General features: G+C 39.3%; 1 protein-coding gene across 4 annotated transcripts; it reads right to left on the bottom strand.

Annotated features, from left to right (window-relative positions):
* Positions 1-16324: 16324 nt before the first annotated feature.
* Positions 16325-71783, bottom strand: LOC140713761 (uncharacterized). Of its 4 annotated transcripts, XM_073024251.1 has the most exons (3): positions 70656-70840; positions 18742-18796; positions 16325-18043 (listed from the first exon to the last, which is right to left on the bottom strand). In XM_073024251.1, the coding sequence occupies exon 3, from the start codon at positions 18031-18033 to the stop codon at positions 17290-17292; it is 744 nt and encodes a 247-aa protein (XP_072880352.1). In that variant the 5' UTR covers positions 18034-18043; positions 18742-18796; positions 70656-70840; the 3' UTR covers positions 16325-17289. The 4 variants fall into 4 exon arrangements, with proteins under 4 accessions (XP_072880352.1, XP_072880350.1, XP_072880349.1 ...); XM_073024249.1 differs by lacking the exons at positions 18742-18796; positions 70656-70840 and adding an exon at positions 71563-71783; XM_073024248.1 differs by lacking the exon at positions 18742-18796 and having other exon boundaries at positions 70656-70838.
* Between the last annotated feature and the right edge of the window lie 306 nt (positions 71784-72089).

Genomic DNA, 72089 nt, shown 5'->3' with positions numbered 1-72089 from the left:
GAGACTGTACACAATGTTGACATGTGTTATCTCACCAATGATTTGGATAGCTGCAACATAACGTCCCTACTCTTAAACCCAATGCCCTGACTAATGAAGGCCAGAATGCTAGACCCTCTTCATCACCCTGTCTACTTGCAGAGCTGCTTTCAGAGTGCATGAGTCCTCTCGGATTCCTCCACTTGTCAGTGCCCTGCCTTTCACTGTGCAGATCCTACCCTCATTTGAATGTCCAAAGTGCATTGCCGCACACTTATCTAAGTTGAAATTTATTTGCCATACCTCAGCCCATTTCCCTAACTGATGAAGATCTCTTTGCAAGTCATTGTAACTGGTTTCACATCAACAAGAACCCCCAATTTAGAATCTTCTGCAAACTTGTTAAACATGTCATGTATATTTCACATTCATATAAATAATGAACAACAGAGGTCCCAACACTGAACCTGGGGATACCCCAGAAATCACAGGCCTCCAGAAAGGCAATCAATTTTCAACCATCATCCTCTGCTTCCTATCATTGAGCCAAATCTGAATCCACTTTGTTAACTCACCCTGAATCCTCTGTGATCTAACCTCAGAACAGCCTTCCATGTGGGACCTTGTCAAAGGTCTTAATAAAGACTATATTGACCACATCCATTGGCCTACCTTCATCTAGCCCTTAGTTACTTCTTCAAAAATCTCCAAAATATGTGCCAGGCATGAACTCCCATGTTGACTGTTACTCACCAGGCCTCAACTATTCAAGTGATAGTAGATTTTGTCCCTCAGAATTGCATCCAGTGACTTCCCTATATCTGAAGTTCCTGTATTTCCTGCTCTGTCCTTCCCACCCTTCAACAATGGAACAAGACCTGGAATTTCACCAACAGACAATGACAAAGGAAATATCTCTACAAGGCTCTCTGCGATTTCTTCCTTGGCCTTCCTTGGCCTCCAAGTCCAGGAGTCTACTTGGGCAGACCCCATTGATTTGCCCACTTTAATGAGATTCAAGGCTGCAAATACATCCTTCCTCTTAATATTCATATGATCTAAGACCTCATTACTTATTACCCTCAATTTTTGGCATCCATGATATTCTCAGCTATGTCCTGCAGCTCCATAAATAAGCAGCACTGATAGTCTTTGAGGACCTGGTCTCTCCTGAGTCACTCTTTTACCATTAATATAACTGATGAACCTCTTGGGATTATCTTTAATGTGACCTGCAAACCCATCTCATATCCCCTTATTGTCCTGCTAAGCTTGCTCTTAAACTTTTAATATTCATTCGTACCCAGTTGTCTAAAAGCAATATACTCTTCCTTCTTTTTCTTGCCAAAAGCCTCAATATCTCTCATCAGCCAGGGTTCCCTCAACTTCGTAGGTTTACCCTTCACTCTAACAAAAATGCTGCCTGCTGAACTGTTGAATTGGCGCTTTTAAAAACCTTCTTCTCCACGCCTGTAAATAGTCACCTAATCGATCCCATTTCATTCCTACCTAACGTCCTAAAATTTGGCTCTGCTCCAATTCAGGATTTTAACCCGTGGAACAATTCTGTCTTTTTCCATAACTATTTTAAAACTTATAGAATTTTGGTCACTGGATCCACAACACTCCCCAAATGCTATTTTGGTTACTTGGTCTGTCTCGTTCCAATTTGGTTCTTTCATATATTGGGTGTTGTCTTGAACAGCACTCACAAATTACACTCATCCAGAATCTTTGCACTCTGAATGGCCCAGTCAATAGTGGTAAAACTGAAATCTCCCACTAACACTAGCCTACTATTGTTACAACCACGTGAATATTTTCTTATATCTGCTCAAGTTCTTGCTAACTGCTGGTGGTGTGGGATGGGAAGTGGGTGTGTGGTGCAGTGGTTCTATAATGAAGTCCTACCAAAGTAACTAATCCCTTCTTATTTCTATCTTCTAACCAAATGGCCTAGTATGCTGCATGTTTCTGGTCTAGGTTAAAAGGTTCCTTATTATTTCTCTTGGATAATAAGTATAGCCCCTGAGTAGAATAGTTCTCTGAATGTCCAGCAGCTTCAGCATTACCGGGGTTACATTTTACTACAAGTAAATTACATAAAGGATTCGTGGCAAAAATTGGTCTGTGATCAGCCAGCACTTCCTTTGGCCAAAGTAAATTCCTGTTGACAGAAGGTGTACACACTTCTCTCTTTTAAATTCTATTCGAGATTCAGCGCGGAGTAGGCCCTTCCACCCCTTCGGGCTCTGCCGTCCACAAATCCCCCAGTTTAATCCTCACCTGATCATGGGACAACTCACAATGATGAATTAACCTACCAACCAGAACATCTCTGGACCGTGGGAAGAAACCGAAGCACCCAGAGGAAACCCACACGGTCACAGGCAGAACGTACAACCTCATTACAGGCAGTGGTAGGAACTGAACCCAGGTTGCCTGTACCGTAAGGTGTTGTGCTAACCACTATGCTACTGTGCCCACCCAAATGGAAGTTATGCAGACTGCCAGATGGGATTGAAGTTTGATGCTCAAAGGCTGTTAAGAAAATGCAAGACAATGATGTTAATCTGAGTGAGATACTGATTCAACACCAGGGCTACCATTTTGAAACTCCACAGTCTAACCAATGCCCTATGCTAAGCACACACAACTGGATGGTAAAGCAGACATATGGCTTGTTTGCTTTTATTGTCAAAGCATTCGGTTTGAGAAACAGGAAGTTATGTTATGCACTTATAAACCTCTGGTTAAACCACATCTGGGTTACTGCATTCAGATATACTGAACATATAACCTGCAGAGTTCCTCCTGTATTTTGTGTGTGTGTGTTGCATTCTCATATGGTCGCCCCATTGTAGGAAGGATGTGGAGGCTATGGAGAGGGTTCAGAAGAGGTTTACCAGGATGCTTCCTGGATGAGGGGGCATGTGCTACAAGGAGAGGATGGACAAACCTGGCACAAACAACTGTAGATGCTGGAGTCCAAGGCGATGAACAATCTACTGGAGGAAGTCAGCAGGTTGAGCAAATTCAGTGGGAGGAAAAGAAACTGCCAGCGATTTGGGTCAAAACCATTCATCAGGACTGAGAGTGGACTGGTGAGATGACCAGCACTGACCAAGTGATTCTATTTAAAGGCAAAGTAACAATTGACAAATAGGAGGCTTTTAAAAGTGTCATATCACCTTCCCGATCTTGCACTGTCTGCCTGTTATCTCCTACTCTTCCTTATTCAACCAATCAGCCTGGAATCCTTTCTTGCCACTTCCTTTCTCAGTTCTATAGTGGACATCTTGTCTCTCTACTCTCAGTCCTGGCACATAGTTTTGACCCAAAACATAGATAATTTCTTCCTTCCCACTGATGCTCCATAACCCATGAAGTTTCTCTAGCAAATTGCTTGTTGGACAACCATGGTTGTTTTCTCTAGGGCAATGAACTGAGAGAAGTTTGTCGAATTATGAGAGGCATAGACAGAGCTGACAGCTGGTATCTTTCTTCCTGCATTGAAATGTCTAATACTAGAGTAAATGCATTTAAAGTGAGGGAGGTAAAGTTCAAAGGAGTTGGGCAGAGCAAGAATGTTTTAAACTAGAGATTAGTAGGTGCTTAGAATGCATTGAGGGGGAGAAATGACAAAGATGTTTAAGATACTCTTAGGTAGGAACATGAATATGCAGAGAATGGAGGGATATGGACCACATGACTGCAAAAAGGATCAGGTGACAGTACCTTAATTAATTTGACCAGAATAATGCTAAGATAACATATAGCACAGAACAAGCTGTTGATCGAAGAAGAAAAGATGGGACAAATGGCTTTCAAGACGAAGCCATATCAGTCAAGAATCACTAAGGATTGATTCTCATTCTCCAATCTCTATTATGTTAATTACTTGTGAAATCTCCAGCCATACAAACAAGCTCAAAGTAAGACAAGGACTATCTTGTATTCGCCAAAATCAGCAGCTTGTTTCCTACAGCACTAATTCCCTCGTTACCTAAGATTTCCATTTTTGTCTGCTCTCTTTTTTACACGATTATCTCCAAATGCACTAATTTCCTAAATTTGTCTGATTTGTAGTCAAGATTCTGAACAGATTATTCAGTTTAGATCTTACTGTGAAATAATTATTCCCAAAACCCCCATTTGTATTCTGTGTGTTGCCAGGCTTGCATTTCTTTCATATCTTCACACGGCTTTGGTAAGCGTTCATTTGTCAAGCTGAGTAATTATCGTCCCCTCAAGCCTTCACCATGCTCTGCCTCATCCATAACATTACTCCTTCAGTGTATGTCCACTGTGCACAGATATTTTCAGCCTGAATATCTGATTCTCGGCTCTCCAGAAGCTCCTTTCTCCTAATTTAAATATTAATAACATTTTAGAATAAAGACACAGAGAACATGGAGCATTAAAGAAGTAAGTAGATAAATCTCAAACATGAGGAAATCTGCAGATGCCGGAAATTCAAGCAACACACACAAATTGCTGGTGGAACGCAGCAGGCCAGGCAGCATCTATAGGGAAAAGCGCTGTCGACGTTTCGGGCCGAGACCCTTCGTCAGGACTAACTGAAAGGAAAGATAGTAAGAGATTTGAAAGTAGGAGGGGGAGGGGAAAATGGGAAATGATAGGAGAAGACCAGAGGGCATGGGGTGAAGCTGAGAGCTGGAAAGGTGATTGGCAAAAGGGATACAGAGCTAGAGAAGGGAAAGGATCATGGGATGGGAGGCCTAGGGAGAAAGAAAGGGGGAGGGGAGCACCAGAGGGAGATGGAGAACAGGCAGAATGACGGGCAGAAAGAGAGAAAAAAAAGGAGGGGGAAGATAAATATATCAGGGATGGGGTAAGAAGGGGAGAAGGGGCATTAACAGAAGTTAGAGAAGTCAATGTTCATGCCATCAGGTTGGAGGCTACCCAGCCAGTATATAAGTTGTTGTTCCTCCAACCACTAGATAAGGTGTTGTTCCTCCAACTAATTAGTAAATAAATCCAAGTAAATCCAAGTCAATTAGTAAATCCAAGTAAATAAATCTGTTTTATTCCATATTTCCTTCCTTTAAATATTTGTAGTCAAATGAAATGATCTAACTCATTGATCCCTGTATAAGAACCTACGAACAGAAGAAATGATAGCAGGCCTATCATTTGATATCATATATCAAGCAGGACCATTTGGCCCTCCTGCCTACGCCACTGTAGAATAAAATCATGACTGATCCTTTAGTTCCCGTAGTATCTAAGGTATTACAATCTTTGTTTTGGATATACTCAGTGTCTGAGACTCACCAGGAGACTAGCTGTCTTGGAAGAGAATTCCAAAGGTTCAGTATCCTCTGGCTGATGAACTGTCTCCTTGTTTCTCTCCTGGATGACAGAACTCTTAATTTGAAACAATGGCCATTGATTCAAGGTACCACAGATAGTAGGCCTTTGCATTTAGTCTCTCAATTCCCTTAAGAATTATAGTATTTCAGTGGCATTCTTCCAGGGTTTAGCCTCACCACATCGGACCAATCCATTATGCACTTGTGAGTGTTTGCCCTTTTAAATGATCTTATTAGTATAGATGGCTTCCTTTTCAGAACTAAATTAATTATGCATTTGAAATATTGACTGCCTCTTCCTTCTGTAGATGACAATTGATCCACTGTGTGTTTCCTCTTTTGTATTTGCCTTTGTTTCCAATATCTCCTGTTTTATTTGGCCTTTCATTAAAAGTCAAGCAAAATTATTGTGAACAGATAGTCACCTCATGCTCATATAATTCTGCAGGCTCATTGGCATTTGAAACTTGTTAAGTGATTGTTTTGTAGCAACTGTTCAACATAATCAATGAAACATAATTTTTCAGAAACAGAAAATCTATGATATCTCTTTTCTATGGGCAGTTGCCTGGATGTAGATTAGCCCCGGTAAGTCAAATCGATTTTTCTATTGCTTGAGCTTGCTGTCCAGTTTCCTAATTACAGTTGAAGATGATCATGTTGATGTGCTGATATAATGTCCTGTGTTCCTGGCACACAATGGTCCTGGAATTACACATGCATGGAATTGTTTCCTTTTCAGACTGAACTAAGGTGGCTGACAATTCCACAAGCAAATTAGTTGTCACTGATTATAGCTACCAGGTAAAATATTGACATAAAAAACTCAAGTATAATATCACAGCAATTATTTTCAGTAAAGCTTACCATATGAACTAGTAACGGTGAACAAGATGGGTGTGATTGACATTCTCAAGATTAAGGTTGTTGCATTTTTATGGAAAATATCTGCCTTTCAACTTTACAGAATTCTCAAGGGTTACTCTTTGAGGTATCAAGAATAAATGTCTTAATAATTAAATTTCACAACTTATAATTCTTATTGGAACAAATATTGGTAGAAATAATTGTCTGTCACTCCTATTCTATACAATTGCTTCGAAAGTGAAAAAAGAACATCGAAATAGTAATGAGTAACTTAGCTTTGACTTTTAAAATTGTTACCTTATATTACTTTCTTCAAAGTAACCAAAGGTGTATTAATTTATCCTCACCTATTAAAAGGCTTCAAAGTAATGTACTAATAATTGTCCCCACTTTAAGTATTTTCTCCTAATCTATTAAAATTCACCCTGTATCCAGTTCCACAACTCATCACAGGGAATGGCACTCTTCCAGCCTTTTATGTTGCTTGCCAGTGGCGTGAGTGAAGAGCACACACGATACGCAAGCGGCATATCCCCCAGAGCGGTAGCAGGTACTCACCAGACATAGCAAGGCATGCACCACACTTCTGGCTCACCCTCCATTCTCATCTGATGTTCCCTGGTGTCTCTCAGTACTGACTGTACCAGCATTGACCTGTCTCCTCCATACTGAGTGACTGTGGGGATGCTGAATTTCCTGAGACCTTACTGGATTTTTTTTTTGAGTTCTAGGCGGCCCTTGAATTAGCCACTGAGCACAGGTTCCTGAGGCAGTCTTGGGACTTACGCTCCATACTAATGAAGCTTATATTGACGCACGACAAGAAATGGCCATTCTGTGTACCGTACACCCACCAGAAACTAGATCCTGTCCTGCTGCATCTGTTGACTCTCACCTCCCAATACAGAGCAAGAAGATTTGCAACCTCAACAATGCTAGCTGTCAAAGACAATCTTTAATGAACAGATGGATAAAAGTACATGACTTGGTTTTACGTTTTAGTTCTATCATATTACTAATACTGTAACAGTCTCTGCGATAAAACAGAAAATACTGGAAATACTTGACCAGTAAGGCATCATCTTTGGAGACAGCGTTAACTTTGTAAGTCTTCCACCAGACGTGCCCACATTTCTGCATTTCCTGTTCAATTTCAGATTTAAGTATCTTCAGTATTTTGCTTGTGGTGCTACATCATAATGTGATAACTTCAGTATTAAGATGGAATACAATTTGACTTTTGTGAAGTAAGTGGGTAAAGAGTGGGGGAGATGGCTGCCCATATATCAGCGGAGGCCTGACCATTACTATCAGATGAAAATTGTTGCCCAGCAGACAGCTCATTGACTTGGGAACAGGAAACCATCCAATTTGACGACTTGCTCAGAGGATGAAGCAGCACCACTATACCACACAAAGGGTAGATTTAATATCCCCCGATTACACCATTCATTGTTGGGATGCGAGGTAAAACTAATGAGTGTCATGGTCCAGATCGGGTTCCCTTCAAACTTCCTTTGTTTGTGTTACGATTGTGACCGTTGAGTCCTTGTTTCCCTTTAATTCCCTGTTTTCCCGTGTCCCTCGGGCTTGGTGATTAAAGGCAATCTACTCTCAACTGAACCGGCAGTTTATAAGTCTCCGGCTTTCAGCCGTCCGGGGCAAGAGTGTTATGGAGTGCTAATGAAGTCACTGAGGCTACTGCGAGCCAAAGTCATCTTGCCGGAGCCAACTTTGTTTCTTGTTGGAGCAAGCCAAGTCTCCTCCCGAAGCAAATGCAAGCAAGCCGCCTTCCCTCGCCAGAGTGGGTCCGTCAAAGTTAACCCACCGGGGTGAGTCAAGAGCTCACCGCTGCATGGAGCAAACGTGTCCAGATAAAGAACTGTGTATCGTTGTGTGGTCTTCATCTCCATGTCCTGTGTCAAAAATGGGGTCCCAGCCCTGTGCCCTAGAAGGGTCCTGACCCTGTGTCAAAAAGAGTCCCGACTCCGTCCTGTGTCCAAGGAGGAGCCCTGGCTCTGTGTTTCTTGTCCTCTCCTCCACAGGGCAGGCCTGGCTATTTGCCGCTACCGAGTTGGGAACCGTCTCTTGGTGTCCTCTCCTCCGCAGGGTAGGTCTGGCCGTCTGCCGCTACCCTGAGTTGGGAACTGTCTTTTCGTGTCCAAGTCCAAGTCCAGGTTTTGTGGTTCAAGACCAAGCTCCGAGGTTCAAGTATCAAGTCCATGTCTGGGTCCTGAGTTTCATGTTCCAGGCTCAGAAGTCCGTGTTCTGAGTCCTGGCTCCGAGTTCCTAGTACCTAGTCCAAGTCCGAGTCCCTGATTTCCAAGTCCTAGCCCAGACCCTGAGTGCCAGCTTAAGTTCAGGGCTTGAGTCCTAGTCCATTACGCTTATTCACGCTTCCGCTTTGCTCTCTCTTAGATTTCTTTCTGTTCTATCCTTGCATCAGGGCTTTCCTTGTAATTATTAGTAGTTAACTCTACAAAACGTGTTTGCGTCCTGCTTTTGGGTCCACCCTTGCTCCGCACTTGTGACAATGAGAGCTACCAGGCAGACAAAAATATCATTAAAATCCAAATCAAATAATCTGATTTTTTTCCCCTCTCGTTTACAAGAGATTTACATGTTTAAGATTTGCTTTATTTGTCACAGGTTGACTGAAGCATACAGTGAGGTGCCTCGCTTGCACCAAATCAAATCAGCAAGGATTGTGCAGGGCTAGGCTTCCCGCTGCAGCAGAGCGTGCCCTCACTCCCTAAGCCTAACTCGTATGTCTTTGGAATGTGGGTGGAAACCGGAGCACCCAGAGGAAAATGGTACAACCTCCTTACAGACAGTGGTGGGAATTGTACCCCCATGTTACTGCCGGTGCTGTAATAGCATTATTCTGTACAATGCAACTGTGCTGTCCATATGTCTCATGGAAGGTCTAACCATGTGGATTCAAGTTTGGCCAAGTCTAGCAGCAACAAGGATGAAACATTCATAAGAGTAAAAATCAGTGAGCATTTTTAATCCAGTTCTGCCTCGATTTCCTAGTTGAAGCATTTCCTGAAGGAGCTGAAAGAACAGGACACTTCTAACCTGTCGTTCTGTAGAGTTATTACAAATGAACCCAATAAACCATCTAATTGGCAATTATCAAGTTATTTTAGCCTGTATAATACAGGGATAATAGTCAGACCATAATTTTCCCTTCCACTTTCACACCTCTCCAACATCCAGGGACCCAAAAGTCTTCCTGGTGAAGCAGTGATTCAGCTGCATTTCTTCCAATTAATGTTCCTGTATTCAGTAGCCACTAATCCAAACACTTTGTCCAATACCTCAGTTGAGTCCACGAAGAGAAAGCTGATCTTCCTATCTTTCGTCACTTCCCTTTTTCAGCCCATTCTGACATCTGTCTTCTGCCTCTATTCTGATGATAACCACCATGGGTTAATTGACTGGCACCCTTTATGAAGATATGTTGCAGCCACCAGAATATAACACTGAATTCAGTAACACCAGCCTCACATCTCTCTCTCTCTCTCTCCCTCTCCCTCTCCCTCTCCCTCTCCCTCTCCCTCTCCCTCTCCCTCTCCCTCTCCCTCTCCCTCTCTCTCTCTCTCTCTCTCTCTCTCTCTCTCTCTCTCTCTCTCTCTCTCTCTCTCTCTCTCTCTCTCTCCCTCCCTCTCCCTCTCCCTCTCCCTCTCTCTCTCTCCACAATGTGGCTTTATCTTTCGGTTTTAATTTGTCTTAGTTTTTTTTTGTTTTCAAGTGTCAGTTCTTAAAATATTTCTTACTCGACAACCTTGGTCTACAGCGTGCTACAATATCTTTCACCCTCTCTACAACCTCCTCCCCTCCCTTCACTGCAGCTTCAAAGCCGCCTGTCTTCTGATGAATGGTCCCTGGCCTGCAAGATCAACTCCATTGATGCTGTCTGAGCTGTTGAGCATTTTCAGCAACCTCTGTTTTTCTTATAACATACAGTACTGTATCTTCAGAGACCCAGTACCCAACCCAGCTCAAAGTGAACCCAACTGGACGTGTTGGGCTTGGATCAGCATTGATTAATAATAAGTTCTATCACAAACAAGGGAACATCTGTGGATGCTGGGAATCAAAGCAACACACACAAAATGCTGGAGGAACTCAGCAGGCCAGGCAGCATTGTTGGAAAAGAGTACAGTCGAAATTTCGGGCCGAGACCCTGAGTTCTAGTTGGTTTGGGCTGGCGGCCGCCACCTATTTGTAAATGCATACATCAGTGAAGACTCCAGGTGTTTCAGGACTTTAAAGCAAAGTTTGCAATTTAAATTAAGTGTTTTCATTTGTATGTTTTCAAGTGTATTCAGCCCATGATGATGTGCTAACATATAAACTTACTCCGTGATCAATCTAACCCTTCACCCCTTACACAGCTCATACCCCTATATTTGTCCTTCATCCATGTGCCTAATAGTCTTTTAAATATCCCTAATGCCTTACCCTCTACCACCATCCCTGAACTGCACTCCAGTCACCCACCACTCTCTGTGTAAAATCCTACCTCTGCAATCTCCCCTAAACTTTCCTCCACTCATCTTAAGTGGATGTCATCTAGAATTGGTCATTGCTGCCTTGGAGGTTAAAGTATTAATACCTCTTATAATCATATATATATCTATTAAATCACCACATAATCTCTATCGCTCCAAAGAGAAAAGCTCTAGCTTACTCAGCCTCTCTCTTAAGATCTGTTTTATGCTACTGAGTTAGTGTGGGGAGAGGTTGATAGTGAGGATACTCATTCACCGTTTCTCTGGGGGAGATTGCTGCTGAAGTGGTCGGGGGTGTATTGCAGATTGGGGAGGATTCCGGAATGGAGACCCGGTGATCTGAAAGGAGAACAACACAATGCTTACCCATTTAAGGATTTTTCCATTGGCACTAAGCTTCAAAAATGAGATGCACATCAGAACCCTGCATGTGGGAGTGAGTGCATACCCACTGTAGCTCCAGGGTTCCTGTGCATCAACAGAACTATTAAGTTATTGGGTTTAGGCAAATCTAGATTTGGAGTAATTGGGCTTTAAAATTCTATTCAAACTGGTCTGAAATAAACAGAACAGGGTTCTGTTCCAGATTTTTGTTCCAGCTCAACAGCTATTCAAACATCATTTGTTTCCTCCTACGTACATCTTGCTTCATCCACAAATTCAGTGTGACCTGCTGATTATTTCCACGCCTTTCTGTGTTGATTAAAGATCCACAAAATACAGATATCTGTGCTGCATTGTAGGCTCCTGCTGAAAGGATAAATTTAGAACGGGCTGATTATCCTTTTAAGTTTGTATTCCTTCATGAGGTGTGGGAGTATACAGAAATGTATAGTAATTGTATTTTGTACAGTAATGCACACACACACACACACACACACACACACACACACACACACACACACACACACACACACACACACACACACACACACACACACACACACACACACACACACACACACACACACACACACACACACACACACACACACACAGTCCCCAGCTATGGGTAAATAGCCCCAGTGCCTTGTGCACAGCCTAGGGAGAGACAAAGGCTACGGGAGTAAAGACACACAGAAAATTCAGAGTAGAGCCCCTAAGACAGTGGGATGTCATTGAACATCCTTCCTGCAGCCAAGCTGGTGCCAAACATATTGCTTCATAAGCTTGCCATTGGACTACAATGGTGAGGCCGAGAAGGAGACCTTGATGACTGGGGACTGGAAATCTCAGGATCTCCATACTTTCCTCCCAGGCTTGTGATGATGATCGTCATCACCCATTGTCCTTTTGTCCTTCGAGACAGGTGTATGCCAACCAACTATATACTGCATAAATTTATAAAATTTGTTGCAAAATATTATAAATCAGTATGAGAGTAAAACTAAAATTAAAAAGGGACATAGACCATAAGATATAGGAACAAAAGGAGGCTATTCGATCCATCAAGTCTGCTCCACCATTCCATCATAGCTGATTTATTTTCCCTTTCAAATACCATTCTCCTGTCTTCTCCCCAGAACCTTCAACACTGTTACTAATCAAGAACCTGTCAAACACCACTTTAAATGTATATCCAATGACTCGACCTCCACAGCTGTCTGTGGCAATAAGTTCCATGGATTCACACACTCTAGCTAAAGAAACACTTCCTCCATATAACCATATAATTACAGCACGGAAACAAGCCATCTCAGCCCTTCTAGTCCATGCCGAACGCTTACTCTCACCTGGTCCCACTGGCCTGCACTCAGCCCATAACCCTCCATTCCTTTCCTGTCCATATACCTATCCAATTTTACTTTAAATGACAATACCGAACCTGCCTCTACCACTTCTACTGGAAGCTCATTCCACACAGCTACCACTCTCTGAGTAAAGAAATTCCCCCTCGTGTTACCCTTAAACTTTTGCCCCCTAATCCTCATCGCTGTTCTAAATGGATGTCCCTCTATTGTGAGGCTGTGCCCTCTGGTCCTAGACTCACCCACTTTAGGAAACATCCTCTCCACATCTATTCTATCACAGAGAGTAAGGGAAAATGGAAAATGAATAGAAAACAGATGGACAATTACATATATATTTAATAGTGTTTAAGCCAGCATGCTTTCAAATTTGAATGCTATTTCTTCTGGAATTAGCTGTAGAGGAGATTGGGCAATCTGAAGAACATGCAATCGATTATATGTTGGAAGTTACTATACATTGTGTTGGCATGTGGCCAAGTGGTTAAGGTGTCCGTCCAGTGATCTAAAGGTCGCTTGTTCGAACCTTGGCTGAGGCTGCATGTGTCCTTGAGCAGGGCATTTAACCACACATTACTCTGTGATGACACCAGTGCCAAGCTGTATGGGTCCTAATGCCCTTCCCTTAGACAACATTGGTGGCGTGGAGAGGGGAGACTTGCAGCTTGGGCAACTGCCGGTCTTCCATAAAAAAAACCTTGCCCAGGCTTTCGTCCTCGAAACTTTCCAAGGTGCAAATCCATGGTCTATCGAGACTAATGGCGGGCTACTACTACTATACAGGAAGGTGCACAACACTGGAGTGCTACACAATCAATAATTGACCAACTCCAATTCAACGTCCTTTCCTTGCAAAATGTGTAGTAATGTAAAAAGGAAATAACTGAACATACTTACACTTACATGCATTGCTTAAAGGGAGAAAGATGTGAAAAGTGTAGGAGAGTGAAATGTGAAGAGCAATGAAGACTTTCAATTTTGAACACGTACTTGGGAGCTTGCCAGAAGAGGTTGTGTGGAAAAAGACAAACAAGGCCAGGGCCAGCTGGGGAAAGCTGAGAAAGTTACTCTGTACCATAGATATAATAATACAAGGTTATTATTCTCATTATTGAAATCTTGATTTCTTTTCAGTAGCTGACTGGGTTATTATCTTTACCAGAAATATCTTTCCACTTAACACTTCCTGAGCAAAGATCAAAAGATAAAAGGGAATTCTGCACACATAACTGTTGTTTGAAAGCTACATTCATTCTTTGCCCAGAGCTCAGAGTGAAATAATTGAAACAATGGATGGATAGAATCCAAGTATGAAACATGTAATTGCTTTCCTCATGTTTGATGCATGTTATGGAGATGATAAACAAGCAAGTTTTGATAAAATAACAACATGAATATGATCCACATATGATCCACAAATGAGATGTACTGGAGTTTATGAAGTTAGTAATATGAGAAGGAGTTTGATTGGAAACCACTGAGCAGAGAATGAGCTTATTACAGATCAGGAGCAATGAGAGATTATATTATGTTTGGTATTGGTAATTAGTTCTCTTTGGTGCTTGTGATTCCGAGTAAGTACCAATTAAACAACAAAGAGGGACTCACACCCAGAAGTTGATGTTAAATTCTGGAGATTAAACAAAACAGAAGTTTGATGCCCATGTGCAGATCCCAGCCTCAAAGCCATCTACAGCAGTTTTCATGTAAAAGTGGCAACAAATGAAAACAGGCCCAAACTAAGAAGGCCTATTACTCAAAGGGGAAGTGTCATAACAGGAGGTACTAGATCGCTTATCTACTGTTTGAATTGCACACAAGTTACTGTTCATGCTCAGAACTGCAAAGCACCCTTACCTTACATGCTCCATTGTCTTTTACTCACTTTGACTGCTTGATCATTATTCCCAAGCTCTTAGTAATTGCATCCAATGGTGAAGGTCTACAAAATCCATCAAATATGGGAACCGAGTGAGATTTGTAGCAATCCTCATCTGCGTTGCTTCATAACCACGGTGAGACAACGAGAATGTTATCTTCCACTTCCCAGAAGTGCAAACATTTTCCAGAAGTGCTCTTCATTTATTTTATACAGTAAAACTAGGGGCAAAATGTTAAATAGGGTATGTGGTTAAACGGCCGTTCAGAGTGACATTTCTTTCAAGAATCAGGAAATGCGTCTTACTGACCAACAGGGTGCGAATCTTGAGGGTTGTAGCAATGTTTCTGGACTGAACACTGTGGTTCATGAGACTGCAGTTGGTTAGAATATCTCAAAATGAAAAAAACTCCTTGTTCCTGTATCTTACTCAAAGCTTTAAGAAAGACATTTTAAAAGAGTTTCTTAGTTCATATATTTAAAAAAAGGTTTATCTGAGAACATATTGTCTTAGCTACAGGGTGGTGAATCTATAAAATCTGTTGCCACAGCCATGGAGGCTAGGTCATTGGGTATATTTAAAGAGGACGCATATAGGTTCTTGATTAGTCAAGGCTTCAAAGGTTACAGAGAAGAGGCAGGAGAATGGAGTTGAGAGGGATAATAAATCAGCCATGATGGAATGGTGGAGCAGATTCGATGGGCTTTATTCTGCTCCTTTGCCATATGATCTTATGGGCAAAGTCCCCAGCAGAAGATCAATGCTCTTGTACATGCTGGGCACTTGGAAGAGGCAACATGTTTTGCAATGGAAGACCAAGAAACAAAGTAGAGGCCGCTAATAAAGGACATGTTTTCTGTGACATGAGAGCCAGCTTTCCTCTGTCTCATACCCATGTCCTCCTGCCTCCACCATTTTACTCATTATGGAACACAACACCAGTCCTCTGTCATCTTGTTCTGCTCTCCTGCATGCACTAGGCTTTCTCAATTGACTTTGGTCACACAGGACAACTTCTGGATCATTCTTGGGAGGTGGGGTGGGGTAGATATGCAGTGATACGCATACAGAAAAACGAGTACAAGAATTGAAAGGAAGATATTGACAACATCTTTAGCCTTCCAGAAAGAATTTTCAACTTCCTCTAGGCCAGAAGGGAGGAACTATGGGGCTGGAGAATATTTGGCTGCTCTTCCTGATGTGGAAAGCAATTGAGGACCCATATGTTTCAGTGTAGAAACGCTACCTTCAATGTCTTAACAATATTTTGGGACAGAAATGAGAAGAAATACAATGTAGAGAATCTGTCTAATTCTCTACCCATATTGTTGTTGAAAACAAGTTGATGAGTATAATCAGAAGACAGTATAAGGTATCTGTAGAGGAAAGTGCCCTCAGGTAAAAGATCGGTCATTAAGAGGCAGATCAGGGTCAACGGACAATGGTTTAGTCCTTCACTTAAGCTCTTTTCTTTTCCCATCCAGTGTGTCCCTTCCAAGCTGTAAGAAGCCAAGAAAAGGCACGGTAGCATAGTGGTCAGCACAATGCTTTACAGCACCAGTGACCTGGGTTCAATTCTTGCCACTGTCTGTAAGGAAAGTGATATGAGTTTCCCTGTGACTGCATGGGTTTCCTCTGGGTGCTCTGGTTTCCTCCCATGGTCCCAAAGATGTACCGGTTGGTAGGTTAGTTGGTCATTACAAATTGTCCCATGATTAGGCTAGGGTTTGCTGGGCAGCACAACTCAAAGGGCCGGAAGGGCCTACTCCATGCTGTATCTCAATATATGAATAAATAAAAAGCTATCTGAACTTGAAAATTAATTTAATTTTACTTATTTCAAATGGATGGGTTCAAAGGTACATCTCTCAACCTATACTGGGACAGGGCAGGAGAACAATTAACTCTTTTAACTACAAGTTTTAGAGCTTCAAAGTACTAAATTATGGGCCTTTTTTTTTCATTTTGTTGAGTGGCAATGAAAATGATAAAAGTGAAAGAAAAATCATGTGTAATTGTGCTATATTTCTCAGCAAGCTTACAAATAATTATTTCATAAACTTGAAGCAAAGATGCATAGAAATCTTACTATTAGTTCTCAGTGTCTCTGAAATACTGACACTGTTCCATCAAAACAGCCAAATGCATCACTGTGGAAGTGATGTGAGTTTGAATAAAAATAAATTCAAACCGTTAAGTTTTTTTTCATAATTTTTATTACTGTTGCACCATTAATACAATCACGTATAATTTCAATGCATCCATTTTACATTTCTCATCATCAACAATATGTGCTGAGGTGATGGAGGCATCAGTGACACTGAATGGAGAAGAAGCCGGAATTGCAATGAACGCAGACTTGTTTGCCACTTACTGTTAAACAGAACTACAGGTGCACCCAACAACGGACATGCATTAACTGATCAAGAGAAATCTAGATAGGCTACGTACAATGGGAAGTGTATGTTAGTCTGAAATACTTCTGCATCGGGCGGATCATGGAGAGGAGAGTACGGTGACTTTTATCTGATGGATGCTGTACCTCATTGCGTAAAATCAGGCTGGAAAGCAAACAAGATGTTATCTAAATATCAGAATGCAATAGCACAACCCCATTAACGCTCACTCGGCATAGTCACAACCTTTGTCCTTTGTGTTGGTTTTGATCCATAACATATTTGCGAGGTACATCTTTGACAGCTGTTCAAATGATTTATTTTCAATCCACTTAACTTTCTGACATCTATGTTTAAGTCCAGGATTCTTTTTCGCAGTGTGGTTTGAAATTTCCTGATGGTATGTCTCATCATAGAGGGGTGGGGGGAGATAGCAGGGTTGGGGGGGGGATGGTGATGATATATCCTCTTGGGTATTTTCTGGAAAAAACAGTTGGGTCAAGTTTGTTAGTACATTTGAAATTAATGCAGGTTGTGAGTGGTTTTCGAATGGGGCCCATCCATTATTCTTGCACAGCTACAGTTTGATCAGTAACGGCTGAAGAATCCTCTGAAGCTGTGGTGTCTGCTGGGGTAGCACTGTCTGAGGCTGCAGGCCCAGCTGGGGTAGAGCTGGGAGCTTCTGCTGCTGGTGCCTCACTGGAAGGGGCATCACTGTTGCTTGTGGCAGAGTCCAAATTCTGGGGCTCGGCAGTTTTGCTTTGCTCTTGGGTGGCAGGGGCAGGTGAGGCCTCAGTCTGTTTGGCTTCTGCTTCATCCTTGTTGGTGCACTTGTCTTCCGTTTGGCTTTCCGGAGCAGGTGCTTGGGTTTCAGAGGGCTTAGTGGGAGCCGCTTCACTACTGGACTCAGGCGCCGCCGATGGCTCAGTCGCTGCAGAGCTAGCAGCAGGGGCAGCCTGGGACGGCTCTGAAGGCTTTTCTGCAGCAGGCTCCGTAGACTGAGGCTCTGCTTTTGCGTCAGTGGCTGCTTGCGAATTGTCGGCTTCAGGCTTCTGACTTTCCTCCTTGTCCCCGGCTTCTTTATCTCCTTCCTTGGCCTCCGTTGTGGCCTTATCAGCCTGGTTAGCCTGGCCATCCTGATTCTGTGAGGCATTTCCTTCTGTTGCCCCTTCTGTGGATTTGGCTTCTTCCTGGCTTTCCTTTTTGGCCTCTCCATCCTCTGCTGTTGTGCCTTCAGCCACTTTATCTGCCTCTTTGTCACTGGATAGCTTGTAGTTCTTCTTCTTCCTGATCAGAGTGTTTCCCATTTTAAAGGCTCTGAAAAAAATAATAATGACAGAGTGAGGCCAGCTTCTATAGACAATTATAATTTTTATAATCAATATTAATTACATTTTAAAGTGATTTTGACTATACAGTGTAAGTTCAGCTGGCAGCATCTCTTACCCATATTAAGGACAGAAAAAAATACAAAATACTGGAATTAAAAACTGTATTCCTTCTCCAAATATTCCCTTATTTCTCCACCTTATTCATTCACCTCAACTGTGTTGGCACTGTACGTATTACAGAAAGCTACCCAAATTTAAATGTTTCATTATCGAAAAGCTTTACCTAAAAACTTAGAAAGTTGTTAGACAGAAGGTATAGGAGCCTCGGGACTCACACCACCAGGTTCAGGAACAGTTATTACCCCTCAGTCATCAGACTCTTAAATCACAAACAAGAGAAAATCTACAGATGCTGGAAACCGGAGCAACACACACAAAATGCTGGAGAAACTCATCAGGCCAGGCAGAATCTATGGAGAAAAGTACAGTTCATGTTTCTGGCTGAAACCCTTCCGCAGGACTCTTGCATCAGACAAGATAACTTCACTCACCCCACTATTGAACTGTACTCACTTTCAAGGACTCTTCATCTTATGTTCTCAATATATACATTTTATTTACTTAACTATCTATCTATCTATCTTTTGTTTTTGCACAGTTTATTATCTTTTGCACTTTGATTACCTGTTCGTGTTAATTGGTGGGGTCTTTCATTGATTCTATTGTTTCTTGGATTTACCTGCAAGAAGGTGAATCACAAGGTTGTATAAGGTGACATTTATGTATTTTGATAATAAACTTATTTTGAACTTTGAAAAAAAAGTCACCCTCTTTTCTATCATGCTCCTGGTTTATCTCTGATTTAAGTCCATTGGAACAAGGTTATCCTAAATCCTCCTTGTGTGGATGTATCAGTGGTGGTCTCTTTACTAACTACACAGGTGTCACCAAGGGCTGTGAGTTTTCTTAATCCCTTCTCTTGGATCCAGCTACTGGAAACTTGGTCGCTTGTGGGGGCAGACGTACCCACACCACCCCCCCCCACCCCATTCCTGGTCCAAGAAAATTCGTGAGTAATTTTCCCCCCAGATTCTGAGTCATCTCCGACAATTGGGGTACACAGAACTCTAAGAAGTTCCATCAATGATGGGATTATTCAGGCAAACCCCTCAAGTTAGCTAAAATTTGGACAGTGTTTCAAAGCCGCCCAATTCAAAGGCCTTGGATATGTTGCTTAAAATGTCACAGCACTCAATCCCTCCTGATTCATAGACAAACACAAGCTGACAGCTTTCATCCCTAAAACTGTGCTTTCCTTGGTAACCCCTTTTACTCCTGCTGTACTCTGAATTACTATATTCAGCAAAACACTCTAATTTTGTTTTGTTTTTTTTAAATTCAGGCTGAAAATACTTTATTTAGCCCCCTGTAATTGAGATTCCTAACATCTAACAGAGATTGATTAAAAATAGAGACTATTTGGGTGAATAAATTGTCTTTTTCATATTTGAATTGCTTCATTGCAACTTTATCTAGAGAGCAGCAGTGTCTCCCAAAAGGGTGGCCTTGGGTGATACAATAATCAGCTAAATTTGGATTGTCTCAATTTTCCAGGAAACACTAATATTTTTATCCTGCGGCACATAAGTAACATTTTTTTCTTTAGTCTCTCGCAGTTCCTGTTTCATTAATTGGTTGAAGATATGCTAGAAAATATAGCTTTAATCAGATTAGGTTTAAGTATTGGAAATAACACTGAAGGCCAGTTAAAACATGTGAGAAAACAGCTACGTGCAGTTTTTTTTTCTACAAAATTCACTTCCTGCTCTTATAGTTCAAATATTTGTGTCAGACATAGGAACTCATTTCATACCACTGTCTTGAAATTTGACATGTGCATCAAAATGCAAACAGTCAAAACTCTGAATCTATCTTGGCCTCTGAATCTATAGGCTTGTAGTTTCAGTCCTGCTCCTGAGTTTTCTGCACCAAATTCTTGCCTAACACTTCACTACTGTATTGAATGAGTACCACATGTTTAAAGATGTTGATCCAACACCTTACCTGCTGTCTCATGAGGCCAGAAGAATTCATGTTATTTTACTGAATTAAAATGGTGGATGTAACCTTTTTAACTTCAATGCAAAATGAATCTGCAAAGGGGGCTGCAACTAGAAGCAATATTCTTCGGCAACAACCACCAGACATGAATGCTTCTTTCTTTAAATAAATTTAATATTTACAGCACTCAACTTCCATCCAAAAATACACTTTAGTAGACCCTTACCATGCACATTGGGCCCAAGGGCCTCCTTCCATGATGTAATAATCTATAACTTTATCTAAATGCAATTTCAATAACCTTTAATGCAAGTTATTTTGTAGACACTGAAAATCCAGTGCAACACACATAAAATGATGGAGGAACTAAGCAGGTCAAGCAACACCTATGGAGAAGAACAATCAGTCAATGTTTCATGCTGAGAGCCTTAAATAATTGCTATCATCAATCCCATGAACGTGATCCATAACAAATAAATAACTGTAGTTAAATAAGCTTCTCTGTTACTGTCTACTCATATAATCAGCTCATATTAACTTCTCCAAGAAGTGCAGAAGAGAAGCTTATAAAACACAGTAAAGAGGTAAGTGACTTGCCATGCTTGAACCCATTTCTCTTTTTAAAGCTTTGGATGTCAGGTGGACAAGTATCCCAGAATGGAGAGGCAGATCTGGCATTAACATAGTAAATCTGACTCCCACAAATGTAACTGAAAGACCAATTCAACAATTACTGTTGCCTTCATGCATTTCCCAGTAGCAGGTGCTCCCAAAACCACAAGCAGCTTTTGCTATGCTCCCCGAGAGCCAAGGTTAGTAGATGAGTCCAGCAGGCCCTTGACTGCAACCTGGCTCAACCAGCAGACTCAGTCCACCAGCTGCAGGTTTGCCTCAACAGATCATCACTAACCCACCAACCCACCAAGTAAATCCCAATGATCACTCCACAGCCCACAAATACTCATCTCTTTCCATGTCCTGATTCCTGGCCTTTTTCACTTAAGAATAATTCAACATTTGTTACTGAAATTTTTGCTGAAAGCCATCTTCTTTCACCAACCCCTTACCCCATTGATTTACCTATATCAACAGTTGATCATTCTCTGCCTTGGATATACTCAACTTCATATCTTAAAAACCTACTTGAGTAGAGAATGACAAGATCTACTGTCCCTGGATAAAGAAATTGTTTTTCAGCTCCATCCTGAATAACCAACCTCTTATCTTGAATCTTGACCCTGAATCCAAGATATCTCAGCCATGGGAACATCAAACATACAATATTGAGCATATCAACTTGAAACACTGTTGCAGGAAGGCAGCATCCATCATCATCACCCAGGAAATGCTCTCTTTTCACTGCTCCCATCAGGAAGAAGGTACAGGAGCCTCAAGACTCACACCACCAGGTTCAGAAACAGTTACTACCCCTCAACCATCAGGTTCTTCAACCAAAGGGGACAGCATCATCCAACTCATCTGCCCCATCACTGAAATATTCCCACAACCAATGGACACACTTTCAAGGACTCTTCATCTCATGTTCTTAATATTTCTTTCTTATTTATTTATTATTATTTCTTCTTTTTGCATTTGCACAGTTTGCTATCTTCTGCACTCTGGCCAAATTTGGACGGTCTTTCATTGATTCTGTTATAGTTATTATTCTATAGATTTATTGATAATGCCCACAAGAAAATGAATCTTAAGGTTATATATGGTGACATATGTGTACTTTGATAATAAATTTACTTAGAATTTTGTACTTTGGAACCACCTTTCATTATTCTAAATTCAAGACAGCATAAAGCCAGGTGCTTAATCTCATTTTGCACAACATAGCCCACACTCCAGGAATCAATCTAGTGAATCTTAACTGCACAATCTCTATTGGAAGTATATCCTTCTTCAAGTAGAGAAATCAGACTTTGGCACAATTCTCCACAGAGATCTCTTCAGAACTCTAGATAATTGGAGCAAGTTATCTCTACTCCCATCCCGTACCCTTGAAATTTCCACAAAGTAAAATCTCATTCCAGATTCTTGATAACAATGTCTCTCCTCTCCCAATCCATTCTCTCCCCACTGAATCACAGTCTCTGTCTTTCCTCCACAAATGCAGTTTTACTGTCCTCACCCACTAACTCCTAATCACATCTGCCTCGTCTCCTTCCCAAGTAGGGAAGACTTCATTTCCTATTTCCTACTTCCTCCTGGAACCAATAAGAGGGACTACTTGGCTCTCAACCAGGAAATGGAAGGAATCCTTCAATGATTGCCTGCAAAAATAATCAAAGTTCCTGGCCTTGCCAGGTGGTTTAGTTAAGTTAATTTGCCTTCCCATCTTCTCGTGTACATCAGGTCTTTCCTTCAGTGTCTCACCTACATTGTGTCTTTGCTGAAATAATGCTTGAGTGGAACTTGTCTCTTTACACTGATTCACCTACCCAATTATTTGTTTTGTGTTTGTGAGGCCAGTGATTAGCTGCATATCACTGGAATATTAGAGTTGGAAAATTAAACTATTCACACAACCAACTAGACTCATAGAAGAGTGCTTAGGGCCCGAAACCTTGGCATTTTTACCCATCTTTAATGAAACCACCATCTTAGCTGCATCATAACTTAATACAATTTTGAGAATAAATCAGTGGTTATGTGAAAAGGAACCTTTTAGTTCAATGATCCACAAGAGTGAATACAGCTGTATAGGGGAACAAAATTCACTCTCTTACCTTTAAAAAGACAATACCATACAGCCAAGTAGAGAAGTGAAAAAAATCGTAAGTCCTGCTTAAAAATACACTATGAGGATTTGTAAATAATATATTCGGAAAGCAGCTGATTCTTCTCCAAGGATGGATAAAAGGGTTGGAACAAACAGCTGTGCATTTAATTCAGCACTAAAGAGCACATAATTTGAAAAGTCCTGTCTGAACCACTCGTGAAGACAAAAGTCAACACCATGCCTCGAATTTAAAAGTAAAAAAATCAAGATTCTATATGACTGGAGTGGGACAGAATTTCATTCTGAGTTCAAACTGTCAGGTGGGCTTTGGAATAATGATTTCTTGAGTCCTCCACTTTCAAAACTTGCTTTGATAAACTTCAAAGTTTTGTTTTGGAAATGGAGCAAACCACCCATCTACTGCCCATTTGTGTTTGGAACTAATTTCAAACTTCTGTGTGATGGTTTCAGTGTTTGACTAATAAAAAAAGTCATCAAGAGGACATGTTTTGTACATCCCAATATTTTATTATTCCATGCCAATGTAAGCATTGCAAGAGGAGTGAGAATTTATTGTCCAGCTAACGACCCTCAAGAAGACAGTAGAGAGCCACCTTCCTGAACTGCTCCAAAGCACCACTGCAGTGCACAGTGACATTATAACTTCAGGACTTTGACAGGATGGACCAGATCACTTTGGAATTATTCATCTCCATATAATCACCACTCACAAGTCAGTATCTACCTAGTCCATATCTCACAGGTCCTAGGGCTTCAGGGGCACGGGCCAACTAAATGCAAGCAATCCCATCACACGCGATAAAGCCCCACCCCGAGACACCCCAAACAAATGCCACACCCATGAATTTGATGAAAGCTAGTGCTGAGAGGATTTACAAATACTTCTGAATATCTTTGATATGCACGCACTGTAAAATCTGAAAGATTACAGGTCGCTCCTATGCACTGAAATGCAGTGAAAGGTACTAGCAACTGTTGCCCTGCTCAATTAAGCTTCCATGAAGATTAAGGAGAAAAATAGGTTTCACACATCAAGCAACACACACAGTGCTGGAGGAAATCCGCATCTACAGAAAAGAGTACAGTTGACGTTTTGGACTGAGACTATTCAGCATAGACGCTGCCTGGCCTGCTGAGTACCTCCAGCATCTTGTGTGTGTTGCTTGGATTTCTAGCGATCTGCAGCTTTTCTCTGTTCTCTTGGATTTCACCACATCAAGGCTGTTTTCCTCATTTAACACGTTCATTTAACAAGGTCACTTCAGACTATTAAAAACAAAATAACTACTAAAATATTTTTAAAATAAAAAAATTATAGCATCTAAAGAAACTTATAAATGGTTAAAATTTCAACTAAATATTAAACTTGCTTCTTTTAAAAAAAGAGGAAACTGTTTTACCCCTTTGATTGCTTATCTTCATCTCAATATATTTTTCACGCCAATATACCGTATGATCTTATTAAGCACTAAACAGCAACAGACTCATTAGAAAGCTAAAACATACCTTAGGAGCTGAAACGCTGAATCTTACCACAAATGCATTGATGTTTGGTAAACACAAAAATTTAAACAGTCTGTAGATGGGGATTCTACCACACCCACAGCGATGACCAAGGAACTGCACTGTTTCTAAACTCTCAACTCCACCAATAGCAGTACAGTGCAATCGCTGCTGTTACACACTGGTTTTGTTCATGTGACCAACAGCAAAAAGGAATTATATCAGCAGCCACATCCTGCCATAGCTGTAAGTTTTTTTTCTTACCCAAAACACAGTGTTTACATACATGCCGCCTGCCCACATTACGGAAGGTGGCTTCAGTATCTAATTGGTTAAGTGCATGGACCATTCAGAGCTGCAGAAAGATTTGCACCCACTGTGCAGCCCAGAAGTTTCAATCTGCCGCCACTTTACATTGAAATGAAGTGAAAGCATTGGCACTTTTCTTCTAGACTGATTAGGCTTACTTGAAGGTTAAAGTGGGGAAAAAAGGGCGATTTCACCATAACAAGGCTGTTCTCCTCTTTTAACAGAACTGACTTTGCATTTGCTTTTCAACTGACAGTGTGAACTGATGAGTCCCTCCTAATGACAGAGTTCCACATGAAACCATCCCTGAGTTGAGAACACCCCCAATCCAGGACATCTGGAGGCATAGGCAGAAGTGCACTTGCGTCAGAATAAATACCAAAGATCCAAACATGGAAGGAGTTCTGAAAAGCAGTATCAGACTGTTAAAAATTCTTCAGAAAAATGCAGTAAATGAACCTATTAATCTATTCATGTCTTCCATGGAACCAGTTTTCCAAATTTGTTATCATCTTCAAAGCACCACCTTCTGCTGATTGGAGTATTGTAAGATAAAGGTCTCAGAATTTACTCAAAACTCATGGTTTATTGGTCAGCAACAATTCCTACCTTCTTATAGGATTGATTCTTGGCTACCTGCAGTGGATATGTCAATGGAAGGACACCACCATTGCTATTCCTACAAAATCCTCCAAATCAAACCAATGTCAGTGACCTTTCCCAGGCCACCATCTCGAACACAGAATCCCTGCTTACTCTCAGCTGGCTATGTTGCTCTGGTTGTATCATCCACTGTAAGTTGCCAGATATATGAAAGTCACTGCGCTTTTCAAACCTCAGCTGTGTGAGGAGATTACTGGGAAATTCTAGCCCGTCACCACTCAAAGTGGAGAAGGAGGTTTCAGAGTGACACTGTAATCTTTCAAACCATACATCAAGAGCTCACAGTAAAAGTGCACTGCCTCACACATTATCCACCTATGTACTCCTTCAGCCACCTCTTGCTACAACTGTGGAAGAGTCCGTGATACCTGCAGTGACTTCATCAGCCATCTCTAAAACTATTAGTTTGAAATCCAAGCAAGTCATCCTTGATGACAAATGGCTACCTAAGATGATTCCTTATGTGGTGATAATGATAACCAGTACTATATTGGATGTATACTGCTAGAAATTCAAAGAAAACTTTCTTCTCAGCGACTTTTAGCATCAGCAACATCTCAAACAAAGAAAATCAAGCGAGCTGTTCATAATTTGTTCCGCCATGAGGAAGGTATGGAAGAAATTCAAATCATTGGCCCCATTTCCATTGTGCCACAGGTAACCTGTTCATTCGAACTAGCTGGGATTTTAATATACTGTGTGCAATTAGTTTCTTCTCCAATAATACTGTGCCTTAATTACTCCAAAAAGAGTATGATCGATTAATTTGAGTCCAAATCATCTGTGGGCCTCCTTTCCATAACCTTTCAGCCCAGAGGCAAGAGTGTAGTAAATGTATCTGTGCTGTAACATTGCAATTAAATAATTGGATGAGTCTTCTTCAGAACAGGGCTGTCAAATTTTCCAGCAATGACCTTTTGCCACAGACCTAGCATATCACCATTAATAACAACGTTTTGTTACAGCAATTTATTGTATTCCAAGTGCTGAGAATATTTTCTGAAAGCTAGTTTGCTTTGCCAATATCTCACGCTGAACTCTAGACCGCATAACTGCAAGCATTCTGCAAATGTAGTTACTTGCCAGCAGCAAAGCATAACTGAACACTTCCTGTCAGTTCTGTAAAACCCATCTACAACAGGAAGCAAAGCAAAGGCTTCAAATCAATCAAATGCCAAGAACCAGAAGCAAGTTTTATCAACTTGAAATTAAAGCTGAGCTAAAATGATTGCCCTGTAAATTCAAATGAGACAGTAACAACCAGCCCACCTTTTCTGAGAAAGTTTACATTTCGTATTGATGTTTTTGCACAATTCCTACTGCAAAAAAGAAGCTTTCAGTCAGAATCATGTTCAAAATAACTTGTGCAACATTTTAGAAATAGTTTTGCAATTAACTCCCGTGCACATTCATATTATGGAAGTCTACGCTGTCCAATGAAATTGCAACTCATTGGGCAACAGTTGAATCACAAGCTTCTGTGCTTAATCTGCAACGTACAATTTAAAACGGCATTGCACTACATCAGTGAATGAGGACACTGGTGTTGGATAAATTGATGAAGAAACAATTTGTCCCCTATTGCTTCAGAGTAAGAATATACTGGTGGTTTCATTTCCATTGACTTCAACAGGAATGAATTTTAGAAATGGAATTCAACACATGGTGTCTATTAGTACAAGTGACTGAAGATGAATTACTCCATTCCTAATACAGGGCATTAATTCAGTCCTTTCTAGTGGTCCAATTCTAAATACTTCAGGGGATAATTTGAAGGAGGCCCACAAGGATTTTCAGTGTCCCAGTCAGATTTTTATCCATTATTAACAGTTCAGTCTTTGGTCCTACTACTAACTCATTCCTTAGGTAATGATGCTATCCTTCTCACCTACGTGAGACTTGCAGAGACACTCCACCTTTCTCATCCTGCTCGAAGAGATGAAGGACAATTAATTGTACTGGACATAGTACATTGCTTACCATACCCACACTGTCTTGCGTGGATCATCATTATTTTTAAAGTTTAAGACTTTAATGTGTCATCAATTGAACTGAAACAATTCTGCCAATAAGGCGGTATATTAAGGCAGCCCATTGCCTCCACAAATGCAGCTCAATAGGATGAGTTTTCCCAGCAGTTCATAGTCTGTGAGTGTGCTGTGCTAAGCAGCCAGGGAGAAATGTTTGGGTTGGGGTCTGGGTATAATCAAAGTCAGCGGAGCTCTAAAATGAAGTCTCCACAATGAAAGCCAAAAAGATCATCAGACTGACCTTTATATACTTCAAAAACACCCCATCCAGTAGGACTGAGAACTTAGATTAATCATTGGTTCAAAGGAGCAGCTCAGGGTTTTGCTACTGTAGAACCTCAAATAATTTGCCACAGTCACAACTCTATAATCTAACTAAATATATATCCAGTTCTTGCATGTATACATGTGGAAACAAAAATCAAACCAATTCCTTATCAATTATATGTACTTGTTTTTAAGTATAATCAATTATCTGGTGAAGACTATACAATTACCTGAACTTATGAGAAACCACAAGATAACTGCAGTCCACTGCTCCACAGATCCCTTGACTGATATGCCCTAACCACTCAGTCCATTCCTCTTCCTGGAGAATGTCTGAGGACAAGCTTTGCCACTGACAATCTTGGCATTCCACTTGACCCTAAACCCCATCACCAAAGACAGCTTTCATCTCTACAAACACAAGAGATTCTGCAGCTGCTGGAAATATTAAGCTACACATGCAAAATGCTAGAGGATCTCAACAAGCAAAAACCGGAGGGCATATGTACAAAATTAAGGGAAGGAAGTTTAGGGGAGACATTAGGGGTAAGTTTTTTACACAAAGGGTTGCGAGTGCCTGGAATGACCTGCCAGGGATGGTGGTGGAGGTTAAGATACTAGGGGTATTTAAGAACCTCTTGGACAGGCACATGGATGAAAGAAAAATGGAGGATTATGGGGTAGTGTGGGTTTTGTACTTTTTTTTAAGGATTATATGGGTTGGCACAACATGGAGGGCCGAAGGGCCTGTACTGTGCTGTAGTGTTCTATGGTTCTATGGTTTTAAGCTCAGCAGCACTTATGAAGAGGAATAAACAGTCAACAGTTCGAGATGAAGGATCTTGGCCCAAAACATTGACTGTTTATTCACCTCCGTAGATAGATAGATAGATAGATAGATGGATAGATAGATACTTTATTCATCCCCATGGGGAAATTCAACTTTTTTCCAATGTCCCATACACTTGTTGTAGCAAAACTAATTACATACAATACTTAACTCAGTAAAAAATATGATATGCATCTAAATCACTATCTCAAAAAGCATTAATAATAGCTTTTAAAAAGTTCTTAAGTCCTGGCGGTAGAATTGTAAAGCCTAATGGCATTGGGGAGTATTGACCTCTTCATCCTGTCTGAGGAGCATTGCATCGATAGTAACCTGTCGCTGAAACTGCTCCTCTGTCTCTGGATGGTGCTATGTAGAGGATGTTCAGAGTTTTCCATAATTGACCGTAGCCTACTCAGCACCCTTCGCTCAGCTACCGATGTTAAACTCTCCAGTACTTTGCCCACGACAGAGCCCGCCTTCCTTACCAGCTTATTAAGACGTGAGGCGTCCTTCTTCTTAATGCTTCCTCCCCAACACGCCACCAGAAAGAAGAGGGCGCTCTCCACAACTGACCTATAGAACATCTTCAGCATCTCACTACAGACATTGAATGACGCCAACCTTCTTAGGAATGCTGCCTGACTTCTCCAGCTCTGTGTGTGACATTCATGGTTATGTCATCAACCAAGCCTGCCTCTGCTGTTGAAATAGTCACCCATAACAGTCCTCTCTAAAGACAGTCTTTCTAACACTGAGTTTGAACACATTGTACTTCACCACTTTCACATGGGGTATCCATTAGACAAATGAAATACATATTTAATTGAATTTACTTAAATAATTAAAAAGATTTTTTTAAAGTTAATTCTTTATTTGTATTTTTTCCCCACTTTCAGTGACCTTTATAATGTTTTAATTTTATTTTTAATGCATTTGAATGTCAGTGACAGGCAAGCAAATCAGTGGCATTACCAAGCTGGCTATCAAATCTCCTTTTTTCCATTAACTGCATAGAGAACATTTGTTCTGGTCTCACCATATAATGATTTGATTTTCAGGAAACCATGGAAGGAAGTGCTCGTGAGGGAATCAATTTACAGTAAGTGCAGACTTAAAAAATAGGTGTGCAGAGATCAGGGTTGGCTGGCTATGGGCTAAGGTACTATTATGTTGCCTGCTCTTACCATAAAATAGAAAATCCAGGCAAAACTGGAACTCAGAAAATACCCACAAATTCCAGAGCTGAAACAGAAGAATAGAAAATCCAACATAATCAACATCCATGAAACCAAGATGTGAACAAAACCTGGGCAGGTGCATCTGTTATAGCTGGAGAGTTACCATGAAATCACACTTAAAACAAAGTTTGTGTTAGTTAGTTATTAATAAATACAGTGTGAAGTAGGCCCTTCCGCCACTTCAAACCACACAGCCTAATCTTCCAATGACCAATTAATCTTCCCTGTACGCCTTCGGACTGTGGGAGAAAACCGGAGCACCCAAGGAAAACCGATGCATTCCACGGGGAGGACGTACAGAAAGCCCTTACAGAACGGTGCCAGCATTGAACTCCCCGAGCGGTAATAGCATCTTGCTGACGGCTACGGTACTGTGGTGCCATATGACTAGTGATATTATGTTGGATTATGGTACTAGGGTGTTGCAACAATGCAATATTTCCTGTTGGCTTATTTATTCAGTGCACAGACACTACATGGTGTGCACATCCTCAATCAGCTAATGAAAATTTTGACCAGTAGTCTTTTTCCTAGTCTTTCCTTGATTTACACTTCAGCCTGTTACCTGAGCTCATAGAAGCAAGAGATGGAGAAAAACAAATTGCCTTATTTGAATGACCTGACAGTTCATTGTTTCTTTCAAGCAAAGACCAATTACATGATCATGTTTTTACTCAGAGGTGTAACAATAGTTGTTTCAGGATTTGACGTTTACTTTGATTTCTTCGTCCTTGTGGTTCTGCATGAAATACGAGTGAGTGGTTTGAAGCCTGAAGAGAAAAGCTACAGCAAGACTAGGGTCACTTCTTTCAAAGCAGCTAAATATTTATTTTCAAAGTATTTTGAACGTGATGGCGATGAATCAGTCTCCCTTTGCGCTTCAGATTTAAAAGCTTCATCGTCTGTCAGCAATTCTGAGTGACTACAATTGCTGGGCCAAAGAACAAGGAACCCAGAATGTACAGATATTCCCAACATTTACAACTATAATTATAAGCCTAAACAGTGGGGAAGAGCACTAAAGCTAACTAGCACTTCCAGCTAAAAGTCACAAAGCTAACAATTCAAAGTAAATTTATGATCAAAGTACACATACGTCACCATATACAACCCTGAGATTAATTTTCCTGCAGGCATACTTACTAACCCAAATAACCTTAATAGAATCAATGAATGACCGCACCAACAAGGTAAACAACAAGTGTGCAAAAGACAATCAGCTGTGCAAATACAAAATAAAGAAAAAAATGATAATAATAATAATAATAATAAATAAATAAGCAATAAGTATCAAGAACATGAGATGAAAAGTCCTTGAAAGTGAGTCCAAGGGTTTGGGAACAGTTGAGTGATGTGGCAAGTGAAGTTGAGTGTAGGTATCCCATCTGGTTCAAGAGCCTGATGATTGAGGGGTAATAACTGCCCCTGAACCTAGTGGTGTGAGTCCTGAAACTTCTGTTCTTCCTGATGGCAGCAGGGAGAAAAGAGCATGCCCTAGATGATGGGGGCCCCCGATGATGAGTGTTGCTTTCCTGCGACAACTATCCTTGTTGATGTGCTCAAACATGGGGAGAGTTTTACCCGTGATGGACTGGCCATATCCATTACTTCTTATAAGATTTTTCACTCAAGAGCATTGGTGTTCCCATGCGAGGCTGTGACGCAGCCAGTCAATATACTTTCCACCACACAACTATAGAAGCTTGTCAAATTTTTAGATGTCATGCCGAATCCTCACAAACTCCTAAGGAAGTCGAGTCATGTGCTGGGCATAGGACCAGTCCTCTAAAATGGTAACACTGACAAATTTAAAGTTTCTCACCCTCTCTACCTCTGATCCCAATGAAGACTGGCTCATGAACCTCTGGTTTCCTTCTCCTGAAGACAATAATCAGCTCCTTGATCTTACTGACATTGAGTACAAGGTTGATGTTGTGGCCCCACTCAGCCAGATTTTCATCACCACAGCGAATAGCCAATAGATTTCTCCTTGCCATTTTTCCTGCCATTTCCAGATCCACCAAATCTGGGTACAAGCTACATCTTTCCTTACTAAGGTTCACAAAATGAAAGGAATTCTCAAATTTTACATGACATCGATTAACAATACATATTTTGCTTTCAACATTATGATTATCAGCAAAAAAAATGGACTTCTGAGACAACTCGCTTTGGGCATGGTCACTGGGTTATCATGGCCAATTACAGAAGTAATCCAAAGTACAGGCAAATCAATTTTTTTTAAAAAATGTGAACTCTATAAGAAATCATGGGTTGATATGAATCTGGCCCATTTTTCTTCAGAAATTAGGACTGAAATAACAGATAAACAGATTTTCTACTTGAGTGCCACGTCCTTGCATTACTCCCATATCTATGTTTCCCATAATTTCCAGAAATTGATCAGATCAGCTCAGAAAGAACTCAATAAGCGAGCATCCATGGCACTCTTTGTTAGTGAATTTCAAAACTTAGCTATCTTCTGTATGGTGAAATTTCTCTTCATTTCAGTTCTAAGAATTTTACCCCTTTCTCTGAAACTGACCACTGGTTCTTCAATCCTTAACCAGGGGGCACAACTTCATCTTCCCTAAATCTACCTTGCTGAAAGCCCTGTCAGAACTTTCAAAGAGATCATCCCGTACTAAATGGTTCCTCATACAGAAAAACCTTCCATCCCAGGAGCTAGTCTGGTGGTCTTCACTGCACTTCCTCTATGGTGAGTCTGGCAAGAAATGTGTTACTGAGGTTAGACTGAATGAAACTACTTCAATAAATCAGAAGAAAATAGACTTTGAATTATGGTGAAATGTCTGGAGTTTCATATTTTATTATGACAAATGAGGCCGCCATTCCACTCATTAATGTATGCTAGCTCACAGAACATTTGTATTAATCCCATCCCCCCACTAAATTCACCAACCTTATTTGTTTTTTTTACCTTTCAAGCTCTTTAACTCCATCAGCCAGCTGCCTTTGGATAACTTATAACAGCCAATTAAACTACCAAACAACATATTTTGGGAAGGAACCAGGTCAATCAGGGCAAAGAAGGGCAAACTCCACCCAGGTGGCACAATAAGAATGTTTGCCCTGGTGAAAATTTCTTCCTCATCAACAGAAAGATGATACTTGCAAACAGTGTGGAGCTACAAGAAGGGCACAAGGCATCTTTTGAGATATCTACAGTTCTTTTAATATTAAATTGCTAGGAATATATCATATGCCCTGGAACTGACTTGAAAAACAAATCTATGGACTTTAGTGTCCGTAATAATCTGCTCAAAGTTTGCTTAGCTTTTCAAAGGTAGTTTCTCAAGTCTGGGAGCTCCGGGATTTACCCGATTTAAATCACCAAAAATGTAATTATCCCAGTGTTCCATTTTTATATGCAGATAATCAGTGAACACCTTTATTTGACTACAATAAAAAGTGGACAACCTTACAACTACTACCAAGCAGTCATATGACACAGGCAGCGAGCAAGATTGCCACATACCTAGTGAGCCAGCTGGTGAGCAAAACTGTGAAAGATAATGGACAGCACTTCACAAACAAATAGACCATACACATTGGCTAGTGAACAAAATTGCATCGGGTTATTTCTAAAAAAAAAAGACTCAATCTTTCATAACCTCAATATTCTCCAAAGGACTTATAGCTATTAAAGTACCATTCAATGTATTTTGTTATAATTGTTGTAATTATCATTGTTTTAATGAGGAGATGAAAAGGTTCAACAAACAGCTGTATGAAATTTGCTATATAATCTATGTTCATGTACCGGCAAAGGGATAAATATTAGTAAAGATATGTTCTGCAGCTCTGCAGGGAATAGCACCATGGAATCTTTTAAATCCATCTAAAAAGTATAAGGGAGTATCATTTGAATCTCTTATCCAAAGCAACAGTGCACCACAAACTAAAGTCCCCTAAGTGAGAACTACGGCTACTCAATGCTACAGGAATTAGATTCTATTACATTGCGGCACAGCTAAATCAGCAATGCCATAAATGGACCAGATGATTTAAAATTGCATTTGGAAAACAAAATCTAATAACATTGTTCAAAGAAGCTTTTAACATGTTATGGATATGTTCCTCGCGTCTAATATATGTAATCAAAAAAAAAAATCTTGGCTTTTCTCCCTGTATTTTTATTTTTGGCTTGTTCACAAAACGAGTTTCAGTCTGCGTGTTCAAAACTATTTTTGGATTTGACACTTCTTCTAGAGTAATTCTAGTTCCCAGAAATAAAGCACACCTGAAGACGTGGGTCAGGGAGAAGAACTGCTACTTGATCCCAGTAGGGTTGAGCATGTGGGTGGGGGAGTTGCTGATGTAGGGGAAGGTTAACTCACAACCCTTATGTGTCTGCCTTATGCATGATCCCTAACTGGACCTGCTGTTTTGCAGATAACCTGGGGAAGTCCCTAGTTATCTCAGAGATTCCAGTAAAACTAACAGTTGCATTCAACCTTCTTAAAGTCACAAAAATGAAAAAAAAATTCCAACTAAGTTAATATTGCCATACACTAGCTACAGGGAATTATGATTTTTTTCTGAATTCTGTCAGCTCAATAGGATGGGCATAATTTCACAACTAGGTACCTTGGTTTGCCATGGTTTATAATGAGAAACTAGTTTTCAAATGCTGGTGTATACCAAAAACATTTTCTAGCCTTTATGGTGGCAAATTCTGAAGTGACATTATATTTTATAACAATAGAGATAATGGCCTATTAAAATACTTTCATTTCTCAGATAGAATGAAAATGAAATTTTATTGGATTTATGGGAAAGTTTTATAACATCCTTTATGTACACCTGCATATCTTATTTCTCTGAATAAAACATCCAATATTTTATAAAATCTGAGGAGTCAGAATGCTTGCTTTTATTAGTTGAGGCATTGAGTTCAAATATCAAGAAGTTCTGCTGCAACGTTATAAAGTTTTAGTTATGCCCCATCTGGAATACTGCATACAGTTTTGGTCACCCATTATAGGATGGATATTGAGGCTTTAGAGTGGTTACCAAAGAGTTTTACTAGGATGCTACCTGATTTGGAAGGTATGTGCTATTAACAGGAGGATTTGATTATGAAGTTAATTATCTGTTCCTGTGCTATACCATTCTAAGTTTTATGTCCTAATCAAATTAGAAATTCTAAGGTTTTAAAGAAAATGACACAGCAAATTGCTCCTAAATGCCCTGCAGGGGTTAGACAGCATGATTCACTGAAGGAGCATTTGTAAAGAAACAGGCCAATGGAAGGAGGTCACTGAACCCTTCAAACACACTTTACCATTCACAAGGCCATGGCTTCTCCATGACTATTCTTCATATAGCCATCTTTCCACCAAGTATGTTTAAATGTTCTGTTAACTAAGGACAAAAAAACAATAAACTCACATTTGAAATTATCAACTGACCCAGTGACGCTGAGAGAATGGTTTCCTGATATCATTCCTGGATGCCCGTGCTCAAATTTTTGAATGATGACCCTGGTTCTATACACTCCAACAAGCATAAGTAGTTCATGTTTATCCTATCAATTCCTCAAGGTATTCTGAAAACATTAACCAAATTATTCTTTAATTGTCTAGAGTAGTGTACAAATTATTTAGGCTCCCTAGATTTTTTATATGGCTTCAGATGGTATGGCCTCTGTGGAGCCCAGATCTCAACATCATCAGGGCTGCCTGGGATTACTTCGAGAGACAGAAGCAAGTGAGATAGCCAAAGTCAATTGAAGAACTGTGACAAGTTCTCCAACAAGTTTGGAACAGCCAATTTTCTTACCAAACAGTTTTAAATGCAAAGGGTGGTCACACCAAATATTGATTTAATTTAGTTTTTTACTGTTTGCTGTGCTTTTCAGTAATGGTTTTCATAGTTAAAACTTTTCATTTCATTATTTTTGAAGGTATCTTCACTTTACTGATTTTTTTTACATGTGCCTAAGACTTTTGCACAGAAGTGTACATTACAAAGGGGATTGAACATAGAAAATTACAGTACAGTACAAGCTTTTTGGCCCACAATGTCACGCCAACCTTTTAACCTACTCTAAGATCAATCTATTACTTCCCTTCAACACAGCCCTTCTTTTTCCTGTCATCCATGTGCCTTTCTAAATGTCCCTAATGTATCTGCTTCTACCACTACCCTAGCAGCACTTTCCACACACCCACCTCTCTCTGTGTAAAAAAAATAACTGACATCCCCCCAATAGATGTTCTTCCAATCACCTTAAAGTTATGCCCCCTCATATTAGCCATTAGCTAAAGTTTGTGTAGTAAGCTCTCCTTGGAATTTAAACCCTGGAGTCTAAATATTATTCTGGTAAATTATATGATTAAATGTTTTCTGTACACCAGATTTATAACAAGCAAGTATATTCTCTTGTCTCTTACTTTAGTCACCTTACAAAAGATTCTATTAGATTCATCACCCTTCAGAAATTCTCTCTGCTTCTCTCTGATCAATGTGTCCAGGCACTCTTGACTTACAGGGACACTAGTAATTTCCCAAGATAGATGTTAGACTAGCTGCTCTATAAATCCTTGACACCACTCTCTCACTTTACAGGAATCGTATTACAGTTTAAATGAGAGATGTAAGTTTAGATCATCAATGAGCATTACCACATCGATAACGTCAACAAAACAGAGAGGTGGGACACTAGAGCTGAAAGAGGGCAAAGGAAAAGGTCGCTTTGAAGGAAAGCTCTTGGAAGAGTGGAATTCAAACTCATTTTCTTCCATCTACAACCAGCGTGGATAAATTCACTGTTCTCAACTCTGAGCTGATTCCACAACCTATGAAGCTTCTTTCAAGGATTCTACAACTCATGCTCTCAGTATTATTTATTTACTTGTGTATTTTTAATTTGCACAGTTTATCAAGCTCTCTTCTTGCTGCCACCATTAGGAAAAAGGTAGCAGAGCCTCTGGACTCTTCACTACCAGGTTCAGGAACAGTTATTAGCCCTGAACTATCAGGCTCTTGAACCAGTGGGGACAATTTCATTCAACCTCACTTGCCAAGTTACTGAACTGTTCCCACAAACTATGTACTCACTTTCAGGGACCCTTCTTCTCACATTTTCAATATTTATTGTTTATTATTTATTATTATTCATTTTCTATTTACATATTGGTTGTTTATCTGTAATGCTGGGTGCAGTCTCTAGTCTCTAATAGTTCTTGGATCTACTTGAGTATTCCTACAAGAAAACAAATCTCAGGGTTGTATATGGTTTCAGACATGTACTTTGCTAATATATTTATTTTGAACTTTGTCTTTTACACATTGGTTGATTGTCAGCTTTTATTTGTGTTTAGTTTTTCATTGGTTCTATTGTATTTATTTGTTCTACTGTAAATGCCGGCAAGAAAATGAATCTCAAGGTGTATACCATGATGAGAAATTTACTTTGACACTGAAATGGCAATGCAGTAATAAATGTGTGCTTAATTCTGCAGCTGAAATACAATTCCAATGACCTGTAAAAGTATTGAATATTTGTAAGCGGTATTCAGAACACGGACTTGCCAGAGTGCATGCTGACTGCATACAACAGTGGACGCAAATAAAACATAAAAGGAACATATGGAGAATTCAGCCGTTCAGTTCAGAAAAAAAGCTAAGAAATAAGGAAATTAAATTTTGTAGAGCAAGGGTTAAAAAGAACAGACATTTTAATATCCATACTAATATACATTTACAGCAACACAGGGACTTCCTGAAGTACTTGATGTGAAATTCTATCCAATAATGTGATGCAATCAAGTGGAGTCTTCCAGACTACTAAAACAATTATGCAGAATGCATCCTATAACAGGAAGGTATTCTGCATCATTGCTTCAATGCTTATGGTGGACCAATCACATGATGAACTTCAATAAAAAATAAATTACAAAAAAAAAGGATGAATTGAGGACCTGAAGAATTCAACTGAGGATGGTGGTAGAAGATTCTTAAAATCTGAGTAAGAGCATATATACAATAAACTGTGGCATCTGATTTGGATAATTAGAATTTATTATTGCTCATTTTGTGATATATATTGCAAAAATTGTAAACAATTATATTATAAATAATGAATCATAAGGCAAATTACAGAACAGTATGCATAACTGAATTCAATTACTATGTCCATGATAAGAAAATCAAACTTCTTTAATGTTATCAGTAATCCTTTACTGAGAGAAAACAATGGTAAACAGTGATTAAAATAGTGTTTTCACAATTTTTCATTTAGCTCTAAAACGGACTCATCTTTGCTTTGGTTGCTGAATAATTCAGGAGATTGCTGAACAGTCTAGGTGATTTTTATGCTCCTTCTAGTTACAGGAAGCCAGTTTGAAGGAGAAGGAATAGCTGAAAATTTAAAAAACTAAGAAATGGTCTCATGTTCTTATCTTACAATCAGTTTTTTTTTAAATGACAGGCAACAAGACAACGCAAAAAGAATTCAGAACTCTTCTTCAAATATGGACATCGACTCTTGATGATCTAACTGATCAATTAGGTCCTCAATTGATAACATGGCAAAATTAACCTTAGTGCAAAAGTTTTGCTAGAAGCCAAACACTGAGATAGGAAGACTTTCTACGCATGATCTTGCCTTGGACTGCCCTTTCTGAAGCACTGTCACACCAGACTGATCTGGAAACTAGACTGAAGTGGATTTCCTTGCATTAAAAGATTTTAATGTGAAGCTCAATATGAAGAATGAAGCTAAATTTTGCACCAGCATCCAAACTCAATCTGAGATATATAAGCTTAATATTCAATGGCATAATTCTAAAACCTGGCTGTAAATTTCTCCAGAGAACTGAAGTTAAATGTTAGAGAAAATACTGGAATGATGATAAATGTATTAGTGAGAGAACAATGGTAAAAGGCCAGCTCATACTGTAAGTAGAAAAAAAATTGCAATATATTTAATCAGATGAATAAGGCAGAGGTTTAAGGTTCAAATGCCAGAATGTGATATGGGAAACAGCATTCAACAACTGATCCAAGACAGCGTTTTAATGGAAGATACATGATGCTTGAAGGTCATATGATCTCACTGCGTGAATTATTTTGTAAAAGAACATTCCAAGGTTAAAACAAAAATAAAGAGATGTCTGCTTATATATTTTCTAATATTGGAAGTGTCATCATAATTTAGGGTAAAGTAACGAATTGCATTATTAAAATAAGGAGATTGCTCAGTGTATAGCCTGGGAGTTGTTTCAGAGCCAAGTACTTACACCATATACATTGTTTGCCATGACAAACAGTGTTCATTGCTCAACAAGTATTCTGATTCTACTGTCAACAATCATCCAGATAAAAGTGCACTTAAGGAGGTTTTTGTTTTGCTTGGAAGCAAAGTACAAATCAGATTCAGTATTTTGTGGGAGGACAAGTGCTGAAAGTTTATGAATAAACCTGCAGAGGTCAGACTGAAGTATAAGAGAATGAAACAAAACCTTTCAACAATCAAAATGTACAACAAATGAGAGTAGCAGAAGGTTGTTCAACTGTCTATCCAGGACAAGCAGTCTATTTGACGTATACCATCTCCACAGTTGTAAACATCCATTCCTTTACCACCATTGACACCTACATTATGTGAATTACTTTTCAAAAGGTTACTAAAATTGAGGAAGCACTACACCCATGACTATGTGCCTAGGCACAGCTCAAATGGCACCTATAAATATGCCGAAGACACAACTATTGTTGGTAGAATTTTAGATAGTGATAAGGAGGTGCACAGGAGTGAGACAGATCAGCTGGTTCGGTGTTATAGTCATACACACATTGTCAGTAAGACCAAGAAATTGACTGCAGATGTCAGGAAAGAGAAGTTAAGGGAACACACACCAGTCCTCATTGAGGGATCAGCAGTGGAAAACGTGCCCAGTTTCAAATTCCTGGGTGTCAACATCTCTGAAGACCTATCCTGGGCCCAATATATTAAAAGTAAGGCAGAACAGCAGCTATATTCCATTAGGATTTTGAGGAGACCTGTATGTCATCAAAGACTCTCGCAAATTACTACAGATATACCGTGGAGAGTATTCTAACTGGTTGCATCAGCATCTAGTATGGAGGGGCCACTTGCACAGGGCCGGAAAAAGCTGCAGAAAGTTGTAAACTCAGCCAGCTCCATCATGGGCAATAGCCTCCCCAGTATTGAGGGCATCTTCAAAAGGTGGCGCCTCAAAAATGCGGCATCCATCATTAAGGACCCCCCATTACCCAGGATATGCCCTCTTCTCACTGCTACCATCGAGGACTCCGCGGGATTCTGCAGAACCACAAATTGAGATTGAAGGCACACAGCTCAACAATGTTGACACCTTCACCTGCCTGGGAAGCTGCCTCACCTCTTCCCGCAGTCTAGATCGAAAGGTCTCAAACAGACTTGCAAAAGCTGGGGTATCCTTTGGCAAGCTATGGATACATTTGTGGGGAGAACATGGCATCTGGCTGAAGACCAAGATGGCAGTCCACAAAGCAGTCACCCTGACTTCTCTGCTGTACAGCTGTGAAACATGGTGAAACATGACTGCAGGCACATCTGGATGTTTGACCAGTTGCACCTGTGATGCCTTCACAAGATCATTGGCATCTCGTGGTCCCCACCACAGAAGTGCTATGAAGCACCACGACCTCTGGCACAGAGACACTTGTCATGAAGCCTGAACTTTGATGAGTTAGACATGTGGTCTGAATGGAAGACAACTGCATTCCAAAAATGGTATTCTTTTCCAATTTGGCACATGGCACTAGAAAGCAGGGAGGCCCCAAAAAGCACTATGCTATAAAGACTGCACTGAAGTGTCCTTGAAGGCATGCAATATCCCCGTGCCTGGTTGGGAGACCTTGGCCAAAGACAACAATACCTGGCAGTCTACAAAAGCACTGGCACATTCGAAGAGCAGCAGCTGAAGGACCTCGATCAAAATCCCCAGGACCACAAGGAGAGATGACCCAACCCTTCAGTGGCTATAACATGCACAACCTGTGGGTACATCTGCACTTCCCAGATCCGGCTTTGCTTTCATCAGAAGCGGCACTGACATCATCCTCGTTCCTGATGGACTTCCAAGAAGACCATCAAGGAGGAAGTACAAGAGCTAAAGGCACACACTCAGCATTTTAGGAACTGCTTCTTCCCCTCCACCAGCAGATTTCTGAATGAACGATGAAACCATGTATACTACCTCACCATTTCCTTTCGTTTCTTGTTCTCACTTTGCACTACTTATTCAATTTAATTTTAATATATACATCTTTTTATAATTCATTTTTATTATTATGTATTGCAAAGTAACAAATTTCACAACATATGCCAGTGATATTAAACCCAATTCTGATTCTGAATGGGCAACTCAAAAACGCAAAAGATTTTTTCTCCATGTATGCTGCAATTCTGAGGGAAATTAAATACTAAAAAGCAAGAGTTCCTCATCCTTCAATTCCTTAGATACAAAAGTTGTCCTTGAGAATCTGAATATCATAAAGTTCCTGTTCAAAAACAGAGTACATGATAAATAAAGTATAATAATTATAAGTCAATTTAACACTAATTGTAATGTTTCTAAAAAAAAAACGATTACAAGGACAAATGGATACCCAGGAAAATCTTGAGCTGAATGAAAAGAATTAGCAAGAGACAAGTCCTATGTTAAATGCAGATGGATTAACATTCTGGAACTAATGAATACTCTGCCAACATTGAGGTCTCAACCCAAGCACAGTGAGCTATATACCTGTGCTGCACACTTCAGATGCAGTTTGAACTACATTTTATTCACTTATTTGTGGTAATATTTTGTTTTGTGTGCTGTGTGTAATATACGCATTCTGGGATGCACCATGATCCATCATGAACATTGTTTAATTTGGATGCACTGTATTAATGAACAGTCAGATGATGATCAATTTGAACTTGAACTTGATAAAGGGGTGCTATTATGTTGGTTCCACACCACCCCCACCCCCCAGGCCCCAAACAGCACTGTTTTAACATTATGCTACTTAATATTAAAAAGGTGTTAAGAAGAAAGCCGCAACTTAAGCAGGAAGACAACTTAAAAAATTCTCCATGGAAGGACACAGAAAATAGAAAATACAGAAGGTTGAAAAAGAATCTGAGGAAACAAATAAAAACAGAAATAGCAGGAAACAGTCAGCAAGTATGGAAAAAGAAATGGGATTAACATGCCATGTTGAAGATCCCTTATTAGAAAGTTAATTGAATTGAGTTGAATTGAATTGAATTGACTATTTCTTAAGTCCTTCACATACATGATGAGTAAAAATCTTTACGTTTCATCTCCATCAAAATGTGCAAAGTGAAATTTATAATAAATAGTATAGACAACAGGACAATCAATATAGCATACAGGTACAATTATTATCAGAGCGAATTAACCAGTCTGATGGCCCGGTGGAAGAAGCTGTCCCTGAACATGCTGGTCCTGGCTTTTATGCTGCGGTACCGTTTCCTCGATGGTAGCAGCTGGAACAGTTTGGGGTAAGGGTGACTCTGGTCCCCAATGATGCTTCATGCCATTTTAATGCACCTATCTTTGTAAATGTCCAGAATAGTGGGAAGTTCACATCTACAGATGCACTGGGCTGTCCGCACCACTCTCTGCAGAGTCCTGCGACTGAGTACAGTTCCCATACCAGGCAGTGATGCAATCAGTCAGGAGGCTGTCACCTGTGCTCCTGAAGAAAGTCCATAGGATATTGGGACTTGTGCCAAACTTCTTCAACTGTCTTTGGAGGTGAAAGAGGTGCTGTTGTGCTTTTTTCACCACATAGACCACGTGAGATCCTCGATGATGTGTATGTCACGGAACTTAAAGCTGTTCACACTCTCAACCCTAGATCCATTGATGTCAATAAGGGTTAGCCTGTCTCCATTCCTCCTCTCATCCACAACCAGCTCTTTTTTTGTTGCAACATTGAGGTTGTTTTCTTGACACCACTGTGTCAGGGTGATGACTTCTTCTCTGTAGGCTGCCTCATTATTATTTGCGATAAGGCCAATTAATGTCATATCATCAGCAAATTTAATTAGCAGATTGGAGCTGTGGGTGGCAACACAGTCATGGGTAAACAAGGAGTAAGGAAGGGGGCTTAAGACACAGCCCTGAGGGACAGCTGTGTTGAGGGTCAGAGGGGCAGAGGTGAGGGAGCCCACTCTTACCACCTGCCAGCGATTTGAAGGGAAATCATCAACCTGCTGCCTAACTCTTTTTCTCTTTCCACTGATGTTTCCAGCTCTTTCTATTTTAATTCAAATTTCCAGCAACTGCAGTTTTTTTTAAACTGATTTACTGTTAGGAGGATGAAGTTAGATTAATAGCTGTCAAATGGCTCTTATTAATGAGAGTAGGAATGTGACACAGTTATGAGTGGCTGTGAAATACACACCAAGCAAGACATTTCTAACAGGGGTAGGGCACTAGTTTAGATTCACAAACCTTTAGATGTGTGAGATTCAGTGAGATTGTAAGAGGGGTAAGAAATTCGGCCTTCACCAGACTTTTACCAGGAGAGAGAAGGTGATGAGGATTTCTAAAATGTATACACAGTTTTAGTCAGAAACCAAGGTGGTACTATCGCTCAGGCAATGAAAGAAGTTAAAAAAAATTTCTCTTCAGTTTATTAAGCTATGGAGTGTACAAAACAGATAGATGGTGGTAGAATTCTATAATATCTCTTAACTAAGAAAATGATTAATATTTGAACAGAAAATATAACAATTGTAGTGACGTCAATTGTATTGCAGGCAGAGAGGTGGAAGATCCTCAAATCTTACTCTAACCGAATCCAAATTTTTTCTTCAAGTTTTGGTGAAAATCAAACAAAAATGGACCTGGTTAGAAAGGAATTCTCCCACCTCCATTCAAGTCAAGTCAGCTCTCAGCACATGATTTTCTGACTCAGTGTCAAGAGTTCTACACTAAGCCAAGAATGACACCCAAGTGTCACAATAAACACGGATAACATTTGCCTGGTAAGCCTAACTTAAAGCTGACTGATGGAGATTCATTGTTCAATCATCAGAGGGTTTATTAGTCAATGCAGCTGAGCAAACCAACTTGCAAACGTTCTAAAATTTTCTGCTGTATGATGCAAGGACTGGCATTCTCCCAGTGGAGTTGAGCTAATACATTACAAAGTAGAGATCAGATCTGGAACCTTCTATTCCACTTTCAAATCAGTAGAGCAGAACCATGCACTGGCAAAATCTGGAAGAACAGCGGTATTTGAAGAGCTGCTGTAGTTATGCACCATAGAGATTTCTGACTTCACACATCAATAAATTTTCAAGCTGTTCATCTATCTTGAGGAAAGGAATGGCAAGTCGCCATCAGGCTTCCATTGCATTTTTGTAGGATGTGACAACCGGATTCATTTTTAAAATTACAGTACTGCAGCTGAAAAAAAAGGAATCTGAAAAGAGAGAATGGACAATAAGAGAATGGGAAGGCAGAAAGCAGCAGAAGGAGATGACAGGCAGGCTCCCCAACACACCTACCTCTCCCTTCACCAGATTTCACCTATCTCCTTCTAGCTTGTACTCCTTCCCTTCCCCCACCTTCTTCCCTCTTCCTTTCTATTCCTAATGAAGGGTCTCAGCTTGAAATACCAGCTCTTTATTCCTCTGCATGGATGCTGCCTGACCTGCTGAGTTCCTCCACCATTTTGTGCATTGCTCTAGACTTCAAGGGTCTGCAGAAACTCATGGTTATGATTTGCTGCCATCATTCCTGTCATTCAGTATCAATCACCTGCATGTTGCCATAATGTAGACCATTCCTTTTGCTATCTCCTCCTCTTCTTCTTTACAACTTCAACCTTGTTTGATATTGTAATTTATCTCATTTATGCTTTAGATTAATCGATCAGAAATAATAACTATTTTGTTGTTACCTAACCACAGATACTAGCAGATTTACTTAGTATCTCCAGCATTTCCTATTTTTATTCCAGTTCTCCAGCCATTTACTTCAGTAGCTTTTCTAGGAAGTTCAGCTTTTAAATCATAACCATGATACATTAGAAAACCATCATGAAGAATAAAACAATGTAACTGGCCTCTCAAATCGTTGCCTTTTTATGCCTCCAATGAGACACCTTAGTCCAAATGCTAATATCAAAATATCAGACATGCTCACTATATCCAGATTTATCATGATGGTAGTTTTAATTTGTAATTGGGATAAAGTAAGAAAGCAGTTACAAGTTTGTTCCTTTGAGTTTTGATTTCATTTAGTTTAGTTAATTTGCGTAACTCTGCTTATACTAATTGACAAGTAGCACAAACTGATAGAACTGAAAAATATATCAAAGGTAATTAAATGCAAGGAACAAGATGAGGAATTGATTAAAAATTCAATGAAATAATAGGTACTTGTGGGATTTGACTAATTGGTGATTAAATATCTTACCACTAGAGAAATAACAAAGTCCAAATTAATATCTGAAAGCCAGGCCCAGCAAATGCCATGCAGGTATTTCCGAAGCCTATAAACTAATAGGAATGGACAACCACTGACCTGAACCTTTTGTTTTGCAAAATAACAGTGTTGATAATTCACTGACTGCTTTCTATTCAATAACGTAGTGTTAACTGTTAAACTTGTTTCAATACCTAATCATATGCTTCTGAGAAAAGAAAATTCAGTTATGATTCATACAAAGCATCTGTCCATTTTAAACTGTAAAAATAGGACAAGTTCAATCTCTGATTTAAGGTAAGGGTGAATGTGGCAGAGGCCCATCCTCTACAAAGTTTTCAGAAGATAGTTTGTACTGTCACCCTTGAAACTACAGCCACTGCAGTTCACTAGCATAGTAGCAATGGTTTCAGCTTCCACTGAAACACTCAGGTTTCTGTTGGGAACTGATTCTACTACACAACCAGACCTGAGCATTTTGATGGTAAATTTCAGCACAGATCAGTCACACTGCCTTTGAGGTGACAAGTCTTTATGGATTCCATAGAAGATAAACTGAGAACTTCTTCAAAATAAAAAGTGGGTATAGAATTGCAAGCCACAATTACCTCAAATCCGTTCAATAGTGTACAGTAGCATTCCATTATTTTGCTGCCTTATCATTAATGCAGCCCTGACTAGCTGTGCTATACCTTGGCAACTTCCAACAAAGGCTGGAGAAAAAGGGGTCAATATCTTTATTGCTGCCATGTCTTAAAACTTAGCCTGCTGTGCTTAAAGACACACTGTGTCTCGTCAAGGAGGGGCGGGGTCAACATTATATGAGTGTACCCACTCCAGTAGTAAAGTTGTAAATGGAAGAGACTCTGCAAATGCTGGAAATCCAAAGCAGCAAACACAAAATGTTGGAGGAACTCAGCAGATCAGCATCTACATAAGGGAATAAATAGTCAATGTTATGGACCAATACCCCGATGAAGGGTCTCAGACCAAAACGCCCCTTCCATAGATGCTGCCTGACCTGCTGAGTTCCTCCAGCATATTGTGTTCATATGGAATACTGTTGTAGAGCAAACTGAAGTAGAGCAGAGTCTGAAACAAGTTTAATTGACAGTGTGTGGGAGGTTGAGTGGAAAAGACAGGTGTACCATACGCTCAGCGTTGGGAGTGGGGAAGATTTGTTGATAAGGTAATGGGAGGGAGGTGATTTAACCTGCTCACAGGGGTTTCCAAGATCTGCAACTGCCTTTAACCATTAAAGATTACACCAGAAGTGACAATGCTCTTCTACCACCTTCCTAGAACTCATCCACCAGTTGTCTAACTATTGGTAACAAGTGCCACCACTCTCATACACTTACTGCTGCTTACAACCTCAGCTCACAGCTTGTTCATATTCCTCACTATTTACCATGACGGCCATCACCAATATACTTTCTCAGAACCCTCAAAAACACATTTTCACCTGTCTTACAGGAATATCCACTGCTCTGTTTTATATTCTACTTGCTCTATTTCTTTACATTTAATTTTCTGGATTTATCTGGTCCAAAGTTCATTTTTTATATCTTTAAAAAAATAGTTCCACTATTTGAATTAACTGCTTTAGCTTTACTGATGGAGAATATAAATTAAAATCATCCACGTATAGAAGGTGTGTCAAGGTATAATTTGTTTGGTTGTCTGATTTGATACCAATTTTCATCTGATTCAGTGAATTTGAGAGTGAGCTTAAAGCTAGACAAAACCATACTGGCCCTGGAAAATACCTCAGTTTATTTTGATAGTATTATTTATTTGTTTATTATTATGATATTTTGTTTTTGTACTGCATTTGCAATTTGTCTTGCACATTGGTTGTTTGTCTTTGTGTAGATTTTGCATTTATTTTACTGTATTCCTTTGTTCTATTTTGAATGCTTGCAAGAAAGTGAATCTCAGGGTAGTATATTAGTATAGTACGTTGTATAGTACATAGTATAGCACATTGATAACAAATTTATTTTTAAATTTTGAGCTAGAAGGTGGCTGACGGTTCTTCACACTGGCATGCATAATGCACTAAGAAGCCAACATTCAAGTTCAGCAAAGTCAGCACCAATTTTGCCCAGGGCTCCGAGTATCGTTCCTAGTCTGGCTGTCTCCTCTGTCAACATATTGGTGGACCAACCATAATGCAGTAATTCACACACAGCCTATAAGTCTCAGGTCTCATTGTGGTAAGGGCAATCTGGGTGCTGTAGTGGAAGCTGACACTGCTGCTACCATACCAAGGGACTACTGTGTTCAAAGGGGAAACAAAGGTTTCACGCAATGCAGGAATCTGTCCTCCAGCAGATAACCGGGATTACTGAAATGCATCCACACACACTCCTTCAAGTTTCCTCCAACCACTCTCCCTCTCCATTGCAAGAGTGGCAGCAGTTTCTGAGAGCATAACTTTACTCAGCTCTATCAAGAGGACCAGTAGTGACAGGAACACCGCCCTAAAAAATGTCCAAGTTCACACAGATTTCTGCCATTCATGCCAAAACAGTCCAGCTTCGGAGATGTGCAAGGATGTGCTCCAGGACCATCTACAACCTCCCTCGCTGACTCCAGGATTAGTTAAACCCATAGCAGTCAATTGCCTAGGCTATAGGTATTTTATAAGTGAGCAGATTCAAGGTCAATGGAGTCTGGAGTATGTTTCCATTTCTAGCCCTGAAATCTATCTTAATTTTTTTTTTACAGAATCATTTCAAACAGGAAATGTTGCAACATTTGTTCTGTTGAAAATGTTATCTGAGCAATGCTGCTGCAAAGAATTTGCAGCTTCATTAGTTTATACTGGAACCGGACATTTAATTTCTCTGATTATAGTCGGGAACATTCTCCTTCAGCTCAGCCTCAGGGAATGATGTCTACATAATACAATGCAGATTCGTAAATAGGTGCCAGCTAACATAACATCAATTCAAAGGCAAACATACAATGGTAAAGAGGCAGGAATATTCTTGTGTTTAGGTACCATTGTCATTTATGGGAATTCAATGTGGTATACTAATTCAATGTTTTCCAACTTCAGTGAGTTCCTCACCCTCTGAAGACTGAACAAGTGTGTGAATCTGCCTTCCTGGGAATAAAGCAACTTCTTCAGCGGAGACAAAGGAGCAAGTCACCGTTAGCAGCTCTCAGCTTCAGCTAACAATAGCATGGTCTTGTGTGATACATCATAACACAATCAAAGTTGGTGTACATGAAAACATTCACCTTTGAATGTTAAGAATCTGACAAAGGACAGACCTTTAAAGTTTAACCATGTATTTACATTTTTCTCTACTTGTTTGTATTGAATAAACCTCATATACTGAGGTCGGAGCTTGGTTATGAGATTCTGCGGCCAGTCACCTAATATTCTCTTCATCCAAACTAAGGGTGAAGCCTTTTAAATGTGTACTGTGTATTTTTTTTCCAAATTTGGCTCAACATATATATATATATATATATATATATATATATCAGGACCCTAATTTACTTACTGCTACACTTCACACTTTTTGAAATTCACTCTCCCCCGAGGAGTGTGAAAACAGTTCACAAAATATATTCAAGATTGACAGGGATATATTCTTGGATGTAGGGGTGTCAAGAGTTATGAGAGAGGCTGACAGGGAAATGGAGCAAAGTTCAGGATCAGATCGGCCAGTGATTTTACTCAGTGACAGAACGTGCTCAAAGGCCACAAAGATCATTCCTGCTCCTATTATTTGTATCATTCTGTTCCAGTTCCATCGCAAAGGATCACTTGGGAGTGCTGCGAGCCAGAGAAGTAAATGGGACTGAAAAGTTTCTCCTGTGCCCCATCACTGCCATGCACTTGAATCTCCACATGGCATAATGTCCTCTGAAATTATTCAATGATTCAATTTAATATCAGAGAATGTATACAGCATACAATCTGAAATCCTTACTCTTTGCAGACATCTTCAAAAAAGGAAAAAATACTTTCACTGGATTTGTTGCTTTAGAATCATGATAGTTATTCACATAACAATGGTTGAACGGTGAACATTCCATTAATCCCTGATGTTATTTGGGTCTTGGACTTCAACGATGATATTGCTTCTCCATGTTATAATGCTGGAATAAAAATAGCAATTTGATCTGCTATGCTGACAATGCAATAAATGCAGGGTCCCTAAAATTGGATGTTAGGAGAAATTTTCAGTGAGCTCTTATTTAAAAGCCTTTGGGAAAGGAAAAGTTAAAAAGTTTAATTCTGGCAGCACAAAGCATCATCTTACATCATAATGACTATATATTTTCATTCTGCTGAATTACAACAGATGTCTACCCTTAAAAAAAATTGCATAAAATTCCCCTTCCAGTTGTCTGTCATCTGCTTGTGAAGGTGTGCAGGCTACAAGTAGCCCCATACCACTATTTTTGGCATCAAAATTGTGGTGGGATTCAGTGAAATCTCATCAGAATAAGAAGCTTCAGAAAATAGGGTTGATGAGTCTTTCTATATAATGCTGAAACTTGGTGCAATTTCAAAGAGTTCCCTATCGATGTGTTGCAACTCTCAGCTGTTTGCAGAGTAAACAAAAGGTGTGATCTCTGCATGCAGCTCTTAAAAGTTCATAATGAATGCAGCAAAAATGGGAGGGAGGTGTGAGAGTGTTCAAAGAGAGTCAGAGGAACGTGGGTAGTCTGGGGTAAGGACTATGCTTCAGGAGGCAACTTCATCCTGAAGTCAATGGAGTCAATGGAGTCACAGCTGTTATTCAATACAAGCCACTGAGTATTTCAATTCTGACCCCAAGCACTATCCCTTGTGACCTTGTGGGTTATCCTCAGTATAACGCAGAAAGGCTGAATTGGGTGAGATTGGTGAGAATGAGGAGAGCAAAAAGTGGGATTGATGTCAGAATAACATCAACAGGAGGTGTTCAGTGACTATTCCTTTTACACTGCCCACTGAACTTAAAACATAGAACATTACAGCATAGTACTGGCCCTTTGGCCAGATGTTGTGTCAACCTTTTAACCTACTCCAAGATCAAACTAACCCTTTCCTCCTACATAGCCCCTCTATGGTTTTATCCGAGAGTTTCTAAAATACTCCAAATTGAAGTGAAAACTTCTTTGCACCACAATCTTAACCAGTGATCACATTAACCAGTCTGATATACCCATTTACAATACTGGCTACCTTTCATGATCAAATAGCAGTCAGTGTAAAGGTGCTTTAACTGGGATGCAATCTCCATTCATCACAGAACTGAAATAGGACATTCAACAAATAAGATCCATAAACTGAGTTACATGAATCATTCTCAGACTTTTTTTTACCAGGATAAGGATCCCACATAATGGGATCTTAACTTAAGATAAGGAATAGTTATAAATTCCAGATTTAAGAATTCAGATTGTAGGCCGTTAAAAGGAAAAAAAAAACATTTGTAGAAGCTAAAAGTTGTTCTGCCTTAATGTGCTGTTTCAATTGAAAGCAGCAATAATTCATCTTAAGTTAGTTCACCCATCCAGAATGTCTCCCCATTGCATCATCTGTCTTTGAGTGCTTTGGCACATGTTGATGCCAATGTACTGTATGGAATTAATCCTATTTGTCAATCAGTTTCGACAAAAATGAACTTCAAGTTGCTAGCTTTTTTTTCATTTGAAACAATAGGCACTTCCCTATTCACACATTTCACCCACGAACAATTTTCCTTCTGAACCTTTCCTCTGTTAGCAATTATGTTTCTGTAAGATAATCTCTCAGACTTCATTTCAAAGTCAAAATAAACAAATTTCCTCCATTGTTTCTCTTGACTCATATGTTTTTAATCAGAGATCAACTTTGCGGTACACAGATTCGTATGGTTAAAACAAGCAAAGAGCTGACGGTTTCACGTTTTGCCTAAAATCTCCAAATCCTTCCTCTTCCTAGGTGTTTCTGTTTAATTTACGCCCCTGTTCACCCTAGGATTTGGAGTCTTTACACTAGCAGCTCCAGAATGGAAGTGAAGGACCATTAAAATGATAAGCAGGCAACAGGAAATCATTAAAATATTATATAATTTATTTATTGTCTCAAGCAAGTCACAAATTTAAAAGATGATAATCATAGCTTGGGAAAGGGAAAGGGAACATTACGGCAGAAGAACAGGTCCTTCAGCCACTACATCTGTGCCGACCACACTGTCAAACCACTCTAAACATACCTGTGTGCACACGGTCTGTATCCCTCTACTCCCTGCCTAGTCAAGTGCTTGCCTAAATACTTCCGAAGTGCCAATATCATGTCTGTTCCCACCAATGCCCCTAGCATCTACCACTCTCCATATAAATAAGCTTAGCCCACACATCTCCTTTAAACTTTCTCCCTCTCAAAGCCATCCCTTCCAGCAGTATTTGACACAGAAAAAGACTATCTACCCTCTCCATTTTATTCAGGTCTGACCTCAAACTCCCAACACTCGACAGAAAATAATCCAAGTTTTCCAATCTCTCCTGAAAGGGACGTTTAAGATCCTGGATGGTGGCACAGGTGGTGGCGTAGGGACAAACAAATGATGCAGAGTTTGATGTAATGTGGATGTGCTTTCCAATAACATCACCCCCTGACTGATATATCTCAGAGTAGCTCTTGTTAAAATCGATTTGACAGGGGGAAAAAGCCACAAAGCCAGTGTCAAAATTCAAAGCACTGGGAAACTAGTTACAGGAACACAGCAGTCTGAGATAGTGCTTATTGGAAATTGGACAAAGAACCATTAAAAACATTAACTGTGTTAACTGTGAACATGAATACATTGTTCTTTGAAACAAGTTTATGTTAAAGTGCAATTACCATGGATGGAATCCTGGAGTAGCAATTTGTTTTTGGAAATGCATGTTTAATATGCAGTGCAACAGTGAATAGATATTAAACGGTTTCTGAAAATTGGCGACGTTTGGCTAAAACGGAAATGAATTTTAAAAGTAGAGTTCAATAAGCACACATGTTTGACAACTAGGCCAAATTTTTCTGCTGCTTTTGCATTGTAAAATAAGGCTTATATTTCAACATCAAAATAAGGGAATATCACAGAATATAAAGTAAGCTTTTCGAGAAGTATTTTATTAGGAAGCAGTGTATTAGGAAGGCAGAACATTTTGCTGACAATCTTTGAAATTTTCCATTGGTAAATTTTGCCTAATGAACAAAACAAAATCTCATTAGAAAATGACACACCAGGTTATCAGGGCTGCTGGAACTGGGAGTACACAACAGCCTTCTTATAGTTCAAGGATATTCATTCCATGAAGTCAGGCATTTTTCCAAAATGACAGCTATATCAGGTCAACTTCTTAGACATCCTGTTAATGAGTTTCCTCTTTTTTTTTCCTTGTGAATTAAGCAACCTTTGACATTAGAAAGCTCTCTGTTCCACTAAAATAAACTGGAAACATTCCTCATGAACTATTTTTCTCAGCAAATTATCAGGGGCCTTAGAACTGGAATCCTCCAAACTGCAAAAAGAGAAAAAGCATAAATCTTGGAACGGTTGAATACAATTTCAGTTGCCAATTTTCTCCAGGAATAAGAGAACAAATAACATTTGCTGGAGCATGAATTCTTTTAGTCTCCATTTCACATAGGCGCATTTTGCGTCTGTTTTCAGCAGTGCAGTTTCTATAACATTGTAAATGAAATCAAATGTATATGTTGTTTGTCTAAACTTTAACACCTAGTAGTTCCAAATATCAAATCACTATCTCGCTATAATGTACTGATACACATGAGCATTGACTCAAGATGGGCTGGAACTGCATTTAAAAACTTGATCATTTTGGGATGGCACAACAGATGCTTTCATTGAAATTGCAGAGCATGGTTTTTATTAGACAATAAGGATTTGTAATTTGCTCTGGCTTCTGTTTGTGCTCTTAGTCTACTGGCAATTGAGGAAAACTGCTTCCTACTCAGTCACAGAACACTTATTTTGAGAGGGGAGTTATGTGACTGAAACAAAATTGTAAGTATATAATTACTAATCCTGGCATTCTGTAGATTAATTATTTTTTCAGCAAGTTACAATAAATGCAGTTATACTGATAGCAAATCTTTTTTAGACAACATAAAATAAATCTGTAGTAATTAATTGTTTTATGGTCTTAAGAGAGGCACAATGTTGAAAAGTTCCTGTTACATCCACCCAGGGGAGGAGGTGATGGATGCGGTGTGACAGAGCACACTGGAATCCATGCTAGGCTAAAGGCTAACTCCTGCAGGCTGGGAAACAAACTGGATTACCTTTGTCTGAAGCTGACAGTGCGAGATGAGGAACTGCTACGTGCTTTTTCTTACAGAAAGGCTGGCTTTATTGAAGCACGGATGTCTTACCCCAGCTTTTTTTTATTATTGATAGTACATCCATCTATTAAGTCCATCAATTTTAAGTCTAGTTCAGTTACACTAAACAAACAACAAGAGAATAGCTTGTGAATATCATTGTTGAACCACCTCCCACTGTTGTTCATTGGAACAGTACAAGTTTCTCTATTCCTGCTTATGATGTCTACTTATCCAGTTTCTCTTAAAGACATTCAAGCTCTATGTTTCATTTCCTCGATTACTTAGAACAGACTTGATGGGCTGAATTTCCATTCTGTTCAATCGTATACATCTACAGTAGATGTTAACCCTAGATACAGATGAGCATTCTTTGAACTTACTTAACTAAGCCACTAATTGCAATGATTTCAGTATATTTTCCTTCATTGTGTCTGATATTTGCCAAGTAGTGTATTGTATCTATTTTCTAATCTAACGCATTACCTTACACCTAATGACACTACTTGCCCGTTTCTAAAAGACTTGCAACTTTACGGTATCCTTCATGATATCGCCTTGCCTCAAAACATTTTGAAACCAATCAGTTTTGTTTCTTGAAACGTGATATCTCTTACTTTATTTCTTACACAGTAGCCAATGTACATTTGGCATGTCACACAATAATCTTCTTTTGGAAGTTGGTTGAGTAACTCTCCCATTTTTTAAAAATAATGCCACAGCATCTTTTATATCACCTGAGATACTATTTAACATCTCGACGGAAGATCACAGATACAGTACAAGAGATTCTGTAGATGCTGGAAATCCTGATGAAGGGTCTCAACCCAAAACAGCAACTGTTTATTCCCCTCTACAGATACTGCCTGTCTTGCTAAATTCCTCCAGCATTTTGTGTGTGTTCCTCTGGAAGATGGCATTATGGATGGTGTACTATGCCCTCAGTACCATGGCACTGTGCCAGCCTACATCTCTGTCTTCAACTCTCTTGAGTGGCAATTAAGCCCAAACTTTCAACTCTAAGAGAATGCTGGCCACCTCGTCACGATATTGCATATGCTCCTTGCATTGTATTCCAATGAGAACAAGTACTAGAATTGATCAAAGCTGGACAAGTCAGCAGGGAGTAGCTATGCTGGGGACTATGACTATTAACAAGCACCGATGTTGATATATCTCGAATGTGACCCCGATATTATGCAGCAGGTTGGCACTCCTAGAATCAGGAGTTCACTACTGCCTAGCCCATTATATTTGAAGAGGTAATCATATCCTGTTTAATTTAGGTGATTTCCAACACTAATATTAACAGCCACTAAATATTTATAAATCTTGATGTGAAATTGAAAGAGTGCAATATTTTTAAAAACTAGAGCTGAAATAGAGGCATGCCATCTTGAAAAGTGTAGCATGGAAAATGGTCCTGCCTCTGAACATGTTCTAACTTATTATTTCTCCATAACCTCATTCATCTCCAGGTATTCCATATTTCATCAGAAGGTTATTCTACGTAGTTGAAGCAGAAAATCCTTGCTTTAGTTTTCTTACCAAACCAGGATGACGGGTGTTTTCTGATTAGTTTCTGCAAGTCTCCTGTGTACAAGTTTGACAAACAATAAGAAATAGACAACCAATTGTCTGTTCTTTCACCCAGCATTTTCCCTACTTGCTTGCAATACCTGAACTTGAACTTTCAGTGATTCATTTGCAAGAACGCACAGATGACTCAACCTATAATATCTTGCCATTTAAAAAAATATACCACTTCCTTACTTCTTCCACCAATGTGCATGACCTCACATATCATACTTCTATCAACCTCTTTGACTGTACCATCAGACAGGAGATACCATAGCATTAGGACAAGGACTGTTATGGTGGGGAACAGCTTCTTCCCCCAGGCCATTAAGACTTCTGAGCTCCCTGCCACCAGCCGGATCTCACCACGTATAAAGCACCAATAGCGTTAACATTGTTTACTTTATAACGTCATAAATGCACTGTACTATTTGTTAATTTATGTTAAAAATGCACGTTATTATTTGTTAATTTATTTGTGTCAATATTACTTTATGGGCTGTGTATGTGGTTTATGTTCTGTATTGTGCACATTGGCCGGGAGGAACATTGTTTCATTTGGCAGTATATGTATATATGGTCAAAATGATAATAAACTTGAACTTGAATTTGAATATACCCTTGAACTCTCTCTGCATGTTCCTCATAACACACACCATCAAACAGATATATATCACCAGCAAGCTTGTACAGTATATACTAGAATTTATCCCTCATTCAAATCACTGATATGGACTGTAAACTGCTACAATCCCTTCATTGATTCTGGCAGCACCCACTTAGTCACAGCCTCCCAACCTTACAATGATCTTACAAGCTTTCTGTGCATTAACCAGTCCATCTATAGATTTCTTCTAAACCCATATGCTCCAATTTTGTTTCATAACCAGTGTGCCACCTTATCAAGATCTTCTGAAAGTCCAATGACACTGTTTTCCTCTTATTCTGTATTTACAGCCTGAAAAGCTCTAACAGATTTGTCTGACTCCAATTTCTTTCATAGTCCTCGGCCAAAGAAATCGATCCCTCAGCTCATTACATCCATGGTGACCTTTTTACCTAACTCCACTAAACACATTTGCCCATATTAGATTGGGTGCTTTCTATGCTCTACATAGACAAGTTCCTCTCCATATGTCTTGTAAATGCAGCAAATGTATTTTATTCCACCACCTTTCCTGGCAGCGAGTTCCAAGTATCAAGTCCTCTCTACACAAAAAAAACTTTCCCATCGGATCCAATTTAAAATTCCTTCCTCTCACCTTAAACCTAAGCCATCCAGTTCTAAACATCATGACAATGAGAAACAAATGCAAGCTATTTACACTATCTATGCCTTTCATAATTTTTAATTCTATCAGGTCACACCTCAGCATTTCTCACCCTAGGAGAAGCAAACCCAGCCTTTCCAATCTTTCTCCATGACTAATGTTCTCCAATCCAGGTAACACCTTGGTGAATCTCTGAATTTTCTCCACCACAAATCACATCTTTGCTATAATTAAGTGACCCGAACTGCACACAATACTCCATGTACAGAATATGCAGTGTGTTGTACCTACTGAACCGTCAGATTTCTTATTCGATCACTTTCATACTCTGCCTCCCTTTTCCTTATCAGTTCCTTCATTCACCTTTGCAGATTTCTAACATTTTCCTAACGCTTGATCTTGTTATTTTTATGAGCAACATTATAAGCCTTTTGATTTTGGTTTATACTACCTTCAATTTCTCAATAGCCACACTCAGTTCTGTTTCCCAAAGGGATGTATGTTCTCTGTGAACTATGTATCAATTCATTAAATGTTAATCATTGCTTATTTGCTGGCATAGTATTTCATGCAGTTTCCTTATCTATTGCAACCAAACTCATGTCCCATTTGTTAATATCATTATATAAATATAAATATATATATATATATAAATATATATTATATATATAAATATAAAGCTGCACATATGCTCCAAAGTCCACACATCTGCTAGGCACTGTGCCCAAAAATGCTAAAAATTGTTTCTCAAATACCTACTCTCATTGTATAGAACCCCCCATCTCACAACCCTGCCAATATGCGGAAGTCCCTTAATTTTAAGATATGGTCTTGAAAAAAGCGCAAACTGTCAGCCTAATACTGACCTTCAAACCTTTACCGCTCTTCAGTGTAGCATGGTCCATGAAACTAACACAGCACTTCAAGTGAATTCAGCCTCTAAATCTAAAAGAGATGCTCAAATTAACACAGACCCTCATTTTAATAGAACTCAATGAAAACTATACAAGCCCTTAACTTTCAAAGCCACTATAATGAATATATCTTCAAATCTGTTATTGCATCTCAATCTGCCTTGCTTCATTTTCTAAAGACAGATAAGCTGCAGCTAATAAGCTTTACCCACCTTAGTACAGCTCTTCAACTGTTAAGACCAAAACAAAATCCAGATCCATGGAGGTTAAAAAAAAAACATATTGTCCCAAGTCTTGTTTTTTTTTCTCATATATGGAATATCATTCTGACAGGATGCCTTTAATGCAATTCATAGATGGCATGGAAACAGAGGGAATGATATCACTGTTTTGAAAATCAAGAGCAGAAGTCACCAACGTATGTGTTTGGACCTGTTCCTCATATACATACACCTGTTGTCACCCCACACCCTAATATTCCCACAGTCACAATTTCATTTTGCAATCCACAGGTTTAATTACCTCCAGGTTTTGTGTTACTGCTAGGCAACAAGGCACAGCGTCGATGAGCATCAATCAGAAGGCGCTCAGATGGCAGATTTTGTGACCCTGCACAGTTGCACAGCTGGTAGAAGTGCCAACTCACAGCACCAACAACCTCCACTCCGGTGTTGTTGAAGTGGAATTTATATATTCTCTCTACGATCACGTGGGTTTCTCGGGGTTCCCAGTTTCTTACTGTGGTGAACTACATATACCTGTCTGGACTGCTCCTGTGGCTCCTCCCACAGACCCCTGTATAAAGGCGATTGAGGCCTGAGCCCGGCCTCATTCTCCAGGATGTAGTGTTGTTCATTTTTCCAGTCAATAAAAGCCGATATCTCGCTTCTTACATCTCAGAGTGAGTTATTGATGGTGCATCACTTACACAAAACAACAATGTCTGGTTTGGTCAGTTGATTAGCCAGAGCAATTGCCCCAACTGTAGAGGGGAGTGGTAGGGTCTCTTTCCTCTGGGAATGGTGAGAATGTGAAACTCAGAGATGTGTGGTGGAAGTTTTCCCAGTTCAGTTATAGAAGGTCTAGTTAAGGATCTCACACCCCTTCCTCTACTACTTACTAAACACAGCTCCTCTGCTAGTCACATGCTCTCCTTACTTCCACATACAGAAGTATCTTTCACCAACACTAGGTCAGCAACCCTTTGTACTAGCAACACTATGAATATTATTACCACTTAGACCTTAGTGTTATAGAAAGGTGCTCATCACCAATTTTAAAAGGGACATTTAGGAATGAACAATGAAAGCTAGCTGTGCTAATAGGACATGCATCCCATACATCAGAAGTAACAGAATGGGGGTTATGCTTATTGAGCTGGATAAAGAACAATAGAATATAATCTCTAAGTGCTTATTTGGCTGACTAGCCTGTTTTATGCTGTGTTTTCAACATACTAAAGATTGTAAGCAACATAAACCCAACCTAAACCAGCTGTTTTCTCATAATGTAACTCTACAGTCCAAGTAGCATCTTCCTTCAAACTGAGTATCTGGGAATATTTTCAATGTACAAGGCAGTTACATAGAAATATCTATTTAGATGAAAAATTATCCACTTCAATACAGAATAGCCATTTCTGATCACATTTCTTTGGGTTTTTAGTAAATATTACAATTGCTGTTCATTTCTTTACCTATGAACATCCGCAGAGAAGCTGCATCCTCACCACCCAGGCCAGGCTCTTTTCTCACTGCTGTCATCAGGTAGAAAGTACAGGTGTCTCAGGACTCAGATTCAAGAACAGTTACTACCCTTCAACCATCAGGCTCTTGAACAAAAGGGGATAACTACACTTACTTTATTTCTGGTGTTCCCACAACTAATAGTCTTACTTTTTGGACTCTTTATCTTGGTATTTCGTGCTCTTGTTATTTATTTCTATTCACATTTGCACAGTTTGTTGTTCATTGTTTACAGTTTCTGTTCTATAGATTTGCTAAGTATGCCCGCAGGAAAAAGAATCTCCAAGCTGTATGTGGTGACATATATATACACTCTGATCATAAATTATACTTTGAACTTTCTGAACTTTGAACATTCCCCTTTCCACCTGGTTTAATAACAAACAGAAGCTACTCCAGCAGAGATTTCAGTACCACTGTGTAGAGCTCCTTCATCACAACTTTATTCTGCATTTGTAAATTTAATTAACTGCAAGGAAATGCCTCTCAACTCTGTAAGGGCCCTGAGAGAAACTGGGCAAGACTTCAGAGGAAGATTCTAGAATTGATGCCAATTGTTCCTATATAATGATGCACCATCAATAACTCACTCTGAGACGTAAAAGCGAGGTATCGGCTTTTATTGACTGGAAGAAGGAATGAGCAGCACCATACTACATCCTGGAGGCCGGGCTCAGACCTCCATCACCTTTATACAGGGGTCTGTCAGAGGAGCAGTCATCAGGGGGCGTGTCCAGACAGGTATATGTAGTTCACCACATATAGTTTACCAATTTACAGATTATATGGAGGTCTGTTTACAAATGGCACAACTTAATTGTTCTCTTCTTGTGCATTCTGTAAAATGTGACTCACTGTAAATGAACTAAGTTGAAGCATCTTAAGGATTCAGCAGCTATAATGTGCAGAGTAATCCTGCTATACCTTTAATGAGTAGCTTAGACAAGAAGCTTCCCCAGAGAAAACAAGGGAAAACAGTGAACAAAAAACCAGACACACTCTTGCACAACTCCAACTGCCACCTACAAAGTGTTGCAGTAAGCTGTGAGTAGTTATCTGCATCTGACAGAGAAAAAATGGAATTAAAATATACAGCTTGCTGTTAGTTAATCAAGATTTTTCCTCCAAATCAATGGTAGGATGGTAGGAGAAAAAAATGCAGTTAGCGATAAAGTGAGATGTTATCAGATATCAGACGTGTTCTAAGGTATTCAGGGCAAGTGTTAGGCAGTAAGATCGAATCAAAACTAAACAATTCTCATAAATCGAATGTGAGCTCCAGCTTTACATTGCACTAAAACAGGGGAGATTTTTAATTCCCAGTACTACACTGATGCTTCACTACAGAAAGCCACAACAGAACAACAAATAAATAAGGCTTGATATACTCCAGAGAAAATATCTCAAATCTTAAAACAGAGCAGAGAAATGCTGTAACAAGAACATCAAGTTATATCACGTAACATTCCAGAAACAGAAACAGGTTTAACATCACCAGCACAGGTCGTGAAATTTGTTGATTTCACTCCAGCAGTACAATGCAACACATAACATCTTTAAGTTTAATAAGTAGTGCAAAAATATAGAAATAAAAAAGTAGTGAGGTAGTGTTCGTGGGTTCAATGTCCATTCAGGAATATGATGGCAGAGAGAAATAAACTGTTCCTGAATCACGGAGAGTGTGCCTTCAGGCTTCTTTATCTCCTTCTGCAACAGCGAGAAGAGGGTATGTCCTGGCTGATGGGGCTCCCTCATGATGGATGCCACATGTTTGAGAATTTTTAGCATTCCAAGATATAAATTACTGAAAATATTGATAGAAACTTACTAAGTATTAAAAACGTTTATAGAAATCTTTATGGGTTAGGTCATGCTTGAACCAACCCTTCACCTTGCCTACACCAGCCCACCCAGACTCTCCTTTGGTTGCACCTACCTGCTGCAGGATCAATGATATAGAAAGTAGTCACTCCACAGGCCTGCTGTCAACCAAATTGGGCCAGGAGCATTGAACGGGACTCCAAAAAATTCAAACACTTTAGCAAACAGTTTAAATGGTCAAATAATACAACAAAACTAGTTAAAATATTTCAGACTCTTCAAAATAATTCAAGAAAACACAATATTGAATGTTGGAAATTTCCATTTAAGTGAATGGAGCTATTATTGCTTGAAAGCGAATCAAGGCGAATGCAAAGCTAAATGATCAAATGCAAATAACATCTGGCCCCTCACAGTGGCCGAGTGGGAGGTCACGTACAGTCGTTTCTGACTGTGAGCACATTTCCAGCTTCTGTGCTGCAGTGCACAGATGTGAAGTAGAAGATGTGCTGAGGATTAGAAGGTGGCTCCCCACTGAACCAGTACCCTACATCTAAGCTTCCTCTCACTCAACAATACTGATTATTAATTCAACCTAAGACGCTTGACCATCTTGAATGACCATTCCTTCAGCAATCTTGAAGGAAAGAGATTATGTGAGATCACAAACTTACAAAATGACAGAACAAAATTGCTTTTAGCTTGCTACATGCCTGTTGATACAGTGCTATTACTAGTAAATGTGTTGTAATTCCATAGTCCTGGGGCCATATTTTTAAACCAAGGTCATTGGCAATGTTTTCCTAACCTCTTCCCTTTCCCCTCGATTTTCAGTCATACATCACCTTCAACTCAAAAAAACCCCCAAAATCTGCCTGTCAGTTGGTGCATGAGGATCTCTGACGATTCCCACTCCCAATTCCCTTTCAAATTAGTTCTACTTGTCACCAGCTTATAGCAGTCCCTATATTCTTTGATAAGTCAGAATAGAACTGCTAAGAGGTGCCTTTTCTGTGTGTCAGAATCCAGAACGTTTGAAATAGAAGCACAAGGGGCTCAGGAACAAGGATATGTAGATAGTGAAGAAGTGACCAGCACATGGCACTAGAAACCGTACCTTAGTACTCAATCATGACATGTCCTAGAACACCAACCTTTCACCACTAAAGTATAAGAAGATGTCAACTATAACAGGATGTAAAGCTCAAGACGTGTCCACTTGTCCAATCCATTCCAAGAAGGTACTTCTGGTCTACTTGTGTCTCCTATCCTACCTCATCATAATCTATTAGCATAATCTTTATTCCCATTGCCATCCTATAACTCATTCATAAGGCCAGTGATGTTGTGGGGGTGGAACTGGACTCTCTGATGGTGGTGTCTGGAAAGAGGATGCTGTCCAAGTTGCATGCCATCTTGGACAATGACTCCCATCCACTCCATAATGTACTGGTTAGGCACAGGAGTACATTCAGCCAGAGACTCATTCCACCGAGATGTAACACTGAGCGGCATAGGAAGTCATTCCTAACTGTGGTCATCGAACTTTACAACTCCTCCCTCGGAGTGTCAAACACCCTGAGCCAATAGGCTGGTCCTGGACTTATTTCCACTTGGCATGATTAACGTATTATTATTTAATTATTTATGGTTTTATATTGCTATATTTCTTCACTATTCTTGGTAAGGCTGTAATGAAACCCAATTTCCCTCGGGATCAATAAAGTATGTCTGTGTCTGTTAACTTTATTTTAGATGTATCCAAATGATCCCTCCAGTTGTTTTGCTCCTGTTAGTAGGGATTCCACAATCAATCAATCATTGTTAAGCAAACTGACCTCCAGTTCTCTCTCAACTTCCATTTTCATTTTCCTATTCTCTTTGATAATGCGCAGATGTAGTCTAAATTAATCAAGCATTTTATCCTTTTCAGGTCTGATTAGCTAAGTTAAGATAAAAATTTTCTTATTTTAAGTGTGGTTAGATCATATTTACCTGAAATTCTCATCTTTGTTTTCAATCTCCTCCACATTCCCACACTTCTGATCTTTGTAGTCACATCTGGCCCACGATTAGCAGAGTCCTGTGATTCTGAATTTCTGCCCTACTTATCACTGATCAATTTTAATTGGTCCACTAGGCCTCCAAACTCTGAAATTCCTTTTCAAACCTTGCTATCTCTACCTCTTACCTTTTAAGAAGAGTATTAAAACTCGCCTCTTTAGTCAAATGTTTGATCCATCTGTCTGAAAATGTAATTATTTTAATTAATAAACTGTTAAACCCCTCTGGTCCTGTTACTATACTGACAAGATATAAATGCAACTTTTCACCACTGTGATTGGGAAAAAATGGAGATAAACTGCAAAATAGTGTTGGGTTGAGGGGGAAAGTGACAAACCTGTAAACAGTAGGCAGAACATGGTCATTGGGAGGACACCTTCTGCACTTGATCACTGGGATTTGTTCATTAAATCTCCCTTCTATTGATCCATTAGTTTCCCCTGCTGGGAAACCCCATCAACAATCAATTAGGCTCCCAAATGTTAAGGGTAGCATGATTCAGTAGAAAATATATTAAAGATCATCTCAGGATCCAGTCCCCAGCTACACACATAGTTAGCCATAAACAGCATGTGTGTGATGCATGAAAATCTCCCCCAATCTTTCTTCATGTCTGACACATCAATGTATATTAAAAGTAACCTATTTCTTTTTTCAATTGAACGGAAGTGATTTTGTCCTCATTCAATGACAATACGATTATCCAAATTCTAATTGTCAACTAGTTAGCAGAAATTGCATCATTTGATCAAAGGTGTTTTAGTGAAATATTGGATATTTTGGATATTAGCAATTAATTTCTAGCCATTCATGTACAATTTCTACCCATTAAAATGGAAGTAATTTCCTCATCAACTAACTCCTTTACCATTACAGAATCAAGTTCCCCTTCTTTTAAGGTTGGTGACTTCTGCTTTGCTCTGGCAGTTTTTTTTGTTTACTATATTCTGCAAAAGACTAATTTTGTTTCCAGTGACCAAACCTGCAAACCAGCGGCCCTGACAAAGCAGAAGGTCAAAGCTTTCCCAAATCTGAGGACGAAAGTCCCTGGTGAAAAACACTACTTGGTATTTGCCTCCAAATCACAAATGTCCTGCCAAATTGTCCTGTTTTGGACAACAGCCAGAATGACATGAAACTGATAGCTGATTAGTTCCAATGACTTTGGCACCAAAGAATGCCCCTACACAGCCTAACTTCTGGTGCTGCAAAGGGGAATTTGGGGTTTACAGGCAGCCAATCAAAAACTTCATGAGAAAACTACCTGACAAACAATAAATTCTTGCTCCTAAATACCTTAATGCCAATTTTCAATATTGTGACCAACTCCCTGATTGTGGCTATGAAAGAGAAAATGAAAATAACACTGACAGATTTAAAGAATCAGTTATTAAAATGGCAAAAATAAATGTCAGGTATGAGCATGCTCATCAATATTTTCAAACCTGGACCAGTTTTACGGAAAAACGCATGCACTGGAGGTTTACTACAAAAGATAATGCGCTATCAGTTCACAATAATACAATAATATTATGTTATTGATCCAGCAGAGGCTTGGATAAATGATGTAGAGATACAAGTTTAAGTGTCATCATGGAAGCTGGGGATTTTAAAGTTAGTTCATAGTGAAGCTGGAATAAAATTGAATTTTCACAAAATATAGCTTGGTCTTTGGTAAGGAGCCATGAGATACTTACACTTAATAGTTTACTCATGATGAATAAAATCTATTCTGAATTATCAGCGATGAAGCACTAAGATCTGTTGGATAAGGGAATGATTATGTTCTATGCCCTTTATATTAGTTTGAACATCAAACAAGCCAAAACTTGCACTTTCTTATTGTACAAGTTCAAGATTTAAGCTATTTGCTCCTCCATAATACTGAACTGCAACTGCATATTTCTCCAATTTTCTTCATCCATCAGCAGTAAATACAAAATTAATTTTGACCTCCGATTTTATATAAGCAACTAAATAAGGGAAAATTTTCAAACTAAAGGCAAATCTTCATAGACATATAATTCTGCTCTTCACTACTGAATGTGCCAAGCAATGCACTGACTTCCAGATAAACTACTTTTGTCAGCACTGTTTCTCTACATTCTCAGACTCAGCAATAATGAATTAGCTTTAGAGTGAAGAAAGGATAGTGAATTGCAATTTCGTTCATACTGAAATATCTGGCTGTCCATGTATTTACAAAAAATACTAAAAAAATTATCAGAGACCATATCTCATCAGATTTTTTGCCATATGAGTAGCTTGTATATTTGTTACATCTGTGGAGAAAATGATATTAATTTTTAAAACTCAGAAGAATATCATTAAGGGCGGTGGGTGAAGTTCAGTTTCAATCTCAGTATTTTGTATTATTTCAACAATATTTTTCCTCATCTTTACTCGTGGAATATTTAATTCACTGAACATAATTAAGCTTCTATTCCAGGCACTGATATTTAATTACAGGAAGATTTTGCCCTGTTTTTTATTTCTTTACTCAAGCTGAATTCAGATAAAAAGTCCTGGACATGAAATTGTAATTCTGTTTCTCTCTCCTCTAAACCTGCCTTACCTGTGGAAAATTACCAGCACTTTCTGGTTTTATTTCAGGTTTCCAATACCTGCCCTATTTTACTTCTGGGTTCAAGCTATCAAAGTAATCCATGTCTTTCAACAACTCCATTACAACAGATTTACTAACCATATAGCAAAGTTTCCCAACTAAAAGGAAAGTACGCAACATGGAAAGTACCAGAAATCCAAAAGTATCAAACATGAAAATTCAATCACAAAATTCTTATTGTATTTAATAGGATTAGGGGAGTATTAAATAGATCCAAGGATTACTTTTGGTATTTTATGCTACATAATAGTATAACACTGGGCTGCAATCCAATTTATTATATGGTTATCTTGTAGAGCTAAGCATGAGCATTTCCTTTGCAAACCTAAGCTTGTGCCAATTGTTGTCTGATAGGTAAATACTGACAAAGTTCTTAACTTCACTATTATTTGCAGTAGATTTTCTGCCTACTTATAACTGAGAAGATAGCATTGCAAGTCCATAGTTATAATATTATTGTCAAAAAATTAAATATTATTTTATTCATAATGCTGTTACTCTTTCTTGAAATCTTTTAAGAAGAGCTCAGGTAAGCAATTTATAAAAATTATCCAATTTATTTTACTAAGACATTTAGGAGAGGACACTTACTGAGCTAAAACTATTACAATTCTTTGCAGAAAACAGAAAAAAACTTCAAGGAATTAAACAGTTTCAAGCAAAAAGACAAAAATGCCTTTGCACTAATTGTTCATGGCAGGCTAATAAACTTAGTATAAAATGTTATAGCAATTCTACAGATTATGCAAAGGATTGTTCATTTTGTACAATTCTCGAATCCTTGATATATTTTATTTGCAAATCTTGCCACAACACAGAAAAGGCAATTCTTTGAGAAGGTATTTGTGATTTGGAGCAAAGCCATTTAGGCATGCTTTAAATCTGTGGGTCATAACATACCTCAGAAGTTGTTATGAGTTTACTTTCCTGGAATTTTTTCTTCTTATTTTGGGCCTCGTCAGCTTTTACTGAAGTTGATACCTAACAATCTACTCAAGAATACAAATTTACTCTTCACTTTCAGCTGAATTACATTTTTATTATGTTAAGGGAGAGTAATGTAGATAACCATAAAGAGAATACATCATTATCTTTTACAAGTTAATTTCAGCCAGTTGGTTCATAAGTCTAATATTCTGAGAAGCTGTAATTTAGGCCATCGTGTTTGAAGAACATCAGAGATAGATAATAAAGTTAATGTTAAATTCCACACATATCAAAGGTAACTACCTTTCTGACAAATGGTCTCAATAACAGAAACTCATTTGTTATCCGCAGATGCCAACAGGGCTACGTGTTTCTCGCTAGTAATGCTGCTTGACTAGCTGAGTATTCCAATATTTTATTTAGCAGGAATGAGTGGGAGAGAGGGAGTAAAGGAGTTGTTTCAGATTTCCTGCAGCATCTCGGTTTTGTAATGCAAGTCCTTTGTATATTTCCAGAATTTAGTTTCTAATCTCCAGCATTTACATTTGTTTTCCTGTTACATCATGTAAACTCCCCACTGAATTAACAAAAAATTTCTTTTAAATCAAGGGACCAATGCTTCTCAATGGAAAGGGGCTAATTAAACTAATGAGCTGCTAAATATAAAGCGCAGCACTCCAGGTGAGATCACAATAAAGAAAATAGCTTGGGAAGGAAAGGCATTGTGGAAAGTTTGTATCCAATGTAGGGGAAAGTGATTCCAGATACACCTGCTCTTGTGTCTGCCCAAAAATTTCTGTAGCTTAAGTGGCTATAGGGAACAGTAAGACTTCAACAACATCAATCCATTCTTGTAATCAAATGATTTGATTTAAACCCACTAATTCACAAAGTGTTGTGCGTGAATCCAATAATATTGCTGATTATAGGGGTGCAGACAGAATTCTAAGGAATGCAAATATATGGCATCCTCCAAGGTCTAATCTTGTAATTCACAGATAATGGCAACAAAAATTCTCAACATTAAACATATTTGCTATATCATACTATTATGTTTTATTTTATTATTTGCAGCCAATTGAATCTTGTGTACAGAAGGTACTGAAGTAGATGTGGGAACATTTTTACAATTATCGGAGTGACATGCCCAAAATATTGGAGGAACTCAACAGATCAGGTAGCACCCAAGGAGAGGAATTAACAGTCAACACTTCAGGCCAGGACCACTCATCAGGACTAGTCAAGGGTCCTGATGACGGCTCTCAGCCCGAAATACCGACTGTTAATTGCTCCCCTTAGGTGCTGCCTGATCTGCTGAGCTCTTCTGGCATTTTGTGTGTGTTGTGCTGGACTTCCAGCATCTGCAGAATCTCTTATGTTTACGATTTGCCATTACCATCTGCTCCATCAGGATCTGTAGTGGTTACTTGGGTGCTTCTACAACGGTTAATACAAACACAAGTGCCTGACCTGGGTCAACAAGTTCAGTTTTTAAGCACAAATATTTTATCTAATTTATGCAAACTTATTTATTGCTCAGAAGACTTTTCCATCAACAAGCATACAGCTCTGTTTGTTGGCAGGTTAATTAATTTACAAAAGCCATTGCCTTCCTAGTCACCTGATCTGTCAACTTGAAGAGATGATTATGCATAAGCATCAGTGATATCTTGTGGGATCTATCCAATGAAGGATTAACCATGTCCTTCCAAGGAAGCTTAAATGCCATTACTGTAGAATACATTGACATCTTATTATGTGAAAGCTATTTAAGTAGTAAATATTTGCAGCCGCCTTAGTGAAGAATCAAAAGCCATCTTGACCACATTATAATTTGCAGCAAGCTTCAGTTCTGCAATTGTGAAAATATTTGACAAAGAAGCCACCACATGGTCTCCAAGGTGCAAAGTTGCACACTTTTACGATAATTTCACATTCTGTACTCCATTCTGTACTGCTGTGAAGTAAGACAACACTATGCATAATAATGTAAGGTGCTCATTGTAATACACCAGCCTATTCTCCTTCTGTATGGAAATTCAACAAAGAATATCACTACAGTATAAAATAATTCTCAAAGTAATTTAGGTAACTACTTATTGAAATCTTCACAAGATGCTACAATACTAAATGTCAGGAATTGTCACAGGGGAACTGCATTGTTTCTTAAAAGAATTTAAGCAAATAACTCAATTCCAGATACCTGCATCTCCCTAGCCCTGCAAGATTGGAATGGAAAACTCATACCAGGTGAATTACACATCAATTTACTGAGAGTTAGACTAAATGTTTGAAGTTTAAAAGAACATTATTACAACGATATTTTTCTCTAATACAAAATAATGGCACAGTTTGCTCTGCAAAAATACCATATCAGCAGTGAACCATAACACTGCGGAGCATATTGAATACAATCATTGTATTCACCTTCTCTTTGCAAAGCAGCAATGAATGTCAGTGAAACAAGATTTTTTTAAAAAACAATAACAATTGTGTCCAGGGCAATATAGCAGTTTGGAAAATGGTGTTGCCTTGTGTCTAGTCTTAAACCGATTTGAGATTAATAAAATGCCTCGCTCTGCCGAATGACGAAGGTGGGTGAAATACACAGGAGTGGAACTTCTCCATTTCCAGTGTTTTTTTTCCTCAGTCTAGCCATTTTGGTGCTGCATTGAAAAAAAATGAAGCAAATATTGTTGTTTTAATATTATTTCCACGTATAGATCAAAAATATTACAGAAACGAGCGTGAGTATTGCTTCAAAATGGTTTCAAACATTTGTTGCATTTACAATATTGTTGCAGCCAAACCTTTCCCTAAAGCACCCTGGAATTTCCAGCTAGTGCCAGACTACATCCCCAGGCTTGCCTGTCCTGAAGGTCTGTGGTTTAACATTTCTTTTCTGTTGATCACTCTTACAGGCTTCATTCAGCTCATTAGAAAAGTAGACCACAGAGAAATGTTTCTAGAATTACGAAATAAAAAGACAGAGACGACACGACTATGAAGTGTTGGTAAATGGTGTATCATCACATACATAGGTGGGAGCATGGAATTTAATCCGGGAAGGATTCCCATTGTCCTACTGACTGGACAGAAATGACAGGATGATTTATGGAGATATCTTCGTTCCCCACCCTATGGTGAAGCGCATGCGTCAGGGGAAACAAAGGAAGCAAATTGCCATATACGTTGAATCTACCGCAGTCCCTTACGAAAACTGCACGCCCTAATCATGTTGAAAAACTATTATAATCGAATTGTACTGTGTGATGCAAGATTTTCACGGAGGAGTGAAGAGGGTGGAGGGGTTCGCTCGCAAATCCCTAACATTTCGATAATAATTCTATATGTGGAGATTAATGGTACTACAATATGAATTTTCTCAAGAACAGATAATCTGTGCACTCTCTCCCACGGGCAGCAAACCAGTACATCAGTACAACGATTCCAGATGGGTTCGACCTAAAAGATGCCAATCGGTTACAGTAAATCCCTTCTTATCATAAGATTCATTAAACCGCAGGTTTCATCAAAACAATAGAGTCGTTTCCTTAACGATAAATCGCTTATTTTGCGTGTGTTCGCCAATGGAATTGCTCTAAATTTATTCGGTTTGTATTTAAGGATACAAAATTGCATTCATATGATTCTGGCAACATGAAATAATGGCCTTTAAAATATTAATCGGTCCAGATGTTAGGAATCAACTGTTGTTTAATACGCACGTCAATGATTTTCACACCATGAAACTATAAAATGATCAATGCATTACAGCTGTCGTCCTTTTTTCTACCATGAGATGTGAGTAACAAAACACACGATAGTGGGTTCCTCATATTCGCGACACGTTAAGTCAGTGAAGACTTGTTGACTTGTATCTTTGCAGATCATTTCACAAAATCTTAACAAAGCTTTGCACAGGAAAAAATAAAGAACATAGTCTATGAAAGAATTCGGTAGAGTGAACTGACACATAATCCATTCACACATCGCAACCCATAGTCAATAAAACGCACCCACTTCCCCTCAGCGCAGTGGCTGCAGTCCTCCGTTTCTACAAATAATTCAAGACGTCCTTCTGCTTTAGATCTCTCCTGTGGACCAAACCCTTTAAATGTTTAGAACAAGTGCAAGGCCACGGTACATTTCTATGCAGAGAGGCGCCGAATCTGTCTCTTACCGTTATTCCGATCGCCCTTTCTCCTGCTGCCCGGTCCTACGCTGGACTTCGCCTGCGCTGCTTGTGTCTGACTGTGAAATGGGGAGGAGTGGGGGATTTACGCGACACTCCTCCGCTGCTGCTGCATTTCGCCTGAGAGTGTGGGCAGGAGCGACTAAACCTTAGCCCATTTGTAAAATAATATCCGAGATGGCGCTGTGAACACAATTGGGCACTGGGGCCGGCATCACGTGCCTTTTTTCCTCCAAATTCCGACTTAAAAGAAATTGACAGCTTTGAAGTATTTTAATCAATCGCTTAATTATAGACTTTTGCGAGTTTCAATAAATTCGCCTTATTTTACAAATTCGACGGAATTTTTGAAATTTCACACAAATATGTTTCATGTAATTATTTTTTATAAGCAAACGTGCCCATGCAGTATATCAAAATAAAATGTATCTGTTATTTCAAGGACATATTTTCTTAACTATATCTTTCTCCCAATAGTGGGTTTTGCTTCGTGGGAACATGGGTGCAGAGGCTGGTGTGGGGGTAATTACAGGCAGGCTATCAAAGGGTCCTCTCCCTGACCGATTCCCCAATTCACTTACAAGGTGTCATTTGGGTGGGTCTGTTACAACCAGAGCAATTCTTGTTAAATACTCGAGACTGGTTAAGCATAGGGCGCAGTAAATATCAGTGTGAGCCGAAGCTATTTGGCGCCCCCTGCATTTTCTTTCTTGATAAAACACCATGCTGACAATCAGCAAGTTACTGTACCTTTGGTAGAAGAATCCAAATAGTCGTCAGTGATTAAAAACATAAGTGCCCAATCTATCCACACTCGTCTTCTTCTGCCAAATTATACTAGAGGGGACTTTAAAAAAAAACCATGAAGCTTTCAAATACAAAATAATGAACTTACCAGTATCCAGCTGTTCTTGGATATTCAATGGCTAATCAGTCTGTTATATCAGTTATACAATCAGGTGAAAGTTTTTCTATAGCTTTTAAGATGAGAGGATCTAAGAGTGTCTATTAGTTCCAGAGACGGGTTTTGCTGCGAGTTCATCGCTTTCTTACTGCTCTTCTGTGTGTCACTGACTGCACGTCAGTGCAACATTCCCGTTTCTGCGGCTGATCAGGGACCCTGCCATGCTTCAATTGGAGAGATTGGACTGAGGCGGCTACCAAGCAACCAGTGTGTGTGAACTGAATGTTGAGCAGCCCCAGTCTCCGGGGAAACACTGCGCTTTCTCTTGTCAGCTTCAGACAGCACACAGCACACAGACACTGCACAAACGCAAAGAAATTATGGATATCAGATGCAATTTAGATTAAAAGCTCGTTCTGCGACGTCCAGGTTGTCTTTCTGAACCATTTGTAAATTTGTTTCTATTAAGTTTTTTTTTGCACTCCAAAAATGCCTGCAAGTCGATTTTTGGTCATCCA

The sequence above is a fragment of the Hemitrygon akajei genome, chromosome 20, assembly GCF_048418815.1.
Source record: "Hemitrygon akajei chromosome 20, sHemAka1.3, whole genome shotgun sequence".
NCBI lineage: Eukaryota > Metazoa > Chordata > Chondrichthyes > Myliobatiformes > Dasyatidae > Hemitrygon > Hemitrygon akajei.
The sequence above is the reverse complement of the archived record's forward strand: the minus strand, read 5'-3'. Positions and strand labels throughout refer to the sequence as shown.

Bases quoted from the DNA above. Each gene is read 5' to 3' on its own strand.
- LOC140713761 (XM_073024249.1), bottom strand. From the start codon at position 18,033: ATGGGAAACACTCTGATCAGGAAGAAGAAGAACTACAAGCTATCCAGT.